The sequence below is a fragment of the Agelaius phoeniceus genome, chromosome 2 (assembly GCF_051311805.1).
Source record: "Agelaius phoeniceus isolate bAgePho1 chromosome 2, bAgePho1.hap1, whole genome shotgun sequence".
Classification (NCBI taxonomy): domain Eukaryota; kingdom Metazoa; phylum Chordata; class Aves; order Passeriformes; family Icteridae; genus Agelaius; species Agelaius phoeniceus.
Genome location: NC_135266.1, coordinates 87,781,141 through 87,842,406, shown reverse-complemented (window position 1 = coordinate 87,842,406; position 61,266 = coordinate 87,781,141). Strand labels below are relative to the sequence as shown.

The 61,266-nt window shown below is 42.5% G+C and overlaps 1 protein-coding gene across 1 annotated transcript; it reads right to left on the bottom strand.

Annotated features, from left to right (window-relative positions):
- Positions 1–8,325: 8,325 nt before the first annotated feature.
- On the bottom strand, positions 8,326–46,786 carry GUCY2F (guanylate cyclase 2F, retinal). Its single transcript, XM_077174707.1, has 19 exons — positions 46,048–46,786; positions 44,827–45,128; positions 42,987–43,341; positions 39,689–39,773; positions 35,662–35,758; positions 35,027–35,161; positions 33,697–33,777; positions 32,504–32,680; positions 31,426–31,582; positions 29,916–30,065; positions 27,906–28,054; positions 26,354–26,517; positions 25,871–26,063; positions 25,614–25,788; positions 20,466–20,564; positions 19,092–19,186; positions 17,975–18,060; positions 14,466–14,468; positions 8,326–8,971 (listed from the first exon to the last, which is right to left on the bottom strand). The coding sequence occupies exons 1-19, from the start codon at positions 46,784–46,786 to the stop codon at positions 8,851–8,853; spliced, it is 3,363 nt and encodes a 1,120-aa protein (XP_077030822.1). The 3' UTR covers positions 8,326–8,850.
- Between the last annotated feature and the right edge of the window lie 14,480 nt (positions 46,787–61,266).

The following is a 61,266-nucleotide window of genomic DNA, read 5'->3' as shown; positions in this document are numbered from 1 at the left end:
GTACACAATTGTAAAGATCTTTGTTATGAAACTGAGATGATGCTTCTGGATAAGATCGTCCGCCCCTTTTCCTCCTCAGGTCAAAGGCACTGGGTTTTAGACAATGATCCTTATGGATCTCATGACCCATAATATCACAGGTCTGCCTGTGCCATATCATAAGCATCTCCTGGTTAAAGGTACATGCTTTTAAGGCTAAGCTTTCTGGCATCAAGGCTTACGTAAATTATCCTCTCCATAGCATGAGTGAAAAGAGAAGCTCTTCTTTGCTCATTGCACCTTTCCAAAAGCTCCTAGGACTCAGGACTCTGTGTGAGAGTGGACACACTGGTTCATATCAACATTGCTAGATGTAGATCTCAGGCAAACAAACAAAGCAAAAACGAGCCATCACACTCTGAAATATGAGGTAGTTGAAAGGGTTGAGATTCAGGAGAAAAAAATTTACCAGGACCTGTTGTGGTAGAAAAAGGGGTAATGGTTTTAAACTAAAAGTGGTTAGTTTAGATAGTGGGAGAGGCTTTTAACAGTGAGGGTGGTGAAACAGTATCACAGAGAGGCGATGGATGCCCCACCCCAGGAAACATTCAAGGCCAGGCTGGACAGGGCTCTGAGCCACCAGATGCAGTTGAATGTGTCCCTGCTCATGGCAGGAGGAGTGGATTTGATGATCGTGAATGATCCCTTCCAGCCCAAACTATTCTATGATTCCATGATAAGAAAGTCATTGGATATTGTCAAAGAAAACAGAGGTGATATCCTTCTGCCCACTGGGCAATTTGTCCATTGACATGTGCAGGGAAGCACAGGACAATTAATTTTCATATTCTGTGCCTGCCCTCTGGTGGTGAATGGATGCTGCTTAGTTGAAAGCATTCAAATACATTTATATGAACACATATGTACATGTATATGTACATGTAGGCACAAATGCATTGACATATACAGCATAAAATGCTTACATCTGAATCGAACCTTGAATTTGAATGATACAGATGTGAGCAGTATTTAACTGTATTCATTGGCTGGGGTTGGTCTTTTTAATGCTGAAGATTTTCTTGTGATTGTGTTAAGATTTAGTTTAGTTAAAATATTTCAGAATGACAAGAATAGGAGTTATAGTGAAATATTTGCTCCAGCTTGAGAGACCAGGAAGGTCTTTTCCTCTCTATAAATAAACTCTGCAGACACTGGGTGAGCTATACAAAAATCAAGAGCAAAAGGTTTTTCCAGGACCACTTCTTATAGCAAATAAGGGACAGCAAAAAAGATAACTGCTGCAGCATGGATGTTCCTTTCCCTACACAATGACAATCTGACATAGCAGGAGGCCACAGAGAGACTGGTGAAAACTTGGAAGACATATACTCACAGAATCACGAAATATTCAGAGTTGGAAAGGATCCACAAAGTCCTTGAGTATGACTCAGGGATTAAATCCACAGCCCTGGCATTTTTAGCACCATGCACTAACCAGCTGAGCTAATCTCACTACTCCTTCACCCTTGGTGAAGTTTAGCAAGGACCCAACATCACATTTCCACTCATTTCCCCTTTTAGCTGCAAAGAGCAGAAGGATTTGCCATGCAGCCCTTCACAACCCCTGGAAAACTCCAGCACCTGGGCACAAGATACACAAGATAGTGAGGATAAATGCATTCAGCACTGCAGCTTTCAGGACTCACACTGTGTTCAGTCAGGCTGAACACAGTGTTTCAGCATTGTCTCTTTGGATGGCCAGCTGCAGTGGGAAGGGCAGCAAAGGTGATGTTCACATTGATGGGCTTTGTCTATGTCCAGAGGGAAGTGAAACAGAAGAACTTCCCATCAACGCCTTAATTCAGCACTCAGTGCCTGGAAGTGAAACCACAGATTTCCCCTCAGGGGAAGGGAGAACAGCCTTCAGTCCTCTGAGCCATTGAGATCTGGAAGCCCTTCTGTAGGTTATTATCCTGATTACACAGATGGCATGGAATTTGTTTTGAAGCCATGTGCAGGGATGGGCACACTGTGTTTCTGGGTCCCTGTAGCAATAGGCAACATGGGTATGATGCCCATAGTCACAGGCTTCCCAGGGATGTGGCCACAGCCCCTCCAGATCCCCTTTTTGCTGAGCAGTTTTCCAGCCACTCTTCCCCCATCCTTTAGCACTGCCTGGGGTTGCTGCAATGAGAATTCAGGACCTGGCACTTGGCCTAGTTGAACCTCAAACAACTGGCCTCAGCTCATTGATTCAGCCTGTCCAGATCCCTCCTGCCCTGCAGCAGATCCACACTCCCAGCCAACTTGGTGTCATCTGTGAATTTACTGAGGGTGCCCTCCATCCCTTGTCCTGAACATTCATACAGATATTAAGCAGGACTGGCTGCAATACTGAGCCTTGGGAAGCACCACCTGTGACCAACTGGATTTAACTCCAGTCACCACCACACTCTGGGCTCAGTCACTGAGCCAGTTTTCCACACAGAGAAGAGTGTACCAGTCCAAGCTATGAGCAGAGTTTCTCCAGGGGAATGCTCTGGGAGATAGTGCCAAATGTTTAACTGAAATCTAGATGGAAAATGCAAAGCTGGTTCTTCTCAATGCTTAGGCCTCCCATTATCCCAGATATGGGGAACGATTTGGTGGAGATCTTGTAGGATATGAAAACTGTTGTCCCACCAGAGTTGGAGGACTCCCTGTCTGGGGAGATTCTTCACTCAGTTCCTTTCCACCAGCCCACCTTCTGCTGGCTGGTTCCTCTCCACACACGCCACTGTTGGACAGTCTGTACCCATCCCAGTACGAAACAAAGGGACAAAAGTACAGGGATAGAGAGGAGAAGGTTTTCAGGCTGATTCCTCCATAGCTTGAGGAATGGAGCTCCCTGGGTCACCCTGCAGATTGGACCAGAGTCTCGGACCCATCATGAGTATCAGGTTATATTTGCCTTTTGTTCTGGCTGTGTTGCAGGCTGACAGGTGCAGTCAGGCAGAGAAACCTTGATGACATGAATAAATGAATAAACTTTGAATAAACTTTGAATCCATGAATAAACTTTGGCACCTTATTTAGATAACAACCTGCAGTTATTCCCTCCAGTACTCTCTATTTGCTGATGGTGTTTGGGGAGCTGAGAGTTACAGATTTGGCTGGGCAGGCAGTCACCTCCTCAGGGAGCCCACACAAGTGGGTTAAACAAAAGCTTTATTTCCACACAGTGTTCTCAGGACACAGTGCCAAGATATCACAGACAGCTCAAAACAAGGAGTGGAAAGGAATGCTATGCTTTTTTATTGCAAACAGCCCTGAGTCACAAAATGCATCAAAGCATGAAGTTAATTGCAGCACATCTGCCATCAGATATTATTGTGTGATGTTTGGACAGTGCATTTCTTCTGGTGAGAAAAGACCTCAAGGCCGGGCATTTAGCCCTGCAGAGTCTTTTTGCTGCCTACTCTTCCTGCCCTCGTGTTTCTGACTAGGGTGGAGAAAGGTCAGTTGGTTTCCTGCAGGATTTCAATATTTTGAAATGCTATTTCAGTTCTACCTTTTGAATGAAAAGAAGAAAATAAAGGAGGAAATTCTATGTAGAGATTGGAGCTGAGACATCTGCCTCCAGGGTTGCTCTGGAGGCAGGGACTGCAATAGCCCAGCAGATGGGTAGCTGAGGTGTCTGGCAAACAAACCCTGAAAACCAGGCCATTTTCCACTTGAAAACTGCAGAATGTTTTCAATTTGACAAATTTAAACAACAATAGAAAATAAAAAGGCTCCAGCACTTAAGAAATGCCTTCTGTTCAAGACCAACTAATACCAACAGGGAATACATGCATGGTTTTTCACTTTTCATCTGGGCACTGGGCCTGTGTGGATATAACATATTTCAGCACTGGTCCTTGGCTCCAGATCAGTTTTGCCTGAGCTTCTCTGTATATGTTAATGAACATGTTTTAGACACCTAGATTTGTGAAAATGAGTGTATTTACTTTCATCATCTGTTGTTTCCTTAAGTGTGTCTGAAGTCTGTGCTATCAAGTCTGGCTTCTGGACAACCCCAAGTTGAGAACAAAAAATGGCAAAAGGAGGGTTAATTCCTTTGATTAAAGGAATTTTAATGTGTCAGTGAAAGCAGTCAATAAAAGAGAATCTGACAAAATTTTCTTGACTCAACAGGTCCTGTGCAGGAAAGGATGACACTTTGCACCAAGTAATGACAAAGAGAAGGGGAAATGTCATGGATCAGGACAGAATCAGGTGTGGAGTCAAGAACCAAAGCAGAGAATTGCATTATCAGGATGCATCGTGTGACAACTTTTGTTCACAGTGCCTCCACTGGGTCCTGTGCTGTTCAGCAGAATTGAGAGATGCTCAGGGAAGGAAGGAGAACCACAGGATGCTGACATCTGCAAATATTGTGAAGTCAGGCTTGGGAAGGATTGTGAGAAATTCTAGTAAATGAGGAAGAAGTTGGTGAATGAAATTTAATACCAACAGCTGTAAAGTAACGAGCACCAAAGGAAAAGCTTTATGTGTTTCTTGCACTGCACAGAACATGGATTCTGTTTGAATTGCTTCAGAGAACTCTCTCCTCTGGTCATTTTAGAAAGGCTGGAGGAGTACCCTGGTGTGGGATAAATACAGAAAAGCTCCCCTTGCTCACTCGTCTCAGTAGTTGCTGGCCTAGGAGCACTTTGTGTTGCTGCTCACGCTGCAGCTGCAGGAGGCTGGAGGAGAGGATTGCAATCATCCAGGGTCTGGAAGTAATCCTTAGTGCAATGGCTCTCTTCATTTCGGGAGGTCTGTTAGCAACTCCATGTGCTAACCCAACCTCCCTGTACATAAAACTCTCTGTATCCTACAGCTGACCTAGCAATCCTATAGCTCTTAATCAGGCTGGGTTTTACCCCTAAAAGCTTTCTCTAGCACCACCATTTCACACAGCTTCTGTTTGTGCATGATGAGCTGTAGTTTCTCTGCCTTCTCCCATGTATTCTTTTATTCTGATCACTCTCTGCCACTACTTCAAAGGAGGCTATATCTGGCTGGGGGTCAGCCTTTTCTCCCAGATAAAAAGCAATAGGACAAGAGGAAATGGCCTCAAGTTGCACTAGGAGAGGTTCAGGTAGTGTATTAGGAAATAATTGCTTCACTGAAGCATTGGAACAGGGAAGAGGTGGAGTCCCCATCCCTGGAGGTGTTTAAAAGACATGTGGAGGGGCTCCTGGGGACGTGGTTCAATGGTGGATTTGGCAGTGTTGGGTTAATGGGTGGGTTTGATGACCTTAGAGGTCTTTTCCAACCTAAATGATTCTATGCTATAATTCCATGATCTGACTCAAGCCATTCTTTTTAACACAGATGAGGCTGGTGGTGAGTGCCACACTGGGCCTTTCAGGCCTGGCTGAAGGGGAATGAAAGGATGTGTGCTAGAGCAGCAGGTAACCCTTAGCCCACCTCCACCAGTGATGCATCCCTCTGGTGACCACTGTGTGTGAGTGGGTAGCTGAAGGTGGGTAAGAGTCTGCCTGTGCACAGGACCTTGCCAGACCACATCCATTGTGTGGATTTAAAGGAGCCAGATGATGTGTTGTCTCTCATGCATCTATTTGACAGATTCATTGAGGGTGTAAGGATAGAACCATAGAATTATCCTGGGATTACTTACCCTCAGCTCTACTCCTGCATTCACATGGCTTTATTTCAAAACCCCAGAGGAGCATCCTCACATTTTTTTAATGAGAAATATGCTGTGGGGAGTGGTATTGACCCCTCCTCACATTAACATGCCCTGTCATGGGAAATTTTCCCAGACCTGGGCCATTGTAGCTGTTTGGGCACTCATCCATGCTGTGGCTGCTCCATATCTTCCTTGGATTTTGTGCATCTCACAGCTTCTCTGCCTGACTGTCCTGCCACTGGCTTGTGTAGCTTGAGACCTGCTTTTAGTTACTGTATAATCCAGTGAATATGTGAAAGAGAGTCTCCATAGGTGCCTTATCCTCACAGGGAGATGAAAAGTAAGCTAAGTCAGCTGAAGGTAAATATGTAAACTAGGATGAGATTTTCAGGTGGAGGGATAGGTCTTCAAGGATCTTTATTGTCATATGCTATAAATTGCTAAAAATACTGTATGAAATGCAAACTATACTCAGATACTGTTTGTTGTATGTAAATACATCTCCAGCTCTCAGTGGGTTTGCATGATTACATTAAAATTCACTCTATAACATTAGTGGTAAAATTTCTAGCAATCATATAGCAAGTTTCTGTTGATAATGGTTACTACAATGTGTGCTTCCCTACCTAAGAATCCACCAAGTGCCTTGTCCACAATCACATGAGAAGTCTGATGTGGAGTAACAAAAATGTCCATTTGCTGCTTCCAGCCCACATCTTCCTCATTACAACGTTCTGACACTAGCTTTGGAAGCAAAGTAATAATAATAATAAAAAAAAAAGATACAGTATGGGAAGAAATCTCATAAATGAACCTGAATCATTCTAAACAGAACAATACCAGGAAAATAGAAATATGGGTTTTATATTTCTAACAGCAGAGGTAATCACACCCAAGGATGAGTCCTTGGCCTCTTCCTGTTGAAATTAAGAGGAAAAATTACCACGGACTTCAAAGAGAATAATGAATTATCCTGGGATTACTAAAGTCATCAGTTACTAGAACTTTGCTTCTCTACTACCCTTTCCCACAGATTTACTATCTTAATTTTTAAAAGGAATTCAAAGAATGTCGTTTCTTTTAGAAGACTACAGGCTAAAGAAAGAATTCAAAACTGTGTGCAGAAGTGTGGGTTGAAATCTTGTTTCAATCATTTTCATGGAAAATTCAGATTGATATGACCCACTCTGCTATGCAACAGGATAGCAATGATAGATGGGCTTTTTAATATGGGAAAATAATGGAAAAGACATAAATTATGCAGAAGTTGTTTGATTTCAAACCCATGTTTGCACAGACCAATCCAGCTAACATTCTTCTCTGGAAATGCACTTGGAGGCATATTGTGTCAGAACTACCTGCCCCATGTCTCTTCCATAGGACTTTTTTTCTGTATGAATTGTCAAACAGAAGGTGAGCACAGGGCAGAAAGTGAAGGCTTTCCTAATCCCTGTTTGACAGCTTGAGTGTTGTATGAGCTTTTTGACAGATGTCTTTCAAGGGCCAACTTCTCCCACATGGAATATTAACTCATCACTAAAAAAGCAAAAGCTTCTTTCACAAAACCAGGTGTCACGGAGTAAAAGCTCATTATTAAAGAGCATTAATGAATTTCCCTTCAGTTTTTGCTTTTTAGATATTTATACTTTAACCAGATCTTACTTTGACAGTGCATGTTTTATACTTGATACAGTGAATTAATTGTGAAAATACTGTGTTCCTTAACTCTGTGAAGTCAGAGTCACTTTGTTTCATAATGATATTTTCAATATCTAATGAAAGTTGGCCAAGTGTTTGCTGATTCTTATTTATTATCTGAATGGTAGAAATCTGTTTTGATTGGTCTGGTGAGAAGAGTTCAAATTGAGCTTGAGAAAGGTCTCATTGTTCTCAGTTAACACCTTCTGGTGGCAATATTGATTGATTACATTACCATACTCACTCTTCTCTTCAGCCTTGCAGAAGAGAGAACAATTCCCAGAAGGTTGTTAGGAGCCAGATGTTGAGCAGCAGTAAAAAACTTGGAAGAAGAAGGGCCCGAAACCAAAATTATTTGACTTTGAGGAAGTGTGCTCTGGTGGAAGTGCCTACAGGCCAAATGTTTACCCTTTACAGAAAACCTTTTACCCACAGGGAGGTTTACTTTATAGACAAGTGCCTTAGAGACCACTTGGAGATTGGAGAGGAAAAGAGCGATGGGTTTTAGGCTTTGCACTGCTTTAATGATGTTTTCTTCATTCCCTCAGCTGCACTTTTGCAGGAAAAAACGTTCATATTTTATTAGTACTACTCAACTAATGGAACTGCATCTCAGTTTTGCAATATCAAAGCATTCCATTTTTATCCAGATTTGGGATGAAAAGCTTAACATGTTTTAGATATCCTGTATATATGTGTGTATACAGCAAAAAAAATGAGTTCCTGAAATTTAGATTGGGATTTGCGAATATGACATATTTTGACATTTTGAGCAGAATCTCATTTTGGCATTTGAAACAAATATTGATTCATACCAAACTGTTTCAATTCAAAACTGTTATTTCATTTTGAAAATAGCATTAAATTGGCATTTGCAGCTGAAATGTCAATTTGAAAGAAAATATTTCAGCTTAAGCTGACATACAGGAACAGAACATTTTGATTCAAAATTTCTGTGGGGGAGTAAAAATATTCCTTGCTGTTGTCCAAAACATTTTTTTCTCAATTGCACTAATTTTCATGAAACCAGACCTTCCCACAATAACAACAGGAAAACAACTACTTAACGTAAAACAGTTGAACCATTTTAGCATTTGGCATTATTTGTTTGAATTGATTTGTTTGAATTCAGGCCCAGGGGCAGCTGGACTTTTTAGTGCCGCCATGCAGACGCAGCTAAAATATTTTTTGAGTTCATCCTCGTGACAGTTGCTCATGAAGAGTGGGAGCTACCATCATTATCACCCTCACTTTCCTCCCCAGTGCACCCCTCCCAAACCCACACACATAAACAGCTCTGAGATGGTGCCCAGTTTCACAAGAGATGATGGTCAGGATTCATCTGCCTGCTCAGGTTCACCCTCTGCAAGATCTAAGAGCTTCATTACTTAAACTGCTTTGGGCCAGCTGGGAACTAAATGGAGACTGTGAGCTCTGTTGGTCTGGCTTCACGGGGTCCCTCCTGATCTTACTAGTTCTTTGTCATGTCCTTCTCAGATTTCATCCTCTTCAAAACTTATTTCTCCTTCATGCTTCCCAGCTCTTTGCTTTCTTAGTTTCTTCTTTGTGTCCCTCAGGACAGATTTCAATTTCCTGGTCAGTACATCTGGCCAGCTGTGAAACAGAAAAAAAAAGAGGAGTTAGCAACCCTGCCTCACCAAGGCATGACTTTTCATTTAGCATCATTTTGTGTCAGCCAAAGCAGAAATGTTAAATGGTGGAGTTGAAGTGGATCTTTTGCTGCAATACTTGAAGGGTTCGTCAAGCCCAGCTTCTGGGCCACCATCTGTTGGTGGGTTGCAAATTCATTATAGCATAATGGAGCTCTCAGAGATAAAACAAACACCAAGGACTTGTAAGAGGCCAAAAGCTCAGCAAATTTCAGGGCTTTAGGAAGGTCTCAAATCTACAACTGGCATGTCATGGATAAAGCATCATATGGAATAAGATTTACTGTGTATAATAGAAGAAAATATCATTCCAGCTGTTTTAAACTAAAAAAAGCTAAATGCTAATCCCTACTGATAACACCATTACTATTATATAGAGATTAGAAAGAAATAGCTAATAAATAGTTGTATATATACATAAATGTATGGTTTAAACTGTACACAGCATCACTGTGTGCAATGAATGTGCAATTACTTTAGAGTAGAAATATAGGTTAAAAACCAACTACATGAAGCAGGTATCCTGTAGAAATAATACAAAGGGTAATGTTTTTAAACTAAAACAGGATAGATTTAGATTAGATATAAGGAAGAAATTTTTTATGATGAGGATGCTCATTGCAAGGGGTATTGGACTAAATGACCTTGAAAGGTCCCTTCCAACCCAAGCTATCCTTTTGTTATATGATCTTATCAGCTGCATCTTGCTAGCCAATGGTTTGGCCAGCAAGCTGCAATTATTTGGGTATTTCCTGAACAAGAAAGAATGTCAAGGGATCTCCTGTCACTAAGCAGAGTTCATAGGATGAGGGGTCAGAATGCAAGTAGAGGCAAATCCTTGAGGAACAAAAAACAAAACAAAACAAAACAAAACAAAACAACAACAAGAAAAAGGAGACAAAATAACTTGAAATATTGAGCCTTGGTACTTTTGGGTAATCCCAGGCTGGTGCTTTTGTCCATGAAGGATACACTACCTGTATGCTTACACATCTAGAAGTCAGCAGAGCAGTACAGATTGTACTAAGATACATGTACAGTGGGTTCCTCCACAAATACAGCCATTACCAATCACACAGGTGAAATCTCACCCCTGAGAACTCCAGAATGAATTCTGACTGACTTACATGGGGTCTAAGTCTCACCTACAAACTGAGACCTATCAATGGATCCTAGGAGTCACTGACCTCTCTGTGACACAGTTCTCTGCTGTGTTTTGAAGTTAAAGAGAGAAATCCCTTTCTCCTTTTCAGAAGTGTTGTAAGATGCTATGGATGGGATTCATCTGCCTGAGGATATTGTCCAGCAGCATTTGATGCCATGGTTCATCCTGCATAGTCTTCAGCTGTTGTTTAATCTACCAGCCTTACATAAGTGTCTGTGACAGCCATGGTGCTTTGAGCTGAATCCCACTTGCATGAGTGGGTTAGAAGCTCCATGTTAAGGTCACAGACCCTACCACAGGACAAAAGATAAGGGTCACTAATGATATAGCACAGAGTTTTATCTTCAGGTAACTGGAGGTGCACTCCGGTGTTACTCATGTTTTGCTGAGTGGTTTTATCAAGATCCAGCCAGAACCATCACTTCTCTTTGAAATCAAGAATACAACAAGGACAGCAGAGTCCATCACCACCCTTTCAAGGTTAAAGGATTGACTCCTGAGCAGGAGAAGCAGTCTTGACCTTCCTCTAGACTTCAGGCCAGATGAATACTACAAAATACATAATTACTCCAAGATGGGCATCCCTATTGTACTGCAGCAAGAGCCCTGTGGGACTCTTAGCCTTTTAGGGTCCCAGACTAAAAGGACCATAAATTGTATGAATGGACCATAGATCACTACATCTGAGATCCTTGTATAATGTTCCTTTATTTCCATCAAGGAAAAACAAGGTTATTGGCAACATAGTCCCTTTCATCAGAAGCCTCTGAGATAGATTAGCTGGAAACATCACTAAACCACCAAGCAGGCATGTGGGAATAAGTGGCTGTTGAGGACTTAATTGCCTCCACTGAAAGCTTTCTGCACACAAGAAGGATTGAACTAGGGCCATTGAAAAGATCCAGGTATGCATGTCTTATTGATTTTTCTGCTATTTCCAATGGACTAAGCCAAATTGCCTAATGAGGATCTTCTGTTCTCCATAATATGTATTGCTGATCAGCCTGCTTCAGTGTGGAAGTCTGTGTCTGTGGGTTATAGATGTACTAGGAACTTATACACCAGTATATGTGCAGGTTTTGTCAAGCAGGGCTAACCCAAGTGTGAGATCCTCTTTGCCTCTGGCCTTGGAGGATTAGCTTGTACTCCTAGGTATAAATCAGCAGGGTGGTCTACTGTGCCTCAGAACTTGTATTTAGCAGTGGGGGTTCATATATGGTAGTGCTTATGCAGGTCTCTTCAGATTGCGTCCCATATTCAAATAATTTTGTTTATTTTATGTTTTTAATGAGGGTTTTCTGCCCTTAAGTCCTTGATAGGGAGAAATTCAGACAAAAATTTAAATATCAGTTAAGAGAGATAAAGCGGCCTGGTAACACACCCTGAATCTTTAAAATATGTGTTTGGGAAGAAGGAACACAGCCAACAGTTATCTTCTGGGTTTTATCCTTGTGAGAAAATTGGATGGAACTTTAGTCTTCATAGCAAGCTATCAGCCTGATATGGTGTGTCTTAGGGGTTTGTAACCTGCCTATATCTAGGTACTTTGAGCTTTCATCCACCCCTCCTTTGTTAGGGGAGTGGACATGAAATGCACACTAATCCAGAGAAGTTAAGCAGAAGCATTACTGCTGTTTTTAGAGATATTATCAAAAATCCCAGCTCATATATAATTTTCAGGCGACATCACACTTGCGCAAATGTGGCTGTGCATGATTCTATGCCAGTCTTGCTCTGATAACACCTACTTGATCAGGTCAGGCTGTCATATTCCATGTGACTTCCAAATTCCACCCAAACCATAAATCCATTATCTCTTGTACCCATCAGTATCATAAGGATGAATATCAAAGCTGCATCCTGTTACTGTCATGAGGTATGGAATTACACTAGGCAGGCGATATACATTACAAAAGCAACAGTAGGTAATGTGGATTTTTCCAGGCTTGAACTCCAGTTTTATGTCTGTGTTTACCATGTACTGGGCTCTTCCTGGCACCATGAACATCAACATAGAGTGGATTGGTAATACACTGCAGATAACCCTAGTAATGCTCTATGTTGTTCAGGAATTATTAGGATACTAGGTTATAAATTCACTAGGAAATCACCTAACAAGGCTACACCTTTGCTGCTGTTCCAAGCACCTCTTGAATGAGACATGTTAGAATAATAACACATACTTTAAAAAAATTAAAAGGAGAAAAATAGAAGGAAAGGGGAAGAAAAACCAGTAAAATGCAGTCAAACAATACACAAGCAGACACTAAACAGCAGAGCTACATGGGGACTGTCCTACAGCTACTACCTCAGATCTAGGCTCTTTTGCCAAGGAGTTTTTCAGTTTTCCTCCTTTTGAACTCTGCAATTTCTTCTGGGAGTAACCCATGAGCTCTATACCTGCAGTGAACAGGTAGGCCATTAGAGAAAGAACCAGTACAGTTTCATCTGAAATAAAGAACAGACTGTAATAGAGACTAAAGAAAAGGTAAGTGTCTTCTGGTGAGAGAAAGGAAAACAAATATGGTCCTGGTTCTGGCCTTATTAATTCTTCTCTTGTACCACTCAACTTACTGCAAAGGATGAGGTCAGCTAATTAAATTTTAAGTGTCTAGAGGGCTCTTGGCACTCTTAGACACTTTTGCCAGGACAAGATGAATGACTTTGTTGATTGAGGAGTACAAACTATATCTTTATCAAGGCTGTTTCCAGAATCAATTTAATAAGATGAATCCTGGGAGAATGATTCCATTATTCCACTGATCCCTGCCCACATTCATTACAGGGAGGAACAGAACAAAACAGCAGTGAAGACCTTGCATTTTGTTAGTTTAGTTCCTGCTTCAGTGCCTTTTGGTCTTCCAGGGTTGTTTCTTTCAGAAGCTCTCAGCTCACTAAGCTGTGGGCACATTTCCTGGTGGAAATCTATTTAACAGTCCCTGGAGAAAGCCAGTTGTCTCTGAATGCTGAACACAATTTTAACAGCCTTTCCTGAGGGAGATTAGAGTGAAGTTTCAGGTCTTTGGCCAGTTCTGCTCTACAAATGGAAATGCCTAGACAAGTTGTCCTCCCATGCTTTATCTAAATTATTATCTCTGAGAACATGTTTCTTGTTTTTAAACATTGACCCCTGTTTATAAACTTCCTCAAGAGTGATGGTGCCTTAAGGGCTGGGTCCCAAGGACAGGGAAGCCAGGAAAATATAATTCTGATGGGTTCAATAAGGAATGACTGCTTCTGAGAATCTACAACTCAGGTGAGATTTAGCTCCCTGGAATTTTTTTTATCTGCAATAGAGATGTCTCCATCTAAGCCAAATATCTTGGGTTCTATTCTGAGCCAGTGGAGGGAAGCTGGTGCTGCTGGACCACAGCAGGAGTTTATCCCAAAGCAGAAGAAGATCAACACCAAGAAATGTCTATTTCTCTGCACTGACTCTTAAAAGACAGGCAAGGTGACCAGATCAGATGGACATAAATAACTTTTAATAAGATTAAATCCTGCCTGTTGCAGGGATAAAAGAAATCTTTGTGTTCAGATCCTTTATGGAAGTGGTAACAAAATTCAGCCACACAGGGGTGAGCATCAGGGGTTTGGTTTTTGAGTCCACCCAGCAGGACTTCACCCACAGTGGGGTGGAAGATGTTGCTGCCTGTGTCTGCACAACACTGCAGCAGCTTGTGACCCACAGAAGGTGGGTCAGGGTATTTGGTAATCAAGCACACTATTAGACTGCCTGAGGTCCACCTCCACACACTGCCCACACAAGTATCAAAAAACTGTTTGGCAGTGATTTGACTTCCAACCGCTGCACAACAGCAAAAAGAAAGATCCAGTGTAAACAGAACCTGCACATCTCCTGAACTCACAAATGTCTGGTTCTGCACTATCCATCCCAGCCTCAGGCAAAACCCCTCTTTTTGGAGACAGCTGTTACTTTTCCAAGGCCCTCTCTCCCCATCACCTTGTTTGCAAACCAGCAGGAGAAAAATTGTGAAGTTCTGACTTCGCTTCCTTTCTGTACACTGCATTTAGGGTTTCTTGCTATTAGCACAAATTCTGTAATATTCCAGTCAATTCTCCCAGAAACTTCAGCATGCTCAGGAAGAGCTTGTTTAAATAGAAAAGCTAGTGCAATCACATCACAAGTCAAACAGTCTTGTTGAAAGGGAGATGAGTCACCAACTTTCATTCCCTTTCTCATCCTCCATCAGATTTCAGAGAAAAAGTCTTCTTTCTAATTGTCATTATGTCACAGCCATGATCAGAATACTTCCTTGTCTTCATTTTGCTGTTGTGTTAGGTGGTCAGAAATAGTTTGAAAAGAAGGGATTGAGTGTGAAGCAAAACGCATCTGTCCTGACATTGCATGATCAAGCCTATGAGACAGAGGATGCTTTGATTTCCTTGAAAAGCTCTTGTAAAATGTCATATAAAATTTATTTAGGAAATATTTTTATGCTGTTGTATAATTCCAGCTATGGGAGGACAACAAGAGTTTTTCACTGCTGTTTGGTCCACAAGCTCTTTTAGTTTTGATTTAAAAGCACATTTGACACACTTCAGATAGGAGCCCAAGTGGAAATGCTTTCAATTTTCTCCTCAGAAAGACACATCAGCAGCAACAGCAACACGAGAGACTCTCTACAGTTCCATCCTACCAGGGTGCTCCAACAAAGCAATGACAAAGCAATGACAACCTTGTACTAGAAGGGTAGAAGGAAAAAAAACCCTTTTGTCCTAATGAGTGTCTTTTTCCTGGCTCATAAAGAGGTATTTCTCACTTGGGGTTGGGAGATGGATTCTTTGAGCATCCTTTGCTGCTTCTCACCCATTTATCTTCAAACAAGGATCTCAGTGCTTCCTCCAGGGCTGATCCTCTTGCATGTGAGGATGAGAGGGCCCCAACACTCTCACCTATTCCTGGCTGCATCTTCAGTGTTCAGTGATGTCACACATCAGGTTGCACTTATCACTGTGAGTGGTAGTGGGCTAGAATACCTATCAAGCCTCCTGGATTAAGACTTAATGAATTCATACTAGGTAAGGGATTTGGGTTTATGTCAAAAATCAAAAACTCTCATATGCTCTTTACCTAGGTACTGGGTTAATGGTTAAAAGCCTTTGGGAGAATCAACAATATGTATCTTGGCTGAATTGTATTAATTTTTTCCTTCCAGTTAACTTTCCATAAATAATTTAAATTGAAAGTTTCTGAATAAAACTACCTGCTGGGATAGAGGACTTCTGATGTTTTCAAATATTGTATTCAGTACCGGAGAAAAGAATTTCTGAACCAGGGTGGTGAAAGTAGGAAATTCAGTAGACCAAGAATGTCACTGATCTCCTTGGAATGGCAAATGAAAATCAGCCTGGCTCTAGGTTTTGTTCTAGTTTGGGTTTGGTTTTTTTTTGTTGGTTGGTTAGTTTGGTTTGGTTTGGTTGGTTGGTTGGGTTTTTTTCCTTTCTGAATTTCATTAGCCATTGAATTTTTCCTAGTCTTAAATATTTTTCCAGTGCTCTGCAAAATGCATCTGAGATTTAGTCCAGGTCAGGCTTGTGTCTGGTAGTTTAGTATAACCTATTATCCTTTCTGATTTTTTGGAAACGATGAGTACTCCACTGGAGTTGAAAAGATGCTGCTTGTCCCAGAGCATCACAGGATGCCAGATTCAAATATCCCATGTTTACGTACTCGCAACTTTGTGATAATTCAGCCCCCCAGAGAGTCACCTACTGTACCCTCAAAAAAATTTCACAGCCTTCCTTTAAACCTATCTGACTGAAATCTCAAAAGAATGTCTATCCTACAGATAGTCTGCTACTTGACTGCTTGGCATGCTTGGTTTTGGTGTCTCTTAATTTTGTAACACCTTCTCTCTATGTCCAGTCTGCCATTATTTCCCATGGCAGTACCAGGTGTATGTGTACAAATCTGCCTTGAAGCAAGGGAAGGTCTAGAGAGGCTATAGAACTGTCTTGCACTCTTCTACGTCATGCAAAGTTAACCCAAAATTCCCATGAAAACCAGGTAAAACAGATTTGACCAGACCAAGAAAGAAGGAATTATCCTCTGAATAGGAACTTCAAAAACTTCCATCCATAGGTCTGACCATGGCCCACATGTTTGCAGTTCCATAGCATGGACATAAGACCAAGCATGATGTACTAACCCTCACTTAGTAGGAAACACCTCTCAGCATGGCCACCCAAAACTGCCCAGCTGTAGATGTTTAGGCTACCCAAGTCACAATATAAAGCAAGAGATAAAAACAAGTGCTCATAGACCTCATGGTAAGGAAATACCCAAGAGAGGGTGCCTCAGAACAGAGTGAAAAAAATAAGTAGAAGAGGAATTTATTTCTTTCTTCAGCTCAAAAGCCTACAATAATCCCTATGGAATTATAGGAGGCAGTGACTTGAAACCACCATATTGGCCAACTAGAGAGAAACATCTTCCAGCCTCTTGATTTTGTGCCAAAACATGAATCATCAAGATAAGGTTGGAAAGGACATAATGTCCGATATCTATCTGATAACAGCACAGTCTATGCGTGATGCTGTTCTCCAAATATTTGCTCTGCTTCAACATCCAGTTATTTCTTTCTGTAACTTGACACTTCGCCTATGGGGTATAAGTTTCATTTTGCCCCCTCACTAGGACAAATATGGTTTTGTGTAACTTTACTTTTTTCCTCTGATTACTGTCCAAATCACTCAACTGCAGTGTGACCTGTGGGGACGGAGATACTGCAAAAGAAGAAGAAATATTTGGGCCTTGGGACAAGAGTAGATCACCTCTGTCTCTGCAGTGTTAAAGGTGGACTTTTCAGAGATTACACATGGATGCACAAGATCCTCTGATCCTGAGCATGTGGGGAAATGGGGAAATCTTTTTATTTACTAAGAGGGAACAGGGCCAGATTTAGAACAATATTGATAAGGAGAAGTCAGAGCTACATTAAACAGACCTTGTTTGCTGTCAGACACCGGTCTCTGAAGTAGTTACTTTAGGACCTCAACAAACCAGGCATCTTGCAAGGGCCAATTGAATCAGACCCTTAGCAAGTATTTCTCTTTACTGCCAATAAAGGGAGTCAAGGCTGACTGCTTTTAATGTGGGTGACCATGCTGTTCTTGTCAAACAAATCCAGCTCCTGGTTTTTATGTCCTGACCACAACATCCTTTCCAGGCATACAGAAGGTGACAGCTGAACAGGGAGTACTCTGTGAAGCCAAGCATTGCAAAGCTAGAAAATGACTTAATGAAGGCAGCATCATTAAATCTTCAATTACATAACAGTGCCATAAATTTGTAACACAAAGCTTTCTTATTCTTCTGTTAGAATGAAAGGGAAGAAATGTGTTTATATGCTGAATGAGGCTGTTTTCAGCAGAAATTTGATGGAAGGGGAGAAAAATCTTGAGTGTCTCCCATACACTGATGACACCAGAGACCTGAAAGTGTCCCTACCGTGTGTCTCCTACATGCACCCAGAGCAGGAAGGAGATTCAAGGAGGAGCTCCTTGGTGTTCAGTCTCCAAGTGACTATAGGGGAGAAGCAGGAAGTTTCCATGTCACTTGGGAACTGTGAATAAGGAGAGGCGCTGAAGGAATCGCATCCCTTCTGAGTCCCAGCACTATGCCTGAACATGTAAGTCACCAAAGGAACAGGACATAGATTTTGCAAACAGATAACATGGACAGACAGATATTCAGCCTGTGAACTCCTAAAGAGATGTTTTAATGAATGCCTTGGACAGCGACGGAGTCACACTTACCCTGGCTTTATTTCAGGAGGTTTAGGTAAGGGTTTCTGGAAGCCTTTTTTCCCAACCAGCCAATATGTTTCTTCTACTCCTTTACCCTAAAATAAAACCAAAAATTCAGATAAAAAGCAGCTTTCTGACTGCCCTCTGCTTGATACGTAATTTTTCTCTAGGTTTCTCTGGCTTTATACATATCCAGAGACAGACCATGCCTGGAAATCTTGGTCTCTCCTTCAGAATAGCTCAGGGATTATTTGAGTTTCACTTTCCTGAAAGAGGATATTCATTATCCTTGTTCCAACTGTCATTTACAAATTACCCTCATTGATCTGGGTCATTGGACACAGCTGAACAGAAATTGGAAACTACAGGATCACTAATCATCTTATTTGGCAGCACTAGCATTATTAATTGAGAGATTTTACAACTCATTCTGAACTGAGTGTCAGAATAATAACTTCCTCTCCCACCATGGACGGTTTAGCTTGTAAGGTGTGATGCATCTGATGAACCTATTTGAGTCAATCACCTTTGACTGAAGAAGGGGAGGAAAACCAACAATCATCTTCACATAAATTAGGCCCTGAAAGTACTTCGGGCTTGTAATTTCCTGAAAGGCCAATTTACCCCCACTAACTATGTAAAGGTTTCTTTCCATTGACTAGACCTGGAATATTTACCCCAAATCTCCACTTGCAGACATATGAACTTGAATGATTCCATTTGTCATGCAAGATTGTTGGGGGACCTGAGGCCATATTCAGACATTTTATTCTAGGTATTTAAGGCAAGCAAAGCTCCTACTTCTGTCCATTGACTATGTAAGGGTAGAAATTATGTTTATTATTATTTAGTACTGCTTTGTTTGGACATTGAAAAGTAGCAGCTTCTGTAAAGGGTGGACTACATAGTCTACTATATAAATACTTATATCCAGTACATACAGCTGACTGCTTGATCCCACAGTCATTCAATAGCTATATAATGTGTTGAAACAAATGAAAGGGACAATTTCGGAATGATTCAGCTGAAGATTGTTGTATGAAGGCCAAAAAAGATAATAGTATGAAAATTCCTCAAGCAAGATGACTCCCTTGTTAAGTGCTTCACACAGCCCTGGCCTTCTTACCCTCAGTTCTGTTTTCCCCCTGGGTATGATTTCATAGCCTTCATTCAGTTTCCGAAGTATATCCACTGTACTTTGGCTGACATGAATTCTGTAAGCTGGGAACAGAAAGGAAAGCAGCTGGATCATTGTACTGCACACATGCTGTGAATTCCCCACTGCTTCATCCTGACAAGGAAAAGGGCTCCAAAGCAGCAGTGCTCAAATTCAGGTGTGTGGCTGGTGCAGCTGTGTGGTGCTTCTCTATGTGGAGTTTAAGTCTGACTGATGGATTCTTCCAGGCAGGGCTGTAAAGAGCACAGGGAGAGAGAAGATCTGTGCTGGGGCCTTCCTGGAGAAGGATACCAAACACAGTGTAGAAGTCCATCTCTTCATAAAGATATTAAGTGGTTTCCAGTAACATTTCAGTTAGATTTCTGTTTTATCTATTGCCACAGTATAACTAGGGAATGAGAAAGAAATGAAAAATAGCCAACTGTCCTGCTGCAGACACCCAACATAATTTGAAAGCAGGGATGAAGAGCAGAGAGATGGAGTTTGCAAGGGAACATAAAGAAAATGTGGCTATGCATGTAGATATGTCTGGATTTTTAGTAATTTATTTCACCCAGAGCTGCCATTTAGTCTATGAACAAAAAGGGCAAAGGTGGAGAAATTTATTGGATTCCCATCTTCCCCAGATTGTTTTACAGCCACTGCTGGAACTCACTGAAATTTTTTATTGTTCTGCTTGTGAACAAGACAGGAAATATTTCTAAAACAATTCCCCCGAAGTAGTTTTTTTTGGGTTGAGCTTTTATTTCAATTTTGACAATCACATTGCCTTCCCCTTTGAAGGATGTGGTATGAGCTGATTAATTTTTTTTCCATAATAATAAGAAAGAAAAACATCAGTTTGAATATGTAGAGGAAGATCACACAGCTATGAGCTACATTTCCTGAGGGACTAACCTACAATTTGCCTATTTATCTATATGCATTTTTATTAATGTGTAACAATGTTCTTGTACCTGCAGTGCTCCTGCTGTCTCCAGTCTCAGTGGGATTTCTATGACCATGGGTATGATGGAAGCAGTGCCCACCCATGCTTCAACCCTTGCTTTGTCATGAAAGGTAAGTGAATTATTTTACTGTGCAAGAACAGCTCTGAATTAAGGATTCTTAGCACTGACTGAAAGCAAGATCCAAACCATGCTGGAGGAAAGTAGGGCAGGATTCATGTTGATTTTAGTTGATGGGATTCCAGTCAGAGAACTGCAGCTGGAAGGCAGGGTCCTAAAGGCCAACCTACAATGGGAAAACTGGTGTCCTCTCCGTCAGGCTGCTTTGAATTCTGTCATTTGACCTCCCCTTTCTTTGACTGTCCCAAATACTCACGCAGGCCCGTGGACTCCATCCTTGACGCCGTGTTGACTGTGTCCCCGAAGAGGCAGTACCGCGGCATGGTCAGCCCCACCACGCCTGCCACACAAGGCCCTGAAAGACACATCAGCTGCATTACCCGGATGGGCCTGCATAAATCCAGGGGTCCACTGACAAACAAATCTCATCTTCTCCTCTGATACTCAAAAAACCTATTGGGAATACAGGAGAAGGTTTTCTAAAGATATCATTTGTCTTGGTGCTTGCTACAAAGAGTCAAAAGTTAAGGATTGCTCTAGATTTCATGTTGGTGTTTCATGTCTGAGAAAGGTCGTGTGTGGTAGGCCCTCAGTTTACCAGCATCTGGGAGAAATTAGTTCAGAGTTCATGGAAAGTCAAGTTCAATCATAATCTCATTTTAAAAAGGTCTTTTTCCATGTAAGAAAACTAAAGTTAGATCCTATGACATGCCCTGTAACCTGCTGAAACAGGATTAAAAATCAGCCTTGGGAGTCCAGAGGTGCTGGCAGCACTCTGGACCACCCTGTGTCCCTTCCTTGGAAAAGAAGACACTGTTGGCTGGCCTGTCTAGCCAAGACCTCTTTTTCCCCTCTTTCTCATTCTTTATACAAGATCTATTCACTTTCTAAGTAGCTTCCAAAGAATCATTGCCAAGTTGTCAGGGAGAGGTATGTGCGCAGGATCCGCAGGATCATGCACAGACTGGGAGATAAAATGTGTGGAAGCCAAACAGCAGAGACAATTTTCATCTGGGGCATTTGGCTTAGTTAATGTTTAGACTGCACTCTGAAAGAGGAGAGGCTAAATTTCATTGCCTACACTAGAAAATATCAGGCTTGCAAAATAAATGCAAAAATAAAAATAAAAAGCAATGTGATTAAGTGTGTGGCTTCCTGCAGACAAAGGGCAGGACTCCCTGTATTTTCCATCAGAGGCATTTATGAGATATTCCTTTTCAGGCTTTTCCTGCCTTTTCAATGTCATGATCCTTCTTTTAGTACAACTTATCTCTAGGAAATCTTTTCCTCTGCAAGATTACAAGAGATGTGAACATTGTACATCATCAACAGTACCTGAAATGATGCTATAGATTAGGGTTATCATAATTTAAAAAGGTTATAGGTTAAAATGTTTGGTTTCAAACAGTAATAATATAAATAGTAGCAATTGTGGCCTAATTTAGAAGTGATCAGTTACTTAGTTTTTTACAGTGCAATTTTATGCTGATTTTAGCATTATTTAAAAATATTGATCCTTTATATAGTTTTCAGATCTATCTTAAGGATAGTAAAACTCCATTGCTGAAAGCTATGGGGAACTTCACAAGAACCTCTCTTGCTGTGATCTCTGAAAAGTTGTTGCTGCCTAAAGTTGCTGGATTTTAAAATACTTCATGAGGATGCAAACTCAGAGGTAAGACAAATATTGACTCCTGCCTGATGAATCACTGCTTGATAAAATATTTTTTAAAAAGAGAGAGGAAGAATGGTTCATACAAAAAGTATTACAAGGACTTGAGCAGCATGGATCAAACTGGATAAAAAACAGCAGGCAGAGACTGCTAGAGATCATGAAAACCTGATTTAAGGGGGTTTCTTTTCAACTGTGAGTGTACCTCAGAGAAAACACTGCTCCTCAGAATCTCCTACAAGCTAATTTCCATCCTTATCATTACTGTCTAATTTGTTTCAAGCTTTTCAGAAGAGGAACTACTAAACTTCCTCACTAGAGGAAGTTTAATTCAGGTTTTCATCTATAGGCACTTCTATACACAACAGTGTAAAGGCACCTGTAAAGGCACTGTTGATAGTCTCACCCAAGGATCTTACGATTCCCTAACTGGCCTTTATTGTGTGTATGTTAATGTTGACATATACACAAAAAATGGTCCTGTTGGAGACTTCTTATTCATGCTTCAGTAAGAGACTTCCCTGAGAAAACACTATCTCACAAAACACTGCCTCTCTTCTTTTTGTGGTGATAACGTGACAGCAGCTATCCCAAATCTCACTAAGGACCAAAGCTCCTTCTGTAATAGGTGATGCAAGGACACAAAAAGGTGGTTCCTGTTGAAAAAACAGACCTCATTGAGGAGGATTTGTGCTCCATCGGTTAGAGCATGCTGCTAAGAACACCAGGGTCATGGGCTTGATCCCTGCATGGGCTATTCACTTGAGAGTTGGACTCCATGATCCTTGTGGGTCCCTCACAACTCAGAGTATGCTATGATTCTGTGATTCCATTTCAGAAGCACAAATAAAGGCAGATGAGCTTCTACTGTAGTCAGTGGAGACGAAGTCAATGTGGTCAACGGAGCCAAAAGAGCTTTTCCACTGCTGCACATGAACAGCTTTACAGGGTTCATTTACATGTCCTCAAAATGAGTGCAGACTCCCTGAAAGTCCTGGAAACACCTCCATGTGAGTGCCTGAATTCAGGTTTCCTACTTTGTTGGTGCAATCACCCAGACATTTCTGCACAAAGCTCACAATATAGAAGAGGCAAGATTTTTAGGGCGAGGTGTTATCTTTCTAGAATACTGCTTTTAAGCCTGTGCCATTGCAGAAGGTTCTCAGCTCAAAACCAACCCTACCACATAAGCATTCCCAAAATTACACATTCCCTGTGTTGAAAGCATCTAAGACTTAATTTGATCACTGCCTTCACCTCCTGTGTGTGTTCCCCCTTCTCCAAACAGCTTCAGCAGAAGGCTAAGAAAAACTTCCAATGGTAAATCTCCTAGTTACAAGGTTCAGAGGAAACCAGGCACCCTGTGATGAGGACATCATGGCCTAGCTGTTTCATTACACAGGTCCAGAAGTTTGCTTTGAAGTGTCTCTTTGCCAGGGCTTGCAAGGGTCAGTTAACGAGAGGCTCTGGCTAAGACTCTGCAAAGACCATCGGCAGTGCTGCAGAGTTTGAGAGGCAAGATCAAAGTGCAGGGCTGACTGCCAGAGAGCCTGACTGATACACAAATCATCTTCAGCCTCTGTGGAAGAGCTTATCTTCTCACCACTGCTTTGGCTGACTGTCCTGCTCCAGCCCAGGCATGGATAATGGGGAAACAGCTGAGTCAGCCGAGTTATCCTGGACCTGCAGTGAACTCAAGAGAGGACAGCCAAGATTCCAGGATGTGTTTAAATCAGGGGAGAAAATGCAGACCAAGCACTGGTCATCCTGTCCTCTTTGCCTTATCTATGCATTGCCACAAGTAGATGATGGGCATGGGCCATCAGAAGTTCCCAGAGGTGCAGCTTTCCCTCAGGGTAGAAGAGGCATGGGCAAAATGCCTATGCCCAAAATGCATTTACTGCTTTTTCTGAGAGGGAATCGTGAGCTCTTCTTGGCACCAGTTTCCAGAGAGCAGCTGAAGTACGTGACTGGGGGTCACACCCTTTCTCCATCCTTTCCAGTACAGCGAAAGTGTCAGCCAAGTTCTCCTCTCCCCCAAGAGCTTCCCCAAGGCTTTCATGATGCTGATCATTCCCTCTTCATCCATCTTTTCTCAGGAGAAACGGGGTCTAGGGTTAATCAAACTCAGCCATCAGCTCCGTGGCTCAGAGAGCTGGTTTGCTTTGGAACATTTGCTTGTGGCTGCTCCCATGACAGTATGATGCTGCCAGATCTATGCAAAACAAGATGTGCAGAGTCCTCCACCCTCTTCCCTTCACACCCAATACAACAGTTCATAGCAATTCTGCTTTCCAGATATCCAGAGTTCATAAAAACAAAAAAATGTTATTACCCCCTGTAGACATTACCTAGGGACGTATTTTTTGGCCAACTGCATGGGAGATACATTGCAGAACTGCTGTCAACAGGCAGCAGCAGATGTTGCACAGCAAATTCCTCTCTTTCCATGTTGAAAATATGCTGTTGGTGCTCCAGAGACTCCTGCTCTGGGCAAGACAATCTGCAGCCATAGTCTCATCTAATTTCTGACAGAGTGTAAAACACACAATGCTCCTGCAATCATTCTTTAATGCTTTACACTTCTGTGAAGGGTCAACTAAGAATCACAAACTTCAAAGAAAACAGTAGGGAGATGTGTTTTAGAGATAACTCCAAAAGAGGGTCTTATAAGGTCTAGGATTTATAATATTGATTTTAACTCTGCTAAAGTCACAACTCTGTTCTTGGGATATTCTGACTGAGATACTTCCTTTACTCTGCTTCTGCCTCCCAATATGTACATCAGAGACCAGGATACTGACATCTGCAAAATGCTTGCATGCTAAAGCTCCAAAAGCATGGATATTATCAGATAAGCAGAAGGATAAAACCCCATACATTATTGGGTCAGACTCCTGGGCATTCTTAGTCATTGTTTGGCTTCCCACAGTGGGCAACACCTGGTACTTTAGAGGAAGAGGCAAGAAATCTGGTGACAAACAGCTGGGAAAAAAAGTTGTCTAAAAAAATGTATAAAATTATGAAGGTTCATATATATTACACAAATACTGATTCATGATAACAGCAGATGTATTTTCCTACATTTAAAATACTTTTGCCTATATAACTGTAGTTCTGCTGTTTTGGAATTTTTTGTTTTACTTTGGAGTTTAATTACATTTTGTATATATATATATATATGGAACTTCCTCCTTTCATTTTAAACAAGCAATCTTTCTGTTGATTGAATACATTATGACTTCTACATCAGAGATAATGTTTTCTTTATAACATAACTTTTTCTTACGAGCTGTATCACATTTTTCTTCCAGTATATCCTATCTGTAATAAATATCTCCAATCTTTTTATCCTTTCACTTTATATGCCAGTGTTTCTGTACTTTTTCATTTCAGAATGGAGTTGCAAAGACATCACTGGGTGTCTCGATATCCCACTTCTGAAGGTGCTATGGCACATTAAAGAGCTATCCATACGATGAAACCCTTGTGACTAACATGCCAGATGCAGTTCCTGGCTGAGACAGAATACAAAATCTCTCCTTAAAATGATACTAAGCCACTTTCCTCCAGAAACCCTCTCTGGGTTTTGTTTTTCCATTTTAACTGCCTTGTTGATGTGGAAGATTTTAAAGTGTCTTGAAAGGGTGTTTTTTGGAGGGCAGGCATGAAGAAAGAATTCAGAGTTGGAAATGCAGTTGAGAAGGAGTTCTCTGGTGTTCAGTTGCCTACCTGTGTGTAGCCCAATTCGTATCCTGAGGGGAATGTCTGGCATGTGCCTCATTTTGAATGTTCCCACAGAGCTGAGGATGTCCAAGGACATGTTGGCTATTTCAGCTGCGTGCTTGTTTCCATTCCGTTTTGGGAGCCCTGAGGCAACCATGTAGGCATCACCAATTGTCTCCACCTAGCAAATACCATCATATTAAGAAATAAATACAGAAATTGAAAAAGATGGAAAGGAAACACAGGATAAAATTACTTCTCACCTTGTAAACATCATGGTTTCCAAGAACAGCATCGAACAGAGAGTAAAGGTCGTTCAGAAGGTCAACTACTTCAATGGGTTCACTGAGGGCTGAAATGGATGTGAAGCCCACAATGTCATTGAAGTAGATGGTCACCTGGTCAAAATACTCAGGTTCCACAGTGCCACCAGTCTTGAGGGCTTCTGCCACTGAACTGAAACAGCAACACAAAAAAGATGGCAGGGAACAAACCCTTTTCTAGCGCATGCTCAAGTGCTCAGACTCTTGGTTTTCTGTGTTCAGATCTTCCACTGTATGGCTGTAATCAGCATTGATTAGAGTTTCTTAGTTTGATTTGAAGGTGCTTGTCAAAATTGATGATCAAATCTACAGCGTTGCTCATTTCTGGGGAAGGGTGTTGTCCAGACTAGATATGGGCTTGTATGGGGTGGTTTTGGTTTGGTTTTCTGGGGATTTTTTACCACTTAAAGTGCCAGTACTTACGGTGGAAGCATTTGTGACAGCAGTTTTTCTGTCTTCTGTTTTTCAACCTCTAGCTCTTCAGTCCGCTCACTGATTAAATCTTCCAGGTTGCTTGAGTACTGCTCAAGCATCCTGAGCATTGAGTCGATGATATTGGTCTTTTTCCCTTTGTTGATGGTTTTGAACTGGAAAATCAAACTGGAGAGTTATTTGTCTGTCTCTTTACATCACTGTAGCACTCTGAGTTTAGAAAGGAACAAAAAGCAAATATTGCTTTGGAGGTGTCATGCTAAAGACTGGATTTTTAAATGGCAGAAGTTCAAAGATAAAGGAAAAGGTGAATTAGAAGGTGAATTTGCATCAATCAGTGAGAGTTAGATGAAACACAATCTTACAGTAGTTGTCAATATGTACATTTGTTACAGAGTCTTGTCTGGCTGCAGGTTTGCAACCCCATTTATCCCATGAACAATCTTTAGGGTAACTTGCAAAACTTTGCATTCAGAGGCACAAAGTTCAGGGTGTTAGCAACACTTACAACCTTTTTACATATTACTGCACTTAACATGCAGTGTACACTGACGTGCATGTGTACTGCCACCTCCATTCCCAGTTCTTAGTTGAGTTGTGCTTTCTCTTCCTGACCTGAAGTTGAGCTGCTGGAACTTTCGGATAATTTGTGACTTTAGAGGCTACTTTAGACTCAACAGTGGAGTCAGCAGGTTCAAAATTATTCACAGCTTCACAGAACCAAAAGGCAAAAATTAAGCATATTTGTTTACCTGTTTTGACAAAATGCCCTAAAGTTGTGTCAGTGAAGGTTTATATTGGATATTAATAATTTTTTTTTCACAGAAAGGGTTTGTAAAAACTTTTTGGAACAGACTGCTTAGGATAATGGTTGCAGTTACCATCCCTGTTAGTGCTCAAGAAACATGTGGATGTGGCACTTGAAGACATGGTTTAACAGCACACATGGTGGTGGTATGGGGTTGATGATTGATGATCTTAAAAGTCCAACCTTAATGAGTCTATGATTCTATCACCTTATAAGAACACAGGAACAACATTGCTTGATCAGAAAGGGGGTTATTTTGCCAGTACCTGTCCATGAGATTGGCCAGTAACACATACCTAGGAAAGCTGTTTAAACGGGCCTCAGGTACACTCATATTTCCCTGGGATATTCTCCAAGCTTCCACCAATCTGGAATTGAGAGACCTCCTATGCCAAACATTGTAACTTTGTCTTTAACAGTCTTTGGTGAATTTTTTTATAGTTATCATTTTAAACACTTTAGAAGATTAAAAGAAAAATTGGTCTGAAGGTGAATAATTTACAAATCTTTCATCTCCATGAGACCATCTCTGCAGGTACACTGCTAATGTGAAGACATCAAGCCCAAGTCCAGGCTGCTTTATCACCCCTAAGTCAGGACAAGTCTAGGGCTCTGCAACTTCTTCATTCTTTAATAACTGAGTTAAAGCAAAAAAATAAAACAAACCCCAAACAATAAAACACTTCCCTGCCAAGAACAAACAATAGGATTACACCAGCTTCTCTACTTACTGACCTTATGAAACACCTCCTCAAATGTTGGACGTCGTTCAGGGGCTTCAGCCCAGCATTGCTTCATTACCTGGATGCATGCCAGGGGGGCTACCTCAGGAGCTATGTTTGGGCGACACAGGGGAGGGGGCTTCTTCACTTTCCTTATAATTTCTGTGGCAAAGAGAAGATTGGGAACCACATTGTAAGATGGGGAGGTCTTGACAGGGGCAAAGGACATGGACCTTTCCTTGTGTCCCTGGCTTGCTTTTTCAGCTGTCACTCTTAGTCCTCAGCACCCAGTGTCTGTGCCAAATGAAGCTGGAAGTTTCTACTTTTCTCTGTCAGGAGTCTCTTGAAGGATTTAAAGAAGATTCATGTCCCTGGAGAATCAGGTTATGAGTAATAAAGTGGCTGGATGGGGGAAGGATGTGTGACAGATGGATGTGTGAGCCTGCAGGCTTGTATGTAATGAAATTGCCTCTGACTCTCTCCACTAGGACCTGCAGTCTTCTAAGACAGCAGAGGTTTATGGCTGAGCCCAGACAGGAAGGATACCAGCCTCTGATGCTTCATCATTAACTGGGAACCAGGACATAGGAAGTTGCTGGGAGTGGCGACAGTGGAAAGTATGTTAAGGGGGAGAGGTTGAGTTCAAAACAGTGTCTGGGAAATGACTCCCTGTCTAGAGCTCCCTTCCTAGAAATGAGGCTTGTAAGGAACTGGGCTTGGGTTTTCAAACCCTGAGAAGTCAGTCTTTTAACACCCACCAAAGTTATGGTATTTGAAATCTTATTTTGCTCAGTGCAGAGCAAGCAAACAGAGTGGAAACCTCTTTCTCTGGCAGAAGTCCTGCTGTTGCTGTGAGTACCCAAAGCTTTTCAGCATTTACAGTCTACTTTAAAGATCTTTGCCTCATTCCCCCAGACTCCGCCAAATGAACTAATCCAAACATCTGGCCCCAATATTTCCAGGGGCAGCTGAGAGGAAATGCCTTCCCCAGATTGTTTTAATGTTCACAAGTGAAAGCTCCTTAGGATTGAGACACAATGAGTAGAAATTCATCATTTTATCAGGTTAGAAAACAGGACTGAACTGTGTTTAACATTTGCTGGAGGTTCTGCAGGAGGTATGAGATGGAAGAAACCTGTTAATTGCATCATAGTCTACATCATAGGTCCAGCTCTGATTGACAGAGTGGGATACATCATTAATATCATTGTCATTGCATTGTGACAGCAGCTTCAGGCATAGAAAAGTCAGGGCCCCATTTTCCCAGCTGAACTGGCACATACTGAATTGTCATACCCCACTTGATGATTGTCCAGCTTAAAATGTGTTGAGTCTGGGCTGTCACTGAAATCAGCTAATTTTAGATTGTTGTCACTCCCTCCCTGTTTAAGTGCTTCTGACCTGACCCTGACTGCAATGGGTTTGTTCTTCCCATGGATGCACAGCATTGTTGCACCATGAGCAGCTCCTAAAGACTTCACCTGTTTGCTGTTTCTGATACACATAAGCAACATGATACATCACTTTGACCTCTGTTGAAGAGAGGGTGTCTTTAGAAAGGAAAGGATTAAGAACAAATAGATGGGCAGATGGACGAAATAGGATGTTGGCAAGGGGTCCCGCTCAAAAACTTCAGCCTCCATGATACACAAAAAAGGGCCAATGAGTGGGAAGCAAAGGAGTTTCTAAGCTATGGGAAGTTCTGCCCTCAGATTTCACCCCATACTAAGATGAAAAGTCCGAGTTTCCACAGGGAACTGGAGGTGCTGCAGGGGCCTGAAGCATCCTGGAGAGCACCCAGAATCCTGATCCCAGTGAAAGCAGTGATGAGACATGTACCAAGGCTGTGATGAGAACTCTACATTTTGATGTTTGTTATGAATGTTGTGTTGGAAACAGACTTCTGACACTGAGAAAGGTCATGAGACTAATACATTATTGCCTTATTAGTAAGGGGACTTGGCCAGGCCTTTTATAAAGTGCTCTGCACAAAGCCTTAAAAATAACTGTAGTAGTTGCCTACCTTCAGCTGAGAGTTCTGATGTGCAGTAAGGTGGACCCCGAGCAACCACTTCTTGCAGGATGATTGCAAAGCTGTAGATGTCCCCTTTGATTGTGCCCTTTCTGCACATGTCTGGGTCCCGCAGTAACTCAGGAGCTGTCCAGAGCAATTCTAAAAAAATTTCAGAGCATCACATTTCTTACACTTTAACTCAGACTATTGCGAAATAAATGCTTAAATGAATACCTTATTTCAGTCATTTGATGAAAGGTTGGAAAATACTACTGAATCAAATCTTTTACTTCTAGTGGTATGTTAGAAATACTAAACCTCTGTGTTGACCAAGAAAAAAAAAAGAATTTCCAAGTTTTACTCTATGGGTTTTTTTTAAAAACTGCCACACCAACAATTTGTATCATAAAACACCAGCCATGAACTTCAACATAAGAAGTCATCTCACCCCTTCCAGAAGCTTTAACACCATTTTTTTTTTGATTGGAAATGTTCCTTAGACAAAATATTGGCACCAAATCTTGACTTTCCTGTTACAGTTGTTGCTCTTTTACACAGCAACAATTAACAACATATTTTCTGTAGTTCTTTTTAGATGAAAATAGTTTCTGTAAAAGCAGTTTGTGACAATCTGATGCACAATCTTTATAATCCAATAGTTCAAATTATAAAAGACACAGTTGTAAAATATATCCAACTTCATGAAGAAATGAATCTTCAAACTGAGATTTTGTTAGCCTGGTAACTGTACATTCTGAGAAATGGGGATATAGAACATTTCTGCCACTGCAACTATGTTTATCTTCTGTAAGGGAGGAGAAGTCTTCTGTCAGACAACTGCCCTATCTGAGACACTGAAAAGGTGTATGCATCAAATCCCATGACAGAGGCATCAAACCATGAAATACTATTGGAAAACAGGTTTTGAGAATAAATTGGGATACCAGAGGAACCCCAAAGCAATGGCCACATGAAAGAAATCCTGTCCAAGTCTCCAAACCTGGTCCCATGAGGGCTGTTCTTAAGTGGTGGGAATCTCATGTGGCAGCCTTTGGTGATTGGCATGTAGAGGGCCTATTTCAAAGAGATCTACATAATTTTGTCTTTTAGATGACTTATTTTAACAAGAAAAAGTGTCTTTTTATTTGGGATAACATCAAACTCTGAATACAGGATTGGGTCTAAGGATGTGAAGCCATTCTACTGGCTACAGTACTGATCAGATTTCAGGAACAATTCAGTCCTTCTCCAACTTCAAAAAGCTGAAGTTCTGTCACTGCTTACAGTAAAATATATTTTCTTTACCACATCACTCTGCTATTCACTTCACTTTCAGGCAGTCTGAAAAAACCTTTGCTTACCCTTTCTTATAACAATGCATGGTATGGAGGAAACTAGACGTAGTGAGATTGAGCATGAAAATCCTTGTGTGGCCACTGGCCTGAAATTGTACTTGGACAAACATCTGTTAAATCAATGGACAAATATTTAAAAAAATATATTTCCTCATCACATGCACCTTCTGGGGATGGCTGAATATAGGGGCACTTCTGTGCCTCTAGGATCTCATTATAACCATAGTCAGTGATCTTCAGGACAAACCGGCCATCCACAACACAGTTACGAGACTTGAGACGTCCATGGGCAAAATCTCGGTGATGCAAATATCTGATTCCCTATGAAACACAGAAAAAAATCCAGGTTGATCCTTAAGAACTAACTTATCCATCAGCACTCAGAGACACCAAGCCACTTTGTCACCTCAGATGGCATCAAATGCAGCATTGACTTTATGTCAAATGCAGATATGATCGAAATAAAAAACTATGAGAGAAGTTTATAAATGGATTAAGTACATGAAATAGGTTTGTCTGGGCCCTAAAGTAGTATTGGAAAGGTCGGACAACTTCAGGAAGAGTCAGATGCCCCCCTCTGTAGCCCTGTGTCTCACTGCACCGAGAGAGATAAGAAAGTGGACACTTTCTTCTAGGCAAGGATAAGAAAGTGGACACAAGTGTTACCAAAAAGGTCAAAGGAAGCCATGAAGAGCTGAGTGGCCCAACCCATCTCCCTTAAGGAGGTTCAGAAGGAGGATCATAGACTACAAGAATGGTTCTGGTGGTCTACTCTCTGGAATCCACCTGTCCCAGATTAGTGGTTCACTATTAAGACATAAAAACATGGGACATGATTGGAAGTGTGAACGCTGCTAAAGGGATCATATGTGCAGCCATCCTGCAGCTGGGGATGGATATTGTTTGGTTCTATGGTAGATGCACTTCTGATTTATGACAAGAAAGGGCCTTTGCAAAGAATAAATTTGTCACAAAATTCTGTTGTTCTAGGTGATCAGTTGCAGCCTGATATGTAGTTTTAGCCTCTTGTCCTGCTGTGTAGTTGTAGTTCTATTACCCCAAATGGTGCTTCTCTCAGATGGAAACAAAATAAGGATAAGAAATCTAATTTAAAGACTGGTAGAATTACATCCAGATTTGTTTTCCCTGTGTTATTATTAAAAAGCAACATTCTGATTGAAATAGCTTAGTCATCATAAAAGTCCCCTTCAGCTCATGCCTCAGCAGGAGCAATGGGTTTACTTTAATTAGATCCATCACAAGAGAGGACTTGAACATCCAGTCCAGTTTCATATCCTCGTTTCTCAGCAAGTCCTCCAGGCTGCCTCGTGAGCAGTACTCTGTCACGATGGCAAAGATGCCACAGTCTGAGAAAAAGCCCAGGAACAGATTCACATTTTCATGACGCAGATCCTTCATCTGAAACAAGACAGCAAATCACAGTGAGACCAGGTCAGCCAGACACCTGCTCGGTAGCTTCTTGGTATCGCTAGATGCCCTTTTCACACTTGTACTCCCAAACAGCCTTCCACAGAAAGATGGGGACACAAACAACCTCTCTGGTGCTTAATTTTGACTACTCAACACTCTTTTCAAGCTTTGTTTTCCTTAGTCTATCCATTATACAAAGAAAGCAAGATAGCAAAAGCAAACTAAACAGAAGTTTGTGTTTCGTTTAGACAAACTTTATTGAATCTTTCACTAGGCCAGAATGGCTTTGCTGGGGTAGATTGAGTTCAGCACGTGGATCTTGCTCTGAACTGGAAACAATACCATACCTAGAGAGTCCAAAGTCATCATCAATGGTGTCTTTGGAGACATGAACTGGTAAATTTGTTGCTTTTACATGCATAAAAATGCCACTGCTATGTTAGCAATAGCTGTTAACAACTAATGTCCTTGAATTTAGAAAACAAGTATGCTTTCTTGTCATTTGTAACAATAAAATTGGAGACCAAAATTAAGCATTGAGAGGCATCTTAGGTGGAAACACAAAGCAAACTCCAGAGAAATGCACAACTGTGTCTGTGTCACACTGTCAACCCATAAAACAGGAAAACATCTACCAGTGCCTCACACTGTGGAGGGATGAGTTCCTCAAACCACTCTGCCTTTGCAGGCAAGGTCACTTGAAGGATTCATTGTACATTTAACATTGCACCAGCTTGGAAGTGGCAGGTCTGGGGTGGGGTTGTACAAGCTGCTGACTTGGATCTATGGTAAATTAGATCTATGGTAAATTTGGATCTATGGTAAATTTGTCAGATGCAGTTGTGCATGGTCCACTCTACCACATTTCACCAGACAAGACTCATTGACAACCATAATGCATGATTTAATAAATAGACATGAGACAAGGGCAACAAACACACCCTGAAGCCAAAACCACCCCCTGAGAAACCTTCCCTCCACATGTCATCATGCCCTATTCCTACCTTCCTTAAGATGCTGGTGGAGCTTTGCCTCAGATTGTGAACTGCTCCTGTCTCAAATTTTTTCAGCCACACCTGGTCTCCCTGTCCACAATCACAGAATCAGAAAATGGTTAAGGTTGGAAGAAACCAGAGATGGACCATCCAGTCCAACCTCCCTGCTTAAGAAAGGTTATCCTAGAGCACATAGCACAGGATTGTGTCCAGGCAGTTCTTGAATATCTCCAGTGAGGGAGACTCCACATCCCCCCAGGACAATCTGTTTCAGTGCTTGGTCACCTGCACAGCAAGGTTTCTTCATGTTCAGGTGGAACTTTCTGTGCACCAGTTTCTGCCATTTGCCTCTTGTTTACTGAGAAGAGCCTGGCTCTGTCCTCCCGACACCCTCCCTTCAGATATTTATAGACATCAGGGAGGTGCTCTCTCAGCTGTCTCTTCTTGAGGCTGAACAGGCCCAACTCCCTCAACCTTTCCTCTTAAGAGAGCTCCAGTCCCCTAATCCCAACAGAGGTGGGTGACTGACAGAGCAAATCTCTGAACAACAGATAACATTGGTATCCAAATCTGAATTTCAGGTCCTTGACTTTGAAAGTGGCTGGGGATTTTTAATGTTCTTGGCAACAGATTATTTATATACTGAACCCAAATAAGAATATCCACAGCAAACCTTCAAAAAAGGGGTGAAGCAGGACCTTCACCTGGATCACAACTTCATGCCTGGAAGGTTTCTTAGTATCTGATAAACAGCAATAAATTGATTAAAAAGGAAAATAACTCTGACCAGAGCTTTTCTCTGGAATTAATAATTGATCAAATTTATTTTGCTCCTCTTCAGGAAAAGTTACCATGCCATTTTTTCAAAAAGCTGCATTTTCAGGAAAAACCTGATGGATGTGGTGAATTTTCTTGGCCATTGCCTCTGCTTAAGCTCCATACAGTCCTATTGCCACAAAGGGGAATTTGAGCTTCCATTACTCTATTTGGATCCTGTCTTGTAAGAAAGTTCCTTATTAGAGATGTCACCAAATAAAGACTGTCTTGTAAGAAAGGTTCTTTATGGTGCCACCACCATAAAGGACCAGACTGGCAATGTTACATGTGAATGTTGAATATTCCCATCCCACGTGACTCCAAGTTGTCACGGTGAGGGTTGGGACAGACTTGCCTTAAACACTGCTAAGTCCATGCTTGGGAGTAACTTATTTTCATACTTAGGGTTTGTTCAAGCTATCTCCATCCTGGCACCTACAGTACTGCAGCCAAACACTTTCCCCCCTGGAGCAGTCCAGTGAACAGAAGCAGTGGGAGAAGACTGCATGAGGTCCCCACCTACCTCATACAGAGCCACATTGGAGGTTTCATGGGTGGCCACTGTGCTTTTCAAGGAAGCAGAGCGGGTTACAGATATCAGGCTTCTGTTCTTGGCTGCTATGCTGTTTGCATCAGTCAGACTGTCCAAGGTCAGCCTCTGGAAGGCAAGGAAAGCAGGTGCTAGGCAGTTACCACCTTCGGGTGTAAACCTCCACTCCAGCTCCGCCTTGCAGCATGGATTCTGGGTAGGGAAATCATGGGAGTGTCCCCCAGCAGGTCACCTGCTCCGGGTATCAACCAGAATGGACCAGGAATGGTTCCCAGTATATTTGAATGCAGACACTTTATTTCAGAACGTAAGATGGTTTATCCTTTTGGGCATGCCCTATGTTGTACCATCCAACCTAAGAACAAGGAATAAGCCCTGGCAGCTAGAAGGAACACAATCAAGGCTATGATTTTACATCATCATCAAAGCTCTGACATCTTATCTGAAACTCAAAAGCACTCAGTATATGGGGAATTTTCTAATTTGCAGGGGAAAATGACATGAAGAAGTGAAATTATGCTTCCAGAGCTTCTTGAGTATGAAAATACCACACAGCAAATTGTTCTAGAGTGTTCCCCCAAATTCCTTTAACAATTAGAAGGACTCACCTTTCTATGTATGTCTGGGTTGATGAAGACGAGGTCATCCAAGGTCAGTATGATCTTGTTCGGACCCCTGAAAAGCTGGTTGTTCAGGATACTCTGCCTGCAGGGGTTGGAGAGTCACAGTTATCAGTTTTAGGTAGTGCATTGGGTCTGACCAAGGTAACATTTCCAGCCCTTACAGTGCTGTGTTTTGCACTGGTAGCTGAATGGGTGTTGATACCAGACCAGTGTTTTGGCTACTGCCAAGCAGCAGTGTCTTTCTGACATTCCTTCCCCTCACCAAAGGGAATGGGAGTGGGAAAGATCTGGGGAGGGGACACAACCAGGGCAGCTGACCCAAATTAGCCAAAGTGATATTCCATACCACATGACATTAGCTTAGATATTTAAGCTAAGGGAGAGAGGAGGAAGGGGGGCATTCATGACTTTTCAATGTTTGCCTTCTGAAGGAACCATTATGTGTGCTGAAGCCCTGCTTCCCAGGAAGTGTCCAAACATTGCTGCTTATGGGAAGTAGAGACTGATCTGCTTCCTCTTCAGCTCTTGCGCACACAGATCTCCGCTTGTTTCTTTCTTTTTGCTGAAATAAAACTGCTTTGTCTCACCCTGCTGGTCATTCTACATATTATTCTCTCCCCTGTCCCAGTGGGAAAGGGAGTAATAGAGAAACTGAGTGGGCACCTGGCACCCAGCCAGAGTCAATCCACTACAGGTAGGTAGCCAGTTTACACCTCCTCTGAATTCCCCACACCTGGCATCCCTGCACCATTGGACCCTGCCTGCAGTGCTGCATTCAGCTCTGGATCCCTGACTTATGAAGGTCATGGACCTGTTGGAGCAGATCTGGAGAAGGCCATGAAGATGATCAGGGGGCTGGAGCATCTCTGTTATGGAGACAGCTGAGACAGCTGGGACTGTTCAGCCTGCAGCAGAGAAGGCTTTGGGGATTCCGTAGAGCACCTTCCAGTGCCTAAGGAGAGGGGCTACAAGAGAGCTGGAGAGGGACTTTTGACAGGGACATGGAGTGACAGGACAAGGGGGAATGGTTTCCAGCTGAAAGAGTGCAGGTTTAGAAAATATATTAGTAAGCAATTAGTTTCTGTGAAGGTGCAGAGGTTACCCAGAGAAGCTGTGCCAGCCCCACCCATGGAAGTGTTCAAAGCCAGGTTGAATGGGGCTCTGAGCAGCCCAGTGTAGTTGAAGGTGTCCTTGCCCTTGGCAGAGTGGTTGGAATGACATGATCTTTAAAATGGCATGGGAGTGGGGAAGGGCGTTGGTGAAAGCAGTGGACAAATCACCATGCCTTGGCTTGGACTTAACCCCCAAGTCATGAATTACCCATTTCAACATGGATAGCAACAAAAGCTATCATCTCAAAGGGTCTTACCACAGATAGACAACTGGATTTAATCTGCTTACAAATATTAATTGGATGTGTATGTAAGCCATATTTTGTTTTGATTTGCTTTTATTTGTCATATCCCAAATCATTCTCCATTAGGAGACAAAGACAAGTTTTATTAGTCCAGCTGGTCTGGTCATGAGCAAACCCATTTAGGCACACCAGCCTTTCTTAGGGACTGAAGCTGAAGTGTAGTTAATTTATAAGAGTTGCCTGGACACAAGTTACTGTCTAAACATGCTGTCTGAGTGTCTATATTGTAGCATGGTGCATTTTGAAGCACAGAGCAAGATGTGCCCTTGTAATGGTCACAGGTTTATACAGAGGGAAAAGCTGCAAGGGATGAGCAGTATGGCACACGTGACATCACACCTCATCATTTTGATCCCATTGTTTCAGTAGACATCAGGGTCTAACACTGAGCACAAAGCAGCAGTATCTATTAGACAGTCAAAAATGCCTCAGCCAGGAGCAGAAAGGGAAGGGAAAGCTCCCCTGTTGCCCTCAGTGTCACTTCTTTTGCTTAAGGGATTTTGTTAACACTACAGCAGATGACTGATCGTCGCTCTCCTAAGTGTTTCCCTGATGAGGTGGACAATAAGTATTACTTTTGCTGATGTTACTGTAGAAGGACACCACCACATAAAACAACCCCAAGTCACCACAATTCACTTTTCCTCTCCATGTATCATTCTGGGCATTTTAGAGGAGCATGGGCAGATTTTTGAAGCTGAGAGGAAGCCTTGGCCACATAACCACAGGCTTTCCTTGGGATGACATTTCTCTAAACATACCATCCCAAGCCACCCAACTCATCCTCATGAAAAAAAATCATCACTTATGTACCTTTCACAAGGCCATCTGAAAAACCTTGCTTGATAAATCACATCCTCTCACTAAGCAGGGAGGAAAGCATCCCTCTGCCAAAAGCTAAGCAGAGAGAGTGGAGTGACTCATTTAAGGTCATGCAGCAGATCCCTGACAGGGCTAAGACCAGAGCTTCCACATTTCAACTCAGACCATGCTGTGGTTTAAATTTAGTTCCAGACATGCCCCTTCCTAATATAAATCACTGTCTGAGTCATGCTGGAATTTTTCTTCCCTTGCAGATGGCCATACATCTTTTCTCATGACCAAGCCTTCCCAAGCACAGTCTGGTGCTGGTGGAAGATCTTACAAATAGAGTAGGCAGAAAGATTGTCACTTATTTACTTAATTGTAGGGGCTGGTGGCCAGCAAACAGAGCAGGGTTTCAAAGAGCGGGTGGGTGGAGGCAACCTCATCAGTGTCTGCAGCTCTATCAGAAGCAGCTGTGGAAGTGGGGGAGCTGTTTGGGGTGTTCTTGTTGGGTGGCCCTTATAACTGGGCTTGCAGGGATGATTCAGGAGTGGAGACAAAACACGTCTCGGAATTATTTGAGAGGCAAAGCTGGAGGGAACAATCTAGGAACTCTGCTCTGCTGAAGTCATAGCTGCTCAGTAAATGTGCCTTCAAATTTCAGTCTATTTTCACTCTAAGTTCAGTCATGAGGACATCAATAATTAGAGACAAACTACTCCAGGGGCTATAGTGACCTTGCCACGAGCAATCTGTAGCTCCTGGACCAACCAATCCATTCTGGCACTTTTCTACCTTGGATATGGAGTTGGGACACAGATGTGATACGCAATTATGGGAAATTATTCCTTCCCCAGAACACTACTGCCTTTACTCCAAAGATCTCATGCCCAGACCAATACATATATAATGGGAATGACCAGGGAGCTGAACCCCAGGTCAAAACAGAGAGTGAATCAACTTGATAATAAAGATGTATCCTTAATATTTGCTTCAAATTCTCTCCAGAGGTATTTTCTTTCTTTTTAGTGCATGGAGAAAATGCAGAGGGTCAGCCTCACATGTTCAATAGGAAACATGATTATATTAAAGACAGAAATTCAGGCAAGAATGACCTCAAGTAAGAAAAATACTTGGTTTCAACCCTCATATTCTCATAACAGATTCCAACAGATTTGGTTTATATGTCATCCTTTGCACTTCCAAAGTGATAACCACCTTCTTAATGCTTCAGAAACATCCAGCAACAAACTGCTGGAGCAGGACAAAGGTGTGAGGAGCCCTTCCCCTCAGGAGGAAGGAGCAGCAGAGGCAATGTGGGATGAACTGACTGCAGTCCCCATTCCCTGGCCCCTGTGCCCTGGTGGGGAGGAAGTAGTGAATTTGGGAATAAGTTAAGCCTGGGAAGAAGGTGTTTTTAAGATTTTATTATATTTCTCATTATCTTACTCTGATTTGATTGATAATAAATTTAATTTCCCCACATCAAGTCCATTTTGGTTGCTGTGGTAATTGGTGAGCGATCCCCTCCTGACCCCATCTTGAGCCATGAGCCTTTTGTTGTGTTTTCTCTCCCCTGTCTAGCTGAGGAAGGGAGAGATAGAATGCCTTTGGTGGATGCCTGGCATGCTGCCAGGGCCAACACAACACAAATGTGAAGAGATATGTGGCTGGAGAGCCAAGAGCAAAATCAGACTTTCTGTGTGTGCATAGTCTAAACTGCTGGCTAAAGCAAAAGCCTAACAGAGAAGTTAAAAGTGGCACCAACTCAAATCCTGTTGCCATTCTCACCTGATGAGAGAAGCCAGGCCCACAGCACACAACACCAGGACAAATAACAGCATTACTCCCAAGAAAATGACTGCAGGCTCAATCCCTGTGCAAAGATGGGAAAAGAATCAGTGAATTAGAAAATCATTTTGATTTAGGAAATAATATTAAAAACATCAATATCAGGCCATTGGATTAAAAAGTCAAATATTCAGCCAGAAGAATGCTGGAAGACAATTTTAATGCAATGTTTGTTTATGAATACACAAATACTTACTAACTTGGCATACATAAGACTTCAGCTATGCTAATTATTTATTTCCATGCACTTTTTTTTTTCTAAACAAGACTTAGAGCAGTGGACCAGTGGAAAAATAGTTTTTCTTCAAGTAAATAAATAGACTCACAGGGAATTGTTAAGTTTTAGAGGAAGCTTCTGCAAAGTTCATAACTTTTTAACATTTGTCTCTTTTCTCTTGAAGAATTGAAATGCTGAAAAAAATCTTTATCTTGTGGTACCAAACCAACAGCCAAGGTGAGTCACTGGCCCATCTGGGCTTTTTCATTCTCTGCTGCAGATCTCTAATGTTGAAAAGAGAAGAAGAGGAGGAGCAGCAGAAGGTTGATGTTCTCCACAGCACATCCATCAGCAGAAAGTACTGGAGCCAGATACTTTGCTGATGAGTGTGTTTACTAGAGAGCTAAGGGAAGCTGACATGACTGCATAAGCTAAATTCCAGTGGGAACTGTTTGCTGTGTCTCTTCTGGTTTTTAACTTTTCTATTTATTCTGCTTATATCCACAGACCTACAAACACAAACAAACATGGAGAAATTTGGATTGACGAAAAGTTCATGACTCTATGTTACACTGGCACCTATGTGCAAGCACTGAGACCTAGAGCATTGCAGTGAAAGCTGAAGGCATTTTTGAAAACTGGTATTTGTTTCAGGAAAAGTCAGAGCATTTTAGCTGAAATTTCACTGCTTCAGTCTAGGGCTCCAGGCCCTGACTGCCCTCACACAAACACAGAAAGAGGCTGCCCATGAAAGCTGTGGCTGCTCCATCCATGGCAGTGTTCAAAATTAGGTTCCATGGGACTTTAAGCAACCTGGTCCAATGTGGGATAGGAATAGATGGATGGCCTTGAAATGTCCCTCCCAAGCCATACTGTACTTCACAACTAACCAGAAGTAAAAGTAAGCTAATTATGAGCTTATGGGAAAGAGCAAACTTACAGCATGCTTGAGGGAATTTATGGGATTGAGTTAAAGTCATTAGGGAATGCTTTAAGGGATCTGCAGGAATACATGAAACTTCTCACAGGGTCTTTAGGGGAAAAGGCAAACATGGGTAAAAGGAGAGATAGAATGGGTCAGGAATGCTCAAATATCTGAGAGGATGACGATGCTGGTCACACATAACCATGTTGTGCATTTTTTTCCAGGCATTTGATCAGTGCAGTCATTCCCACCTTCTTAACCCCATCTACATTTTTTTCCTGGGTAACTGTGCTCTCTGCCTGTGTATGACATTTACAGACTTAACATCAACCTAATTCACAGGGAAGGTAAGTTCTGGAGGCTGCAACCCATGAGAGACCACAAGTCTGGAGTCAGCTCCTGCACAGACTGAAGGGTTTGAGAGATGGCTGTGGGGGAATTTAGGTTTGGACCATCTATCAGAGGATGCATTTGTGAGTCTGAAGGAGTTGAGGCTGTGAGATCTGCTACCAAGCTTGGAGCCTTATTATGAGGTGCATAAGGGCAGCACCAGGCCATTTCTGATGTCCACGTCCCAGCAGTGCCTGTAAAGACATAACTCTCCTGTATGTGTTACTCTGCCAGTGACTGGCTGTGTCTGCACTCTGCGTGTGTGTCCATGTCCTGGGAACACCAGCTCAGCCCTGCTCCTGGTGAACCTGGAGTTAGGAAGCACAGCAGCCTGACAACTTCTCATCCAACACTCCTCCAAGCCTAACTTCATACAAAAGCTAGAGTGAGCCTTGTATTTAATTCCAGCCATAAAGTTCAGTCTCAAATTCTAGCAATCATAATAAATTACTGTTTAATTGACAGATGCCTAGCGCTTTATGCCTTTGTAAAGGTATGAACATAAAATCTGAGCTCTCTAAAAATCAGTGGGATTTTTCTATAGACTGCAATGAGATGTTAAATTGCTACATTGTTCCTAGGGGCAGTGTAAAATTAGATATATGATAGTGTTATACTTATCTCTTCTATTGCTTGCCAGTTGCTACAAGATCAGTACATCTCCAGTTCTCATGGAGTGACACTGATTTACGTGTCAGCTCAGTTATGGCTAAGCCAAGGAGAATGGTTTTCTCAGCTACTGAATGAAATATTCCATAGATGTAGTTAATTTCATCTGTTTAAGACATAACCTGGAGCAATAAGTGTAAATGCTTGGTATTTTAAGCAAATATGAAGAGGAGGTTGAGTACCCTACCCTGAGATTTTGGCTTCCCTGTGAATTTTAGACTGCACCATAGTCGCCTCAATTTAAAAACAAGTAAACACAGTGCTTCCTACAAACCTAGGAAGTAGCACAGATATCTCTGCCCCCAGATTGATTACTACCTCTGTTGTCTATAATAACTCAAATTATTTTGAGTAATGATTATCATTGTTTCTCAATGAGATGAGCTCTGATTGTCCTTCACTCCTCATTGCTACCTGAAAACAGGAGCAGGGGTGATCAGGCAGGATGCTGAGGGCATCTGCTCTTGTGCAGCTCTCTTAGGCTGTCTTCAAAGCAAATCCTCTTAGTGTCCTGTCCCCCAGAAGGACAGAGACACAGTGCTGGGTGCAGCCTCTGTTATATAATGGTCACTGCTAATATTGGCTGGTGTTGAATGTTATACCCAGAAAGCCCTTTCAACACATAACAGTGGTAACAACCTTATTGGCCCAGGAGAGTAGTGGGATTAATGGCTCTGGAATTGTTGGAAAAAATGGGTAGCTGTGATATTTAGTGGTAGAATTGGCAGTGGTGGTTTAAGGGTTCAGTGATCCTAGAGTTTTTTTCCCAACAAACAAAAATGATTGTATTATTCTATGAGCTAACAAGCAATAAGAGAATATTGTGGATCGATGGTGTTACCTCTGCACAGGGTTCCCATTACAAACAGCATGATGACTGGGCATTTTTATATTAGATCCTTGAATTTAGACTTTTCTGGTTGGGGAGTTCTAATTTAAAGGGGTAACCACTTGGAGTGAGAGAAAAGATAAAAGAAACGAGAAGCATGAACTCAATGCCATTTCATCCAGTTTTTGGTTCTTTTTTTCTTTCTTACCTTCAGTGCAGAGAACATCTGGATCAAACCAACAGGTGGGGTCTGGTTTGGGTGGAATTTCATTGGGGAAATGGATGGCCCGGCCTAGGGGCAACACAGAGCCTGAAGACATGTCCAGCAGGTGGGTTGGGAAAAGCTGGTTCCCATGACCATCTGTGTCCAGTATCACATAGTTGTCCAGCCCCTTCCCACAGCTGTCTGTCTCTACCTGGTGGCTAAATCCAGGGAAGCTGAAGTTTTTTGTGTGCTCAGCTATGCTGGCCCCTGAGGCTCTGACTCCTTTCCTCCATGCACTGTCCATAGCCATTGCCATGAAGTAAATGGCATCATAGATTGTTCCAAAGAGTGGAGAAACCTAAAAACACAGGAGAAATTGAGGATAAACTGCTCCTAACCTTCAGTTCGAGATTGGTGGCAAAAATACTTTCCCCATGGCTAAGCTGTAACTTAAATACTGAGATACCAGAACATCAAGGCTCACAGAGTAATGGGTTTGAAGAATCTTAGGTTGAAGGTAGACCCAATATATGCATGACTTTGAATATCTGTCTTTTCTTATGGTGGATTCACAAAATGCAATTTCAAAATATTTTTAAAACCACACAAAATTGCATTATGATGGGAAAAGCCAAGATTCTGAGCCTGATATTCAGCTGAAATTTATCACAAATTTATCCTGCCTCAAAACATTTCACTAAAATATCTTCTACAAATAGAAGATTGAAGTCAGAGGCTCCATACCAAGACAGGAAAAGTGTCAGCCCAAAAGATTGGTCTCATCTGTCAAAATATTATTTATCATAAAGATGCAAAAATCCCCCAGCAGACCCACAGCAAACTTATTCTGTGGGGTAGCAGAGCCTTTTCTGTTTGCATTGCTCCCTTCTGTGCCAGACTTGATTTAGGAAGCTTTAACACAAATGGTGACTTTTGTAATCACATGGTCATTCACAGCTGGTAGGTGAAGAGAGATTATAGCCATACACCTGTGAGAAAAATGAGGAGTGCTCTTGGGAGCCACAGACAAGTCTGACATTTGTGGGATTAAGTGATCAGATGTAGATATCTGAAATGAAGTACCTGACACTCAACACAGTTAACCTGGGCTCGCATTAAAGTGAAGGGAAAGAAATTAATGCTTTCAAGGTATGATTCATCTTCTTCTAAAGTAGATCCGTGCAGATCTGATAAATTATGCCTTAAAAGTACTTGTAATTTTTTGAAATGTCATAGGGAGATTTGAAGAATAGCTCAGCTAACTCCTGTATCTCTTCACCAGTATAAGATTCTCCAATTCTTGTAAATGTTCTCAAGGTAAAAACTGATTTGGTTTTTAATAGGCTGCCGGGGACTTTTAGATGATCATGCTGACAAAGACTAACCTTGACTATAGTGCTAAGAAGAATGCAATAGCAATGGTCTTAAATGTTTCCCTCTAGAAGCATCCAGTATTTCTTTAGTCTGTCTCATCCTCTCAAATTCTCGGTCATATGGATATCTTATTTTGATTCCCTACAAATTCCATGGACTTCATCCACCTCAAGAGATACCTTTTCAATTTAAGCTAGCACACAGCAAACCAAATCTGAGAGCCTCAGGCATAGCCCCTTTCTCTTGAATTCCCATCATAGTCCTACAGTTTAACCAAGTGAGTTATTTTGCCAGACACCTGGGAAAAGTGACCTTTCCAGATGAGTGCAGACCACATTCAAATTTCTCTGTATTTTTCTAAAAATGAAAGTGTGCAGGCTGGATTGACTCTTCCCTGTACTTTTTCTGTAACTATTGCTATGTTTCCTATTGACAGGTCCCAGAAAAGCCCAAGAGAAAGACTACTTACCTGTGTGGCTTCCAAATCCCTGATTATTTCACCACTTTCTTTAGCTTCCCTGAATGCATCATAGAAAGTCCTTTCTCCAGACTCCAGCGTGATGGTCAGCACAGCATCATAAGCCTCCCGGAGCTTGCTGTCATTATCAAAGACACTGAATGAGTTGTTTTGGTAAGGCAGACTGTACAGCAAAGTGTCATAGGGAACAAAGATGTATCTTCCATCTGCTAGTCCCATTTCCAGAGCTTTTGTGAGCAAGGCGGCCTGTTCCTGCCCTCCGATGAGAACAGAATGCATGCACAGGAGAATAACTGGAACACAAGGATATGCAGAGTGTTAGTAATCTGCCTGGTGTTTTCAACATGAAATAGCTCTTGCACCCCCAGTAAAAGAGCTGCCTGAGCTACTCTCTCAGGTCAGATTCTGATGTTATGTGCTGGGGAAGCTGAGAGTCACACCCGTTTTGTTCAACCTCTAGAGGTCTGTAACACCTAATAAAGGAGATGGTGGGTGTTAACCATTTCTGGAGCTGTAAAGAAGGAATGGAGAAGTTTTGACAGAAGTGAGGCACAGCTGAAGATGATGGGCAGTTGTGGTCATTGCTGTCACTGACCAAAGCTTGAGCTTTCCCTCTGTGTGTGCTGAGCTGACAAATACAATGCAGCTGTAAGCAGTGCCCAACCTCCAAATGCTCACCCTGCCACCAAATATACAGATTTTAGGTTGACACAGCTGGCTTGTGTTTAAACATCTGGTCCATACTTGACTGTCCCAAAGTCTGTGCCTTTTCTTGCAAAATGACATGGGGCCAATGTTTGGTGGGGAGATCTGAAATACAGGACACAGCATCAAAGCAAGATTTTTCATATTGATATTGATTTTTGATATTCCACAATACAAATCACCTTAAATATAAAACCTTCCTATAAACTCCTCTTTACACAAGCCAAGCACAGAAAACCATCTACAATTTTTTTTTTTTTTTTCAGACAAGGTGGACCCAATCTTTCAGGTTGTAGTAGATGATTTTGGCTTATATTCATCAGATACAAAATGCCCAGCATTCTTTTATGTGAAGCCCTGTCTGCATTAGGATCAGAGATAAAATTCTGCTTGACTTAAATCACTTTAAGTTTTCATTCTCTAAAATATGTCCATTGGGTAACAATGCAGTCCTACCCTGGGAAAAAAAAAAAAAAATAAAAAAGGAATGAGACTTAAAGCACTTACTTTTAATGTTATTAACTTCTTTAATCTTGTTCCAGGTGTCTTCAATGCCTTTTTCTCCCTTATGCACGGATGTAACAATGCCTACAGGTAGCCCATGGTTCCTGAATGCAGTTGCTGCCTCCTTGGCTGTGTACATCCAAATATCATCACTGGATGCGATGATGCCAACATGAGCCCACCTAAAATATTTCATTATTGTAAGCAAAATTTGGGTTGGAGAGGGCAGAGTTCTTGCAAATGCATTATGGCGGATGGTGGAATCCAGCTTATAATTGATGCACATCCATGAAAAAATAGCTTTATTCCAGTTTTTCCCTAAATGTGCAGCCACCTCACAGAAGCCAGGGTTTAGAGGGCCTATAAAAGCTGAGGAAAACTTTCCAAAGTCAACAAATCTAACCAGAGCTCTTGGTGTGTCACATTCTTCTTGCAGGATCACATAATCCAGCCGGTGGCCAAGAGCTAGTGAAGGATCTCTGTTTATTCGTCCCACAGCTAACCTGGCAGCCACATGGGGAAAGGCTTTGGAAAAGAAGGGGTCACAGTTCCAGGGTCCAAGCAGTCCAATTTTAAACACAGAGCAACGTGCTGGGGAACAAAGTAGGATTATTCCAAAGAGCAGCCACCAGAGATCCTGGAAAAATGTCTTGAATGAACTTCCAGTGTTGAAGTGATGCACTCTGATGTGCCTCGACAGCGCCCAGGAGGAGCTGTGAGTACCCCACAGGAGAGATGACATTGTTTCACAGGTGGGTAGATCTGCACCAAGCTCTTCAGGAAGCAGGCAGAGTGTTACCAGATGCTGGAAGGAAAGCAGATTATGTTTGCTTTTCACCACCTGTATTTGTTCCGTGCATGTAGGTACAGCTGAGTCAGCCCAAGCTTCACAACAGCTCCCAAGGCACAAGTCTTTGGGGAGCCAAACCCACACACAGACACATGGACTTGCACCACACCAGCCACCTCTACATGCAGAAAAGTGTCCAACCAGTGTCAGACATGCCATAACCCTTAAATGCACACTTACATAAACACTTTAATATGTTTTGCAATATACTGTGAAACCAGGCAGTGAGGAATGAGTCTGCTTTGTTTGCAGCAGTAAGTACAAACTATGGGTACACTGTGCTTCTGGTTCCTAAGAAAGACAGTTTCAAAGTCATGCAGAAAAGCACCCATATAAGAAAATTAAAAGGTGAAGTCAGCTAGGCCATCAGCTTCCCTCAAAAATCCTCAGTGAGTTGTGAATATGAATCAGAGCCCATACAAAGACAAAAACTCACACACACATATATAGACACACATTCATATACTTAGGGATACATATGTATATGCATACAACTTTAAAACTTTCTGGAAAAATTTTTCAAGGGCAACTCAGTCTCTTAAATCTGACAAATTGAAAGGTGGATAAACAGATAATCAGAAAATGAGGGAAAGGAGGATTATGATTTGAATTTAGATAAAGAACTGCTAAATAACTGTCAGGTCAAAACCTTTGTGTACATAAGTGTGCTTCAAACATTCTTGGTTAAATACTAAGAGCCATAGGGTTGTTTGGGTTTTTTTTAAATAACAATTTCCCCCTTCACAGCCAAGCACAGAAATACCAAAGCCATAGCAGGCTCTCCTCCATCTGCAGTGTAACCCCATGGCTTTGAAAACTTTGCTGATCCCAGCAAATTTGTGCTCTAAAAATAGCAGGCCCCTTATTCTGGCTTACCTGTTCATTCCTGGAAAAGTATTTTTATCCTGGATGCTCTGGCACCAGGACACGCAGCACGGAGCACCGCAGTGCAGCATGTGCTGCAAATGCACCCGCAGCTCCTCTGCCTGATGGAGGGAGACCTCCAGAAGGAGCCACCCACAGCAGAGCAGGCTCTCTCCAGAGTCAGTGGCTGTCCTTGGATGTGGGTACCACCATGAGGATAGGCAATGCACGGTCAACTTCCCCTGCTTTGGTGCCCACCTCCTTCAAATTCTTGTGTGCACAGGCCATTCCAGGGTGGGTGCTCTGGGATCCTGTGTGCCTTGTCAAAAGCTTCCTGTGTCGCCTTTGGTGAGGGCCATTCCTCTCCTGAGGGTTTCACAGCTTGAGCTGTAACCTCCCAAGCCCTTAGTTCCTTGAGGTTCTTGCTGAGGTCCAAGTCTGCCTTACACTGAACTGTCTCAGTACAGATTGTACTCCAGTCTAACCCAGAAGCTGTAGGGATGGCATCTTAAAGTTCTGCCCTTGGATTAATGGGATTTATCTCCTGGGATTGGCCCTTGCAGAACAGCTCTTTAAATCTCTCTGCATCACAGCAGAGATTGGCTCCTCTTCTTGAGCTATTTAGGTTTGGGGTATGCAGCATATTTGAGCTTTGGCTTCACCATTCTGCTGATGTGCCATATTCCCCTTTTCCCTATTGTTGTTTGAGGCTTTTTTTGTCCCCATTATGACATACACAGAGCTTTTACACTTACATCAAAGTTGGACTAGATGACCTTTAAAGGTTTCTTCCAATACAAACTATTCCATTATTTAATGATTCTTGGTTATTTCTCTGGGTCCTGTATATACCTCCCTAGAGATGAGCCCTCCAATAAACCATTCCCAGGCACCTTCCCCCTGGACCTGGCAATACAATTATCATCCTGGAAAAGCCTCAAATGTCTCCATGCCTGTCCTAGCTAGGAACCCCCTTGCAATAATTTAGCTGTGGTCAGAGGCCCAGCATTTGTGGTCTAGAGGGAATAATTTGTAATCCAACTACATCATATAAATTATACACACCTCACTGGCGTGAGTTCAGGAGCAGTTCCTCATGACTAATGACTGAGGGAAGCCACAGAGTTTTTCAGATGCAGTGGGGAGAACAGCTCTCTCTGTTAATTTCATTCATTAATTTCCTTGCACAGTCCAGATCCAGGGAGGTTCCTGGGCATGTGCTTCATTGAAGGCTGTTACAGCTCAAGATTGTTATCAGGGATTAAAAAATAGCTTCATATTTGGAAAGTCCCTAAGACACACTCAAGCCTGAACTCAGAACACTGCTTTGTATGCTACCGGTGCATCAGGTTTTGACACCAAGTTTTACTGAAAAAATAACATTAAATAAAGTTTTTTCAGTTGGGAGTCTTATTTAAAAAAAAAAAAAAATTTGAACGTATGAGTTGGATTTATCCACATACAGATACACCTGTATCTCTATCCATATGTCATATGCTGAGTGCTATCTTTCTGTATCAGCAATGGGACTGCACAGTTTAATTCCACTTCAGGTCAGCAGACTCAAAGTCTCCAGGAGAAGCTGCAAAACTCCAGTGACTCACTTCTGGAGGATGTTTGTTTATAGCATTCAAATCTCAGCAATGAAAGATTAAAACATAATCTTGGCAGTCTATTCATTAGCATAATTACTCTGCCCTTAACACTTCATACTTTTCCATAGCAAAGTGGTTGAGAACTTAATCACTCTCTCCATTTTCTTCTCCTTTTTTTTGCTGATCTAAGAACCCTCCTTCCATTAGCTAATAACTGTGGCATTAATCCATCCTCCACAGGAAAAGCTGGTTATCCCAAATGGCTCCAGCACATCTCTCCCATGCTTAGGGTATCCAAGACTAGGGATAACAGTGCAAAACAAGCTCAGGTCCTGGCACTGCCTGATTGGATTCACTAATAAACAAAGAAGGTAAATCAAGCAGCTGAGGCAAAAAACCCCAAGTATTTATGTAACCCATCTGGCTGAAATAAACATTGAATTTTAAAACCCTGCTTATATCTCCCAACCTTGCTTTTTCCCCCTCACATCTACAGCTTATCATTACTGCCACAACCGCACTAGAAAGCAAAGATTTCTTTGCAATGCTGTGTTATTTGCATAGCATCAGATTAGTTCCCAACACTCTTCAGTGCTCACTGAAGTTTGTAAGTGACACAACATTTCCTATGGGACAGTTAAGCCACAGCTGCATTGCTTTGCTTTTAATTTTTAGAGCAGGAGAGGGTGCTCTAATCTCTCAGTCTGACCTTTCTCATCAAGCCTGGCCAAGCAGCCTCCCAGAAGCTGCTGCTGCTCTGAGCTCTTCCAGCATCCTGGATACAAAATGTGTTTTGTAATGAATTATACCGGGGGTGCCACTGAATAAAGCTGATTTCTCTGGAAAATCTCTGCTGTCAGCAGAGACAGATAAGGAAAAGGCTTGATTCATGTACTGCTCTCCCTGAAGAAAAGTCTCATATCTCAACTGATCATAGAGAAAATTGAGGGAGAGCAGTACAGCAACACTCACATCAGCCTTTCTCCACGTCCTCTGAGCCCTAATTAAAAACTACAACCTTGGAGGATCTACTGGGTTCCTATGTCTACTATTCCAACAGCTAATTACCCTCAACATTAAAAATACCCACTTAACATCTAGGGTGTCTGGCTTCAGCTTCCTGCAACTGGCTCTCACTCTGCCTTTGCCTGAGAAAAAAAAAAAAAAAAAACAAAACAAAAGAGGAAGCACAATAAATATCACCTCCCTGTAGACATTTGCTCACCATAATTAGCTCACATCCCAGTCATTCTCTGGGCAAAATAAATAAACAGCTTGTTAAGACTCTTGCCATAGTGCATGCTTTCAGAATTCCATCCTTGCAATGCTCTTTTAACATTCATTTTTAATTTTCTTTCTTTTTTGCCAAATTAAAAACAGTATCAATTAGTAAGTCTCACTCCTTAGTGCTGAATATAGGAGTCATGGCATCCTTTGTCAACCTATTTGATTTTTCCTACCCTTTAATTCTGTAGCTTGGATGAACTCAGTTGCAGATCCACTGTTTTTAAACCTTTTTCTGCTCTCCTTAGTGCAAACATCTGCCTTAGAAGCGTAGTATAAATTTTTCTTCCCAGATGTTTACAAACCCAACTGGTTTAGTAGGTGCTTTTCAAATATTTCTATTTAATCAGAGGTCCAGACTAATTTGCAAGTTATATGAATAATGTTTTTTCTCTGTCTTCCAAGTAATATGCTAGAGTTATTGAACAGCACTGGGGAAAAAAAATCATATCCCAGAGGCTCCACTAGAAAACGCTAATAAAGGAGAGTACTCATCTACTATTTTATGTCAAAAGAGCAATTAAGTTTCTTTTTTTCTATGATGTAGACACACTGACTATGTAACACTAATTTTCTCTTTAATATCACCTTTCAGGAGGATGACATTTTGTAGTTATTCAGGAAGACAGCATCACCATTTGACCTTACATACCAGAATTGTGACTTAACTGCAGAAGTTATATAAAGTCTGACTGACAAGACTTATTTTCAGTCCAGCCTCATGGTCTGGCAATAGTAAACCTTCACCCTTTCATTCTTTAGAAATTCCTCTCCACTTTGTCCTTTCCATAACATCAAGTCTGCATGATGTAAACCCACCCTGAGCTCACTTTCTTGACTCTGCAGCACAGGAAGTATCTCATATCCCATGGTTTTGATGGGACTGGAATTTTTGGGAAGGATTGTCCTGCTGTGGCCTATTGTCCTGGTTGCAAGATGCAGTCAAGCATTTGGAAGCCCTTTTTCTCCAGGTTATCTGGTTTGCATCAGAACACCAAAAGGTCATCCCTGAGTCCTGCAGAGTCGAGTTCAAGTGAGTCCACTTTCCAAAAAAGGTTAGATTTATTTGATTTTCTTGGAAACAGATTTTGTAGCCTGTGAAATCTGATGTCTCTAGCACTGGCATTACTGGAATATGTGATGTTGCAGGTTTAGATAGTCAATATTAGAGCTGGCAGGAAAGGGTCTCATAACACCGGATGAGATATTTGTACATGTATTTATTTAGGCATCAACACCTGAGTGTTGAATTTGACAGCCTTCAAATTCACTCCTCTTCCAGGGGACATTCCCAAACCTTTTAGAATATGATTCAGCCTGAGAAGTAGCTACTGTTAAGAATTTTTTTTTTTTTTACATGAGGCTTAGCCAGGCAAGATTTTCAATGAGTAAGTTATCCATCTACTTAAGGAGATGTCCTCCCCTGGGCAGGCAGGTGCTCAGCCATCTCCGGGAGAGCAGGGCCCCATCACAGATAATGGTGACTTGGGCAAACCTCACTCCAAATGTCCTTTCCTTCCTCCTTCTTCCCCCACTTTATACACTGAGCATGACGTCACACTGTGTTGACTATCCCTTTGGTCAGCTGGGGTCACCTGTGCAGCCTGTGTCTCCTCCCAGGCACCCCCAGATTCCCCACAAGCATGGCAGTGTGAAAGCAGAAAATGCCTTGGCTCTGGGCAAGCCCTGCTCAGCAGTAACAAAAACATCTCTGTATTATCAACTTTGTGTTCAGCACAAATCCAGAGCACAGCTCCATAACATCTGCTGGGAAGAAAGCAAACTCCACCCCAGCCAAAACCAGCACTCTCAGTGACAACTGCAATTTCATTGGTGGCCTTGACAGAAAACCTCAGGGGAACAGCAAACCCACACAGAACTTGCAGAGTTCAGGAAGCTTGTCATTCTTTGGATATTTAAAAAGTAAATGGCTTAAATGAAGCGTGGCAAAAAAATCCCAAAACAAAACAAAGAAAAACAACAACAGAAAATATCACCATAAATCTTCTGGCAGACAAAGAATGATGGGTTTTGGCCAAGCCTGCACACCGTGAATGATAACAAGACTTCCAAATGCGTCAATGGACTCATGGATTGCTGACGTTCTGCATGATGTCTTAGCCTATGCTATGTTGCAAACTTTCCCATAACCACATAATCTCACTGGAGCATTCATCAGATCCTGACAGATCAGATAACTGGCATTTATCCCTAAAATAAAGCCAGGAAATGACAGTGAGTTGTGTTTTCTTTGCACAAGGGCTTTACAAACCCCATAGAGGAAATTACACCAGAACATCTTCTATCCCAATAGGTCTTTCCCAGCCTCTGGCATCTTTGGCAGCTTGAAGAAAATAGCCAGATTTACAATCTTATCTAAATATCTGAGCTTTCAAATGTCTGCTGGATAGACTTTAACTTGGATACTGAACCACAGCACAGGCCACCCAGGATTGGTATTACATCTTCCTCCAGCTCTCATCTTGCCTATCAGAAAATTTGTTCTCTGCTATCACAATACCCAGATGTCTAGCCATAATTAGGAGCTACAGAAAATCCACAAATCAATGAATTAACTGATTAATTAATATGGAGCATGAGCTAGGTATGAACATCCCTGGGTAGATGGAAGGTCTCAGCAGGTAGCAGCTTCCAGCAACCCAATGTCTTCATCTCTTCTGCTTCAGCTATGTGTATATATATATATCTCTTCAGTTCATAGAGTCATGGAATTACAGAGTAGTTTCAGTTGGAAGGGACCTTCAAGACCATCTAGTTCCAACTCCTCTGCCATGGACAGAGACACCTTCAACTAGATCAGGTTGCTCAAAGCCCCATCCAACCTGGCCTTGAACACTTTCACAGCTTCTGTGGACAACCCCATGCCAATACCTCACCACCCTCACAAGGGAAAACTGTCTTACCAACATCTAATCTCACCCTGCCCTCCATCAGTTTGAAACCATTCCTCCTTGTCCTATCTCTCCATGTCCTTGTCAGATGTCCTATCTTTCCTTGTCCTCTCCAGCTCTCTTGTAGCCCCTTTATGTACTGGAAGGGGCTCTAAGGGATTCCCAAAGCCATCCCTTCTACAGGTAAAACAACTCCACTTCTCTCAGCCTGTCTCCACAGCAGAGGTGCTCCAGCCCTCTGAGCATCTTCATGGCCTCCTCTGGACTCTCTCCAACCCACCTACATCCTTCTTATTTGTATGTATGCATATATATATATATATATATATATATATATATATATCTATATCTATATCTATATATATATCCTCTGGGCTGCTCTTGCAGTGTCTGACAACAGCTTTGCACTGCATTGGGTCAGGACAGTCACCACCTTCCCGCACCCTGTTTCTCTTGGCTCCCTTCAAAGCTCTCTTCCATGAAAAGCCTATGCTCTGCCCCAGCCTTCCCACTAATCCCCTCTGTATCCACAGGGTTGGACCAGTGCCTGCTTAATTTGCTGGAATTTAACTGGCCCTGTTTCAAACTGACAGAAAAGCTAATCTGAAGGATTACTGGCATTTTTAAAAACTGTATTTAAAGCCTTTCTGACAACCCTCCCTCTCTAAAGGAAATATTTTTCATTATTTCCAGAGCCTGGACAAAGTGTAATGAGGGTCAATGTATGTGGTTTCAGAGCACACCTACTCTTAGTGCCTATTAATTGTCATTTATGAAGGCAGCCCTTGACGTGACTATTTCCAGGGGACATTCGAACCACATGGATGGTTGCAGATGGTTATTTTGTAGTGCTGCTCAAACTCAGTTAACCCATCTAGAGTAACACATCTGTTAAATACATTCTTTAGCTCTTCAGCAAGACCAGAGATAACAGAGCAAAACACATCCCAGGTTCCCTTTTTCGTTGCCTTCTGGGATTACAGAAGTAATCAGTCCTAACTGCCACCCAAAGAGCAATACCTGCAATTCAACTAACCACAGAAGGGGGAAAAAAAATATAATTACCAATTGTTTGTATGTATTCCTTCATGCCAACAGTGTGATTTTTTAAATGGAATTGTAATTTAATGAAGATGTTGACAGAAGCAAGACAAAGGATAAACCTTGCCATGTTTCAAACCTGCTGTCTGCAGGAGTCCCAAACAAGCCCCCAGGCATTAATCCCTTCATCTGAAACAAGCACATCCAGGCTAACACCTCACTAAGCCCCCATTAGCTGCTGCTGCTGCACAGCATGGAATGCTACAGCAGGGCAAATGAGGAATGCCCTCGGAGAGAAGGAGAGGAAAACAGACCAAAACTGTTGGTGGAAATAAGCACTGACCCAGAAGACAGACAGGCATTTTTAAATACCAGCAGCCTGCTGTGTCCTGGTACAGGTTTTCCAGGTGGCCATCGTGAAGGGTGCCTTCCAGAGAAGTGAGAGAAATAAACAGCATGTTCCTCATGGAAAAGAAAAGCCTTCAGAGAAATTTGACTTTCTAAGCACATCTGTGGCTGAAAACCAGGGCATTAACAGTTGGGGATCAGCACAGCATCACTGCATTTCATAGAACATTTTATTCAGACACGAGGAAGAAAGGAAGAGTCCCAAGAGCTATAGCTCATCACTTCTGGTGCCCATTTAAGGGAATTGATAATATCTATGTCTCTTTGGATGTGAAAGTGTCTCTGCTGATTAAAATTCCCTGACGACCTATATCTCCTAAGCTGATAATGATAAGCCTCTCAGGCTGACGGTGTGTTGCTCTGATACCTCCAGCGCTGCTGTGGATGAGGAGCAGGCACGAGGCACAGGCAGTCATTCTGCAAGCCAGAAGGGAAATCTTGAATGCCCAGAGCCACAGGAGAAAAAGGGCAGCACCCAGGTCTGGGAAAGCAGCAAAACTGCTGCCCTAGGAACCACTGGGCTTGCCATGGGCAGATCCCGTGGCACAAATGCCTGCAGGTATTTGTAGAGAGAACTGCAGGAGGATTTATCAGAGGAGGGTCAGAAAAGCCCTGTTCTAAACTGTCCATGGCTCTCATAGACTGCTTGCAATTTTTCATGGTTCCAAACTCATTGCCCTTTTCTTCCCATTACAGATCAAGAGATTCCAAAAGCACCTGAGCCCAGACTCCAAGCCTTGCCAGGGCAGTTCTCATTTGTCCTTTCAAACTACATCAGAGTGTTTTTATGAGGCTTGCAGTGCTCAAAGGTGGGCAAAACAGAGCAGTCTGGTGAGAAACCACCTCCCCAGTTTCTAGGACTGCCTCCTTCTCAGATGCATTTAGTGGGAGAAAGGCACTGGGGAGGACAACTTGTCTTTTCCCACTAGCAGTGCCAGCATCGGGCTGTGAAATAGGGACACAGTTCTTGCCTCCTTTCTTCTATCACTTTACCTTCTGCAGCTGTCTCTAAAGCAGACCATGTGGTCCTGTACAATAAGGCACTGGAATGTGGGTTACCTTTTCTATGTTTTAAAGAGCACAAAACATGACCAGGCCTGCACCTGGATCAACATCACTCTGAGTGACTGAAATACCAAGTGCATAATGCAGCAGGTGCACCAAAGAGCTGTCACTTCTGCTTCTTCCCTAAGACTGTGGGTGTATGTGCAAGCCATGTTTTACACCATCTTGAGTAAATTTATGCCACTTTTCCTGAGCACTAGACTTGTTTAGATGAGGATCTGCCAAATGATTTCCTATCTGGTTGACTGGGAGGAGGGGTGTTGAGCAGCAGTGTAAATATGCCAGCAGTATTCCATCTGTGTGATATACATGGTATCTATGTAATATATAATGTAAATATCAATGTAAATATTCCATCAGCTTTCAGCTGGTGAGGAGTGAAGGTGTTCATCTACAGCAGTATCCAACTCTGGTCCTATCCCAACCTCTGAGCATTATCCTCTGAGTGGAAAGGCCAAGGAGAAATTCTCCTGGGCCAGGAGGAATCTCAGTACAGTAAAGTATGTAAGCATACTGCAGTGAAGTGTGTAAGGATATGCTTAACTGTAAGAATCAGCATTTTGCACATTAGCTCAGCTCCATGTATTGGATCTGGGTTGGGAAGGGCTTTAGTTGTCTCCCTGGGGATTTCTGGTGGCTATTTCCCAAGTAACAAGCTACAGGGCAAGAGGAAATGGCCTCAATTTGTGCCAGGGAAGGTTTAGATTGGATAGTGGGAAAAAATTCTTCCCTGGAAGAGTTGTCAAGTGCTGTAACAGGCTGCCCAGGGAAGTGGTGGGGTCAGATCTCTGGAGGTGTTCAAATGCATGTAATTGTGGCACTTGGATACATGGTGTTCTTGGCAGAGCCAGGTTAATGATTCGATGTGATGTGATGCTCTTTGAGAGCTTTTCTAAGCTGAACAATTCTGTGATTCTATTCTAGTTTCTAAACACTCCTGGGCCATGAGATGCAGCGGAGATGGTTACATGGGTACAGTGTGAACAGAGCTCTTCTCAGTACACCTAGACAGGTCCAAAGAGGTAGAGGGTACTCTAGGAAGTGAAACAACTTGTTTCACGCTATTGTACTTTGTCATAAGCTTTTTCTAAGTCTAGAGGGAAATTATTTCACCCACCCAGCAAAGACAATATGGCTGTGAGCCTTGAACAAATCATGTTGTATCAATTAACAGGCTCTTCTTCCCATCATCGTCATCTGTGTTTCTTCTTCCTTGTGTACACCACATTCCCGTGATGATAGGCAGAAGAATATTCACCTTTAATTGCCTGGTCCAGCTGCCATCCTCAGCTGCTGACTGCTTTGCCAAAGCCCCGACACAGGGGAAGTTAGAGCAAACCCAGTGTGTCTGTGCCTTGTGGCCAGCTGTCCTACATGCTTCTGCAATTCACAGCCCCCAGCCAGGGGTATGTGACATGTTGGACCTTACCTTTCATCTCAATTGGCCTCAAGCAGCTCAGTGGGTGCCTAAAGTGGCTCTGACTTTGAGGGGGGTTTATTTGTGCTCCTTCTTCCTTGGTTTTGCAAGGAGAAGATCAAAACAAGCTGACATCTGGTTGCACTTAGCTGCTGTGCCTGTTTATGTCATGCCTTTCTTCCTCAGTCTTTATTTTCTTTATTAATCACCTCTGAGCTAACATAGCTGACACACGCTCTACTCACACTCTGCATAGCCCACAAGAGAGCGCTCCTTCGCTGGTAGACTGCTCATTTCCCAACTGGTTAGACTGGAAAGCAATTCAGCTGGGGTAGCAATTCCCTGGGCTCCCCTCTAATCTCCTGCTCATGCTCAAATGCCACCAAAACCAGCTCCCTGGGAATCAGACACGATGCATCATCATCGGGTCTGTCGGAGAGGGATTTTTTTTTCCAGGAAAGAGATTTGTGCAGGGTACAACCACTTGCAAGAAAAACAAGAGAGGATGACAAGGGAGAGGATTTCTGTTATCCCAGTCACACCTTTTTCCATGTGTAAGTGTGATTTGCCAGTTCATCACCCAGACTAGACCATCACTAGCAGGATTTTGATCCTTAGGCCAAGCTGAAATCAGTGCTGGTAAAATATATTTCACTGTCCTCAGCCTTCTTTCTCATATTCCTGTCCAAAAAAACCTTGATTGTTCCACTAAGTTGCTGAACACAGTTTGTTTCTCCGATTAAGCAGTGAGCTGCTCTGGAGAGAAAAGTGTCAAGCCGCTCTCAGCACTCATTTTAATTAAGTTTCCCTATTGGTGAACATCTGAGTATGACAATTCCGAGGACTCCCTAATTGCCAAGCTTATAACCACCCCTGATTTTATGTTATTCTGAGGGTTTTTCCCTGCTCAGATGAGGCTGGCTCTCATCAAGCTGTGTGAGCAGCAGTCCTGGCGCTTATCAGCAAGTCAGGGCTGCAGCCCCCCAGCACCACGCCCTGCAGCTGCAAAGGAATGCCATGAAAACATTAATGAAGCCTGATGCCTGGAAAACACCTCGCTCATTCCTCCAGGGAACAGGAATGCCCTCAGCCATGACCAGATTGATGGCTGGGGGGAGGATGCTTTAGTCTGCCTGGTGTCCTGTGTCTCTCGCACACGGCTCTGTGTCAGACAGCAGTGGAGCCTGTGGCTGATCCATAACCCTGCTGCACTGGGAAAGGGCAAGAAGGTCTGTCTTCTTCAGATCGGTGCAGCCAGGACATTGTGGATGGCAAGGTAAGCCCCTGCTATAAAACTGGGGAAGATGAGGGCCCAGCACCCCACTGTGGGTCCTGGGGCTGGCCTGGGCTTCATCTCTTTGGATAAATACCAATGGCCATTCGTTGAGAGGCCAGGTCCTCCAAAAATGCCTTGGACATTGAGTTTGTCCCTTCTTTCCCAGCATCCATTGAAGTATCCTTTCCTCCCAGCACAGCCCTTTAGCTATAAGAAATCCCCTCCCAGCTGTGCCTGTTGGCAGATGTAACCCCTGCAGTGTCACTGATGGGATTTCAACCCTCCAGCTGATGCCAGGGTGTGTTTCCATGTCCACAGGGCAACGGAGCTCCCATGTAAGTGAGTGTTTTTGGAGCCATCAGGGAGATGGAAAATAGCTTAGCTCCTGCTAAAACATTGGAGGAGCTGGGTAGCCCCACTCAGCTCCACTCCCAGGTGTATAGTGACACACATGATGTCCTCTGGGTCTAACATATCCACGTGGTGTCAGACAGGCTGTAGGTAGGAATTACAAGCTCTGCTGGGCCTTCACTGCCCTAAGACCATCTTCTGTTCCACACCTGTGTGGTCTCACAAATCAGCCCTCTCTTGTTCCCTAATGCCTTCTGACCTCCCCAAGGTGTCCCACCTGGCCTGCCATTGACATCTAAAAAAGCCAGTGGTCTCTCAAAGGCTATGTCACACCTATCATCAGCACCATGCCCAGAGAAGCTGCAGGTGCCCCATGCCTGGAAGTGTTCGAGGCCAAGTTGGGTGGGAGTCTGAGCAACCTGGTCTAGTGGAAGGTGTCATTCCTGCTGGGCAGAGTGGATGGAACTAAATGGTCTTTTTGGTCTCTTCCAACCCAAAACATTCTGTCATTCTCCAAAGCACAGCCTCAAATGGGAAAACCAGAGAGGGATGGCTCATCTGTGGATGAGTGCAGATAGGACATGGCAAAGCCTCTGTGTCCCTGTACGTTGGGATGCTCAGCCTGCTGTGCTGCCAGGGAGAGTAACCAGCTACAATGCTCATATACCAAGATAAACACTAAATTCATGGAAGCAGGGGTAAAAATAAGAGATTTCTTCTGTAAATTACAGCTGCGAGCAGCCTCTCTGTGTTTCAGAAGGATCATCTTCAGATTTTACTGAAACCATTGTTGGAAAAAAAAGGGTGGAATGCTAATTGCTGAGTTTTTGATGGCATAGGGTTCAACACTCTATTTTACTCTAATTACTCTAATTTTCTAATTTCTTGCTCATACAGTGCTTTAACTTGCCCTTTCAAAGCTGAGGGGCCAGTATGTGCATGGTAATTGGTGCTTGAATACTGCCCTAAAGTGAGGGTCTGACATAGCTTAGCTGCCCATAAAGAGGGGTTTTAAAGGAAACCCTACCACATACTACCTCGAGTGGATGAAGCTGATGGAGGGATGTTACTACAAGTTAATCTCCTTGAGATGGTGGCTCCAGATCCAAGCATGCACAGGAATGTGGGTACTGCTGTATCTGAGCAATCAGGGGTGTTGCAGGAGGGATTGCTTTGGGTCAGCATTCAACTTTGAAGTCTTCCAGAAATGTTCAAATATCCTCTAGCCAAGATTTTCTGTCTCTCAGAACTCTGCTTGGACTTCCTGTAACTCATAAAGCACCTTCCACCTGCAATTCCCCCCTCCTGAGCAGGGAGACACTGGGATGGGGTCCTGGTGTCTGGCTCCTTCCCTGCCATGACCCAAGGTCCGGAAATGAATGCACCCCTTCAACTGGGTGATAAAAGAGAGAGATTAAAACACCTCCAGCCATGTCTGTAGCATGTACAATACCTCCTCAACTCCCATGATTGTTGTGAAGAAAAAAACATGAAAATGATGAGACACTCCATTGCTATGGCAACAGAAGCCATTGAATTATGGGTGCATATAGTCAAGTCAAAATTATCATGGAAATGCATTTGTGTCTCCAGCTCACTGTTTGTACAGGTCTTTTCCCACTGGTGTTCCCGTTCTGTGCTATTCCAGGAACAGAACACAAAAGGTTGTCTCCACTCCCTGGCCATAGAGCATGGTCTCCCACAAGGCTTTTATGTATCTTTATCAGCATTCTGTGTTTCTGAGGTCTTGTAAAATATACACCTCTCCCCCATGGTTTGTTTAGTGCTAACCCCTGCTATTTCATTGTCTGGCAGAAAAACAGATAAACAGAAGAAAGGCAACTAATTCCCCTGAGTGGACATCTGTGCTGATCCTGAAGGAGCTCCCAGCAAGGAATACAGAAAGGATTGTGCTCTGCTGTGAGCTAACTTTTGCAGTAGGGGAAAGGACCATGTTAAAGGATCTGTTTTGCACAAAACTTGTCCAGCCCTCACCCCTGGAGCTGAACCCTCCAGCTGGGTGGACATCTTTATTTACAGCATCCATTTCATCACAAGGAAGCCTTGTTCCAGGGAAGAAGACACATTGTTCCAGGGAAACAAACTCTTGACACCAAGCAGTGACTAAGCAAAGATGAGGTGCAGTAATGAAGGAGGAT

Bases quoted from the DNA above. Each gene is read 5' to 3' on its own strand.
- GUCY2F (XM_077174707.1), bottom strand. From the start codon at position 46,786: ATGTCATCTCTCCTGTGGGGTACTCACAGCTCCTCCTGGGCGCTGTCG. The intron at 33,778-35,026 runs GTAGGTGGGGAC...GATTGTGGACAG, and splicing joins CCAATGTGGCTCTGTATGAG to GGAGACCAGGTGTGGCTGAA. The intron at 18,061-19,091 runs GTAAGAAGGCCA...GTTTTATTTTAG, and splicing joins GGGGGAAAACAGAACTGAGG to GGTAAAGGAGTAGAAGAAAC.